The 72,089-nt window shown below is 42.1% G+C and overlaps 1 protein-coding gene across 2 annotated transcripts; it reads right to left on the reverse strand.

The window, feature by feature from the left end:
* Positions 1–783: 783 nt before the first annotated feature.
* Positions 784–54,297, reverse strand: NDNF (neuron derived neurotrophic factor). Of its 2 annotated transcripts, none has more exons than XM_063920245.1 (4): positions 54,136–54,297; positions 7,400–7,588; positions 7,076–7,200; positions 784–4,143 (listed from the first exon to the last, which is right to left on the reverse strand). In XM_063920245.1, exons 2-4 carry the CDS (start codon positions 7,585–7,587, stop codon positions 2,744–2,746), a joined length of 1,713 nt encoding a protein of 570 aa, XP_063776315.1. In that variant the 5' UTR covers position 7,588; positions 54,136–54,297; the 3' UTR covers positions 784–2,743. The 2 variants fall into 2 exon arrangements, with proteins under 2 accessions (XP_063776315.1, XP_063776314.1); XM_063920244.1 differs by having other exon boundaries at positions 53,951–54,297.
* Positions 54,298–72,089: the final 17,792 nt, after the last annotated feature.

Genomic DNA, 72,089 nt, shown 5'->3' on the forward strand with positions numbered 1-72,089 from the left:
GTTCCCGTTGGACATTCAATATTGAGTTATCTATTAACATAGATAGAAGTGTATTTCTCATTCCTTTGCAATCAGTTTTTAAACAAATGTGTTGGCTTGCAGAAAATAAGCCCATTGCACTACACTTCCTTATCATATTGTCATAACACAGATAACATTCTTTGTATGCAGGGCTTAATATTGATGTTACCAACATTTTGTGATCCTGAATAAATACAAAATATAATTTATGCTACATAGTTTTATTTTTTACCAGTACACTTGATGAGCAAGTCTTGGTCTTTTATCACCCCTATATTACTGAGCACAATGATAATGTATGACCTCTCTTAGCCCATTTTTACAATTCCTGCTGGCTTTCTTTTCTTCCCACCCACACAAAGTTCAAAGCAAGCATTACACAGATGTACATTCTAACACAATCTATGGAGAGTAAATGAGCCAATATAAGGAGACAGGATTCAGCATTTCAGGTTTATACTGTAGCTATTAGAGAAAACTTGACTGATGATAATCCTAAAAATAATTTAGAGTAAAAAGCATGGAGCTAAAGTGTGTGAATGTGTTAAACTAAAAATACATGTTATCTCAATGGTAAGAAAGTTTATTTTATTATTTTTGTATTTAATATCACTGGCAAATCTAACTAATTAGTGTGTACTTTAGTTGTGTCTCTCATTTGACAAAAAAAATGTAATCAGCAAATAATTAAAATTTGGTAAAATGTCTTTAATATAGCTTAGGGTACAGATGCACCAACATTTGCTATATTAGCTATGCAAAAATTAATGACTTTGTTATTTATTTTAGTCCAAAAAAATAAAATAAAGAATGTAGAACTGAGACTTATTATGGCATCCTCTAATTTAGATTAACATTTTATACAATATCAGTAAGTACAGCAGATAAACATTTTATACAGAATCACCAGATATCCACAGGAGACTCCTCCCACTGGAGATATAAAAAGACATTTAATAACTTGGGTGAAATACTATTAATAACATGGCTCTCCATGTCACTCATCCTAAAGAAATAATATATGAATGACATATTAAAACAAGATAAATAAAAGTGTTATTTATTTTACATCTTTAAATATAAAGGCCAAACAACCTGATGGTCACACATTTTATACACAAAGAGCAAATACAAAGGGAAAACAGACAACCATTAAAAATATGAAATACAAAGAAAGTGACAACTGTACAAAAAAAATACACAGATCGGTCCATGACTATACATCACACCTCTGATCACAAACTGACAAGCATGTAGAACCTTAAGCACACATGCTTCTTACAGGCCTGCATTATACAATAATATCAGGTAATGCAACAGTTTAATATATTTGTTATCTGTCGCAACAATAAACCTCAAGACTAGTGCGGCTCTGTGTTTTCATTTCCAATGTGTATATAATTCTCCGCATTGTAATTGTTGGTGAATTAAATGATGGAATTTTCTACCACATTTATTTTTCTCCCACTGTTGCTATAGTTCTTAAAATATAAACCTATTTAATATAGTTACTATCATTCTTCTGATGTTACTAGAATTGCATGACAACTATGCTAGATACTGCATCCTGCCTTTTGTTTACACATCGTTTTACAAAATGATTTTGTTGAGTGATAAAAATTTAAACCAACATTAAAGTTGGTTTCTGTACAGCCATCACAAAGAACTACAGTGATTTCCATTAATAACATCTTGTCATTTTAACACTACCTTGAAAACGCTGCAGCTTTTAGTTTTGCTTGTGGATTAAACTACAAAGTGCTGTCACTTATTGTGTGTTCCATCTTGTTTAATGCTTCCATTATACTGGGTGGCCCTTTGAAAACTTCCCCACTGTCCCAGTCACAATAAGACTGTCTTCTACTTTGTTTGTTCCTCAGTCTATTTTCTTTCTGCTACATGAATCTCATTTACTGCTAAATGTACTTTATATATTTTTTTAATATATATTTGTTTTATATAACTTTAATATGAATTTCTATATTTTGCGCACAAAGTCACGTTGGATTAGCAGATGGATTACAAAATCACGTTTTTGATTTGGTATTCAGACACTGAGAGAACAAAAGTAATATATAATCTCATACTTTTAATTTTTTATGTACAGGAATATATGTTTAACAACTTTATACATACAATACATATTTAAAAATAAACATGTCTAGTAGGAATGTACAATAGCCAAGGAATTAAAAAGGAAAAGGTCCAGTTAATACTTATGATTCCATTTATATTTAGCAGGGAATTATTTTGTTGTTTACAGTTGTGGAACATAAACAGAATTTGGGACAGAACGTTATAAAATAATTTACATATAGTCTATCATCTCTAGATTGTACTTGTGTGAATATGAAGAGAGCCAAAGGACTTGCCTTGGCCAGGTACTTAATAAAATAAGTTAGAGGCAGTTCATGCACTGTGTAATGCAACTGAGATTGTCCCTCGTTCCATCTCCATCCTGCATTATCATTACTTCATCTACCGTGTGTCTGATATCGCGCCTCAGACATATAATAATGCCATCTGTCTCTCAGCTCCAGAGAAGTAGCAGGATTACCACTTACAAGCAACCACTTTGATATGTAAACAGAAGTATACAGTTGATATCTTTCTACACCGCTATAGGTACTGTGTACTTTACAAGTCACAACTCTTAGCTGCACAAGTAGTCAGTCAGTATGCTCACTGGAGGATACATTTCACATACGAGCGCACAAGGATTTTAACAGAACTTTCTTGTTTTTACAACTTTGCTTTGATATTTGACTGAATGGCCTCCATGACCCATGACATAGACGTCCAACATGTAAGATTTCCCAGCCTCAAGTCCTTTAATTGTCTCAGTGGTGACTGCTTTATGCAGGTTCTGACTGTGGAAATATTTGCAGAGGACTTTCTCTGATTTTTTTCTGGTATCGGGGCCCAAACACTGGTTTTGTTCTCGTTTCTTTTGGTCTTCACTGTAGTCATCATCCACTTCTTTTTTATACACACAATATTTATTTCTTTCTTGTGTTCCCAGCCATGCTATTGTGACTGAGGAGCATGAACGCAATTTGTCAAAAGCTTTGATTCGTGTATCTTCAGGCAGAGAAGGGAATGGTTGTTTGTTAAATTTTGATGTTGCCAAGATTTTTAGCATAGAGGCTCCTTTTTTGCTCCCTTTGAGTCTGATCACATATTTAGCTTTGGGCTTTCCTCTTAGCTGAAACTGACGCACCCCTTCCACACTTTGTGACAAGAGCAGTTTCCCATCCCTTCTGACCTGGATCTGAATAGTGTCCAAGCAAGAATGAACTGAGAAAGTTACTTTTTGGTGTGATGAAACCGGAGCAAATCTTAGAAACTTGGCACCCTTTCTCTTAATGAACACATCAGTAACTTTACCATCCTTCAGTTCCACTGTTTTCTGCTTAGCTTCTTCTTTGGTTCGAGCAAATGTTCCAACATACGCAGTGCTCATATTTGTGGCAGAGTTTACCGCGAACACATCAAAGTAGTACTGGGTATCAGGCTTCAGATTAGACACGGTAAATATGTTTTTGTTTCCGATGCAAACTTTTTGAAGATCAACCTTTGGTTTGACAGTCATTTGACGTACCAACTTTGTCGACAATGTTTTTGACATGAAACTTCGGTCTTTGCCAGCGTCATTTTCTGATGAAAACCCAAAATGGGCAAAGTCAAAGGGACTGAAGTCTAACCCAGGCTTGGGAGCCATCATAAAAGCATCATCTGCACTGATTTTAGCCTCAACAGCACAGATGCTTTTAAAATTGTGTTCCTTGCTGATAACAACACAGTACTGGATGGGCTGTTTTAAAAGAGATGAAGTAGGAGTTGGTTTCCATGCCAGGGTGATTGTGGTGCGTCCAAGTGATGTCACATCAACTCTTGGATCATACGGTAACTCTGGGTAAGGCTGATCGGATTCTGGTGTAGTTGTTGCATAAACTTTAAAGTGTGTGTCCTTTTCTGTTGAAATTAATTCCAACTGATACAAACCAGATGGAGAATTTGTAGACACAAAGTACTCCACATCATTCCCTTTATAGGAGAACAGCTCAGTGCCTTCTTCATTCATAATGTGCTGTTTTTGCTGCTCCAGAGGTTCAGGCTCACCTGAAATTCAGACATAGGAAAAATAGATGAGTGTACATGTTATTACAGGAGAAATGCAAGTCTGTGCTTTGAACACCTGACCTTGCTTAATTATCATAACTTTTGAGCTCAACATCTGCTTGAATCTGAATCAGCAATGAAAAAAAAAGCCAGCTGCTAAGAAATAAATCTTATACACACGCAATACGGAAAGATCCACATGATTGTGAATAATTGCTGACAGTTCAAACAAATGACAGTTCTATGTGTTACAGAAAAAGGCTACGTTCTAGAGGCCTATGCTTAGAGCACACACATGCACAATATATACACCTAGGGAAAATGAAGCTATTTCTGAAACATTAAACTGATGTTGTTTAAGAAGTAAAAAAAAAAGATAGCTGGGGTCTATTTACTAAGCCTTGGATGGAGAAAAAGTGCACGGAGATAAAGTACCAGCCAATCAGCAACTGCCTGGCAAGTCACAGACTGCATTTGAAAAATGACAGTTAGGAGCTCGTTGGATGGGACTTTGGTGGTCATTCCGAGTTGATCGCTAGCTGCATTTGTTCGCAGCGCAGTGATAAGGATAAAAAATGGCAGTTCTGCGCATACGTATGCGGTGTAATGCGCACGCGTGATGTACGGGTACAACGACCAATGTAGTTTTACACAGGGTCTAGCGATGCATTTCAGTCGCACTGGTTGCTGCAGAGTGATTGACATGAAGTGGGCATTTCTGGATGGCAACTGACCGTTTTTAGGGAGTGTTCGGAAAAACGCAGGTGTGGCTGGGCAAACGCTGGCCGGGTGTCTGACATCAAATCCGGAACTGAATAGTGTGAAGTGACCGCAAGCGCTGAGTAGGTTTTGAGCTACTTTGAAACGACACAAATTTGTTTTGCAGGTGCTCTGCGATAAAAACGTTTGCACTTCTGCTAAGCTAAAATACACTCCCAGTGGGCGGCAGCATAGTGTTTGCACGGCTGCTAAAAACTGCTAGCGAGCGATCAACTCGGAATGACCCCCAATATCTCCATGTGCTTTATCTCCATCCAAGGCTTAGTAAATAGACCCCTAAAGCAGTTGTGGTAATGGGATTATTTCTTTGATGGTTGGTCTATATTTCATGCATTTATTTATCTGTGGCACATTAAGAAAGCATCATTAACTTTAGTAACTTGGCTTTAGGCGTACATTTACAATACATTGGCATTCATACTTTTGTCTAAATACATTGGGGAAATATGTGAAACTGATTAGAACCTAAGGACCATCTGTACAATAGAAAAACCCTTCCTGGGATGAATCATTGGTTAGATTGGTTTTGACTCATTTAATAGAGAAGGAATAGTTATGCATGACCCACATGTCATTCTACCCAAATAACTGGGGATTTCAAACCCCGCCACAAAAGCTCCTGTAAATATTGTAGTGCACACCGGTCATACATATATATGCCTCTACTATGCTTTTCCATCGAAACCATCTGTTAACCATCAATGAAGCTGTAGAAAATTCACTATAAAAGAATATACTGTACCAAAAAATGGCCCTAGTGGTCTGATGTTTACACACATATATACACATACTACAGAGATAATTTTCTTGTTTAAGTGGTTTGAATCATTAAAGAAAATCTGTGACTTACAAGTGGCCCAGCAGCATTACTCTATGTGTTTACTATGTTAGAATATTAGATTTGCTGTGTGACTCCTGGTATGGGCCAGGGAAACTAAATATATAATCCCAAATCCACATGGGTGATATCTATATTGACTGTGCACTGTAGTTTCAAACCACTGCAATAAAAAAATCTAAGCCAAGGTTTTTCTCAGTGATGATCTTCATGTCCCCACAATGCCAGATACACATGTCCCTACAGTGCCAGATACATATATGCATCACAGTTCCAGATACACATGTCCCCACAATGCCAGATACATATATGCCCCACAGTGCCAGATACACATATGCCCCCAGTGCCAGATACAGATATGCCCCCAGTGCCAGATACACATGCCCCACAGTGCCAGATATGACCCCAGTGCCAGATACATATATGCCCCAGTGCCAGATATGCCCCCAGTGCCAGATACAGAAATGCCCCCAGTGCCAGATACACATGTCCCCACAGTGCCAGATATGCCCCCAGTGCCAGATACACATGTTCCCACAGTGCCAGATATGCCCCCAGTGCCAGATACACATGTCCCCACACGGTGCCAGTGTGCTGCTCACCGCGTTGCTGCTGTGAGGGAAGGGGAGAGCAGCCCCTCAATCTCCAGCGACGGTGCGGGTGTCTATATTTAATTAGGTGCCGGTCCATGAGCCAATCAAAGCTTGCGGTCCAGCAGCCAATCAGGAGCCTTAGCTGCCGGTCCGCGAGCTCTGATTGGCTCATGGGCCAGTGCCGAATTAAAGATAGATACGGAGTGCCAGGAGAGGCGCACGCTGCGCTCTCCTCCCCTCACAGCAGCAGCGCGCTGAGCAAAACTTGGGGGAGGGGGGAGACTAGAAGTGTGTGTGTCGGGCAGCGGTGGCCAGGAGCCGACCGAGCCACATGCGGAAGATGAAAGAGCCGCATGCGGCTTGAGAGCCGAGGGTTGGCCACCGCTGCCCTGGATTGTTAAGACACCAATGATTTTACTTGTGCCCTTGTGAGTAGAGACACACAAATCTATGTTGAAGATAAGTCCTGTTTGGAAAATGTAAACTGAAATGACATGTACAGTGTACTAATGTAATTTCCATAGCAACATTAAAACTAAAAAAGTTTGAGAATGGTTCTAGAATAGTAAACTAGCACTATTGTACGTTGTTTGCCTATGCAAGTGGACTACATACTACATACTACTACGTACATGATTGGCAGAATATAGCGCCTCCCAAAAAATATAGCGCCTCCCAAAAAATTGTAGCAAAAACGTAATACTGGAAATTGCATTATTACCTGATCCTTCCCCGCTAGCCTCTTCAGGGAGCTCCTGTAGCGTCAGCTTCCACTCTAGTGGTGCATCGCAGGGTGTAACAATAACTGACAGAGGTGTGTTATCTTCTTCTACCGCAAAGAAATACCTGGAAGGAAAATAATTACAAAGGGTAAATTAATGTTTCACTTTCCAAGGATTAAAATATAAATGGTGGCAGCACTAAGGTTTTGGCATTTATCAACTTAAACTGACACAATATAGAAATGTCAGAACTTGGTAAGTGAAAATGTTTACACATCATAATCTCCAGTCATCAAGTACAGGGTATTCATATTTATATGCACCTTTTAGGATTGTCTCTGAAAAGATAGCCACTGATTTCAGCTCCATCAGGAATTACAGATGAATCATGGAACAGAGCTTTGTCTCTGATCTGCATCTGGAACAGTTCTTCATCTCTTGTTGGCAACTTCTGGCACCTTAAGCAGACTGGCAGCAAAACAAGTGTGATGTACCAGTGAGACAGCAACATTCTGGGAAAACAAAAAAGAAAAGAAATAAGAAAAAGCATTTTTTCCCATAGGCCAAATAGTGTACATATTGGGGGGTATTCAAATGATATATCAGCCCAATCTCCTTTCTAAAATGATCTCCGTTATCGCGCATATCATGCCCATAGTAATCAGGTTTAGCTGTGCAAAGGGTTGGGTGCCCTCACTGGGTGTGGTATTGAAAGTCGACAGTAACTAGGTCGACAATGTCTAGGTCGACCACTATTGGTCGACAGTAACTAGGTCGACAGGGTGTCTAGGTCGACAGGGTCTTTAGGTCGACATGTTCTAGGTCGACAGGTCAAAAGGTCGACATGAGTTTTTCATGTTATTTTGGTGTCGTTTTCTTCGTAGAGTGACCGGGAACCCCAATTAGTGCACCGCGTCCCCTCGCATGGCTCGCTTCGCTCGCCAAGCTTCGGGCATGGTGCCTTCGCTCCGCTACCACTTCGCTCGGCACAGATTACCGTTCCAATCGTTGTCCACGTGGATCGTTAAGTATGAAAAGGTTCAAAAACAGAAAAAAATTGTGAAAAACTCATGTCGACCTTTTGACCTGTCGACCTAGAACATGTTGACCTAAAGACCCTGTCGACCTAGACACCCTGTCGACCTACTTACTGTCGACCAATTGTGGTCGACCTAGACATTGTCGACCTAGTTACTGTCGACTTTCAGTCCGGATCCCGCCCTCACTATCCCAGGGGTAGCCAGCTGAAATGATTATACCACACCCGTCAGCAGAAACAGAACAGCTGTAGAAGTGGTCAAAAGAATTGAATACCACCCTAAATATACAAAAAGGAAAATATTGATAGATATTGTACATTATACAATTTCTATATAGGGAAACATACAAATAAAATATTAACAGCTATATGGATCTAATCTCTGGCAGAGCTGCCTAAATAAAATGATCATTTCATCTCACTTGTCATCAGGTGTGATATATAGTCCACACATACTATACATAAGATAATATAAAGTATGCATAGGAGGACATTTTACTTTGCACACCTCACTTCCTGATCTCACTTAGCAGTAACACAGTACTGGTGACATAAACATAAACCGTATATACTTCACACACTGGCAAGCACAGTAATGGTGCAACACTGATTTATGTCACTGGATGAAACTCAAGAACAACTTGACTGCAGCTTCTTTTACACCCGTGAACTATGTGAATATATACAACCTAATTACATATTCTATTCATTAGAGTAATATAGAATCACTGCAATATTGCTGAAAGGATTTTTGTTTGTTTGTACCTGGGATGTCATTTTGGGTAAAACTAATTTACAGAACATACTTAACAATGTCTCAATGAATATTATAATGTGACAGTGCTGTTTAAAAATCACTCATCCTTAATACTGGGAGAAGAAAGTATATAATTAAATATAGATTATCTTTACAACTAGGGGATATATTATGCATCCCTAGAAGACAAAAAACTCAAACTCTCCAGTTTCACCCATTAAACTGAAACATCTTTGATTTTAGGATTAGACAGACCAAAACTTTTACTCCTTAAATTCCTTGGATGAATAATCTACTTAAAAGACTCTTAAAATCACAATATTGTTAAGATCAAATTCACCCATCTTTTTCTAGGTTGTTTTATTAATTTCTTAATATACATCTGTCTATAATTTATTGTCTTCTCAGACCAGATTATTCCCGTTACATGTATAACATTAACTGTATCATGATGCACATGAAATACTGTAACTTATGTCTGCCAACCGAAGAACTGATGTCAATAGCAGCTTTATATATACAATATACTGTATTTTTCTATTCTATGAGCAGAACTACAATGAAAGTAAAGCCAGAGAAGGTATCCGGATATCTGCGCTTGGGATGCCCGCAGTCAAAATACTGACAGCGGCATCCCGGTGCTCGGGTTCCCGACACCTACTAGGTAAATATTTTATCACTCCCCCCTAACTCTTCATACCAGCAGCCTGACCCCAACCCTCCCCCACCCCTCACCCTTGCAGCCTAACCCTAACCCTCTCCGATGGTGCCTAACCCTAACCCCACCTCCAACACAGCCTAACCCTCCCCGGTGGTGGCCAACCCTAACCCTACCTCCCCACAGCATAACCCTCCTCCCACAGCCTAAGCCTGCCTTCAAGGGTTACAGGTAGTACTGGAAATTATTTTTTATACTGCAGATTTGGGGTGTGGAGGGGGTTGTAGGTGGCGATATGCAAAATCAGTTTCCTGCTTGTGTGTCCAATGCTGAGTGCCCTCTTGAATTGAATGACGTAATTCAATAGGTTGCTTTGTACAGTACAGCATGATCCCAATTGTATTTCCCTTCAATTCTATGTACTGCAGCGCACCAGCAGAGTGACTGACACAGAACCTAGCCAGACAGTGTTGGTAATGTTTTTTTAATTTTCTGGGTGACAGCAACATATAAATTCATTTTATAGGGGGAAGGCTAACAATTTTTTTTATATTATTCTAGGAACACCAGCTAACATATTTATGGTTTTGGGGACACCAGCTAACATTTGTTATTTTGAGGACACCAGTTTATAGATTTATGAACCACATGCCGGGCATGGTCACATCTGATGCGGCCATGCTAGGCTGGTCTTTCCCCTACATGGTCACATCTGATGCGGCCGTGCTAGGCAGGTCTTTCCCCTACATGGTCACATCTGATTCGCCCATGCTAGGCTGGTCTTTCCCCTACATGGAAACATCTGATGCGGCCGTGCTAGGCAGGTCTTTCCCCTACATGGTCACATCTGATGCGGCCATGCTAGGCAGGTCTTTCCCCTACATGGTCACATCTGATGCGGCCATGCTAGGCTGGTCTTTCCCCTACATGGTCACATCTGATGTGGCCGTGCTAGGCAGGTCTTTCCCCTAAATGGTCACATCTGATGCAGCCTGCTAGGCAGGTCTTTCTCCTACATGATCACATCTGATGCGGCCTGCTAGGCAGGTCTTTCCCCTACATGGTCACATCTGATGCGGCCATGCTAGGCAGGTATTTCCCCTACATGTCAACATTTGATGCGGTCATGCTAGGCAGGTCTTTCCCCTACATGGTCATATCTGATGCGGCTGTGCTAGGCGGGTCTTTCCCCTACATGGTCACATCTGAAGAGGCCATGCTAGGCTGGTCTTTCCCCTACATGGTCACATCTGATGAGGCCATGCTAGGCTGGTCTTTCCCCTACATGGTCACATCTGATGTGACCAATCCAAAATGCAGACTGGGAAACTGTTGGAATATAATCTTCCAGCAGTCGCCAATCTCAGAGGGACCTCTCAGCCCCTCTGCATCCTTCTACCCTCCCCCAGTGCCTACAATTCAGCCGATCCCTGCTTACCGGGCAGCCTGGCAGCACCCCCTGTCTGGTGGCTGCAAGTAAGAGGAGCAGCCTCCAAGTAAATGCACAGACCCAATGTTCTGATCACTGGTAGCCCAACATTTATTTTTTTTTAAATCTAATATAGTATGGGATAAGTTTTAAATAGCTGTTCTTATCCTAATCAATCATTTAAAAAGAGGAAAAGAGATTTTTGGAAAATATATTAGCTAGTTAAGTGATTAAATCTAAATTCTAGCCATGCTTGTTTTTGTCTGGTGGTCACTGGGATGCTCAGGGTCTTTTCTGGTGGTATCTGGGATGCCCTGGGTATTGTATGACATTTGTGGGTCTTCAAGAAAGGGAGAGATTAAATGGGGTGGGGAAAGTGAGAGCTCCTGGTTGATTCATTTGTACTTGCCCATACAATTTATGGTAGCAGTCCTGTGCACTGCCTAGCCTTCATCTTTTATGGATTTTTTTTTAAACTAATTACAGTAGGTCAGGTGTAGAGAGCTACAAAGAATGGTTACCCCATTATCATCTGCAACTGCTACCAGACTCAGATGCAGAAGTACTCCAAGTTGTAATTTTACTATTCATTTCTACAGTAAACTATAAAATGTATCAACGCATTTTTGTGCAATATTTAACAGATAAAAAGCACTTCACACTTTTGATGACTTATGCTTTGATTAGTAAAAGAATGACAGAAGGTCATTTGTACTGTGGGAATATTTTAGGAGATAGATGAAGCAAAGCGCAGCTAATCCACTCGAGTATCTCGAGTACTGAAGCAAAACTGCATGACCGTAATAATGCTCTCTCCTGTCATCTTTAAATCACTCGTGATATTTCCTAAACTTTATGGCTGCCTATAATGTTCTTCATATGCATTTCATTTCAGAAATCAGCACCCCCTGCAATGTTATATGTCCTTACATTTCCAACCTACTTTCTATGTGACAGTGCTACATAATCCTCTTTCATACAGGAGGTCTAATTAATAGAATGAAGAAAAAACACTCAGCGCCTGTCTGGTCATTATGCATTAGGATTTTGCTCTAACTTTTTTGATCCGGATTAAAGAAATGGAAAAAAAAGAGAGAGAGATTTTAAATGGGTTTCATCTGTAACAGAAAATGAATTCTGATATGCAGATTTTGTTAAATAACCTCTGCCATGGCACACACATTGTTACAGACATAAAATTCCCTTTTGTCAAGATATTATAAATAATGTATTTATTTTTAAATCATTCACAAAATCTATATAGATATTTGAAATGTCACTTTGTCTGATGAGAAAATCGTCCCTTTAAATTACAGTAAATGTAAACCACCCCCTATATTTATTATGTTTTCTTTTGCGCTTCACCTTCCATTCTTCTTCAAAAAAGAACTCACTGAACATTAATTATGTAATTGAGTATTACCTCTCTTACAAGTCAAAGTAAGCGATGGAACACTATCAGCCAATAAACTGCAGGCTGATAGCCTGTTTCCTTGGGGCAGATGTATTAAGCCTGGAGAAGGCATAAAGAAGTGATAAGGCGGTGATAAGTGCAAGGTGATAATGCACCAACCAATCAGCTCATAACTGTAAATTTACATATTGGAGCTGATTGGCTGATGCGTTATCACATTGCACTTATCACCGCCTTATCACTTCTTTATGCCTTCTCCAGTGATTTTTAAACAGATAAAGCTCAGATGTCCTCACCAGCCACTAGACAGGGTTTAGCTATACCTGCTATGCATCATAATGAATGTTGCAGAACAAACTGATTGAGATCTAGCTACAGCATGTACATGCAGGGGATATTACCTCGCAATACAATAGCTTGCTGATGTGGACTAGAAACAAGAGATACGTGACCTATATACACAATTAATATGTTTGAGATTTCAGTTTCTGTAAGATATATTAAGGATGTATATTCGAAGGGGACCATTGATTGCATGGAGCCATCACATGGCTTTACCATTGATGGTATGGTGGTGCACATTTGCAGTGGGAAACTGAAGTTTGTGCATGCACAAACACACTGAGTTTCCCCTTTTTCAGGAGTGATATCTGCCAACATTAAGACAGTCATCATAAACTAACACTGTCCAATCAGCAGTACTGGAATTGATCTTTTGATCTTTTTGATTAGCGATTGCCATATGTGCATTTAATGCAGAAGATGATCTGTAAATAATAATAATCTTTTCTAGGATTGGTATTGTTTTGACAAATGCACCAGGCTTTAGATAAAGATTGTGCATGGGCAGTTAAAAAAAAAAGAAAAAGATGAAAAGCTCACGCATCTATTACGTATTATTTTGCACATAAACATCTTTCTATAATTTTTTTTAACTTTTTTAGAAAAAGGCACAGAACAGCTGTTTGACACAATTTAAGTACATCAAATACTTTTATTATGACCACTAATACACTTCTATACTGTTATCCTATATTAGTTTGGCTTTTTTGGGGTATACGCAGATTTCCCTATTTTCACCTACACTTTTCACTAGTTTTGTCAGCAAGAATTGTCATGAAAAGTCCAACTTCACAGATTTGTAACTAGATAAGTTGAAATACGGGAGAGTGCATACTAGTGGATGGCCACATTTTTGCGAGATATGCACAAAAAGCTTACTCGCTGTAAAATGATGCATTTTTGTGGACAAATGAATTCCCCCCCCTCCCCCCTCCCCATAATCTTCATTCACCCTGCACCCATTTTTTCAATACTTACCCTCCGGAGTCCAACAGCAGAAATAATTTTGAAAATGGTGCGGCAGCCATTTTTCCTTGCGTTTCACGCGTGTGCTTACAGAAATCACTAGGAAAATACTAGCGCTAGGGTCCCCTAGTAACCAGAATATACAGCGCTGCCGGCAACAGAGGAGTTTGCCCAGGCAGAGTCTGCACACAGGCCTCCTCTCTAGATGCGCCCCTGATATATATAAATATATACATATTATATAATACAGTATATATACAGTGCATCCAGAGAGTATTCACAATGTTTCACTTTTTCCACATTTTGTTATGTTACAGCATTATTCCAAAATGGAATAAATTAATCTTTTCCCTCAAAATTCTACACACATAACCACATAATGACAACATGAAAAAAGTTTTTTTTGAGATTTTTGCAAATTTATTAAGATTAAAATACTAAGAAATCACATGTATATAAGTATTCACAGCCTTTGCCATGAAGCTCAAAATTGAGCTCAGGTGCATCCTGTTTCCACTGATCATCCTATAGCGAATTTGGAGTCCACCTGTGGTAAATTCAGTAGATTGGACATGATTTGGAAAGGCACACACCTGTCTATATAAAGGTCCCACACTTGACAGTGCATGTCTGAGCACAAACCAAGCATGAAGTCAAAGGAATTGTCTGTAGACCTCCGAGACAGTATTGTATCGAGGCACAAATCTGAGGAAGGATACAGAAAAATATCTGCTGTTTGAAGGTCCCAATGAGCACAGTGGTCTCCGTCATCTGTAAATGGAGGAAGTACGGAACCACCATGACTCTTCCTAGAGCTGGCCGGCCATCTAAACTGAGCGATTGGGGAGAAGGGCACTTGTCAGGGAGGTGATCAAGTCCCCGATGGTCACTCTGTCAGAGCTACAACATTCCTCTGCGGAGAGAGGAAAACCTTTCAGAAGGACAACCATCTCTGCAGCAATCCACCATTCAGGCCTGTATGGTAGTGGCCAGATGGAAGCCACTCCTTAGTAAAAAGCACATGGCAGCCCGCCTGGAGTTTGCCAAAATGCACCCGAAGGACTCTCAGACCATGAGAAACAAAATTCTCCGGTCTGATGAGACAAAGATTGAACTCTTTGGCATAAATGCCAGATGTCATGTTTGGAGGAAACCAGGCACCGCTCATCACCAGGCCAATACCATCCCTACAGTGAAGCATGGTGGTAGCAGCATCATGCTGTGGGTATGTTTTCCAGTGGCAGGAACTGGGAGACTAGTCAGGATAGAGGGAAAGATGAATGCAGCAATGTAAGATACATCCTGGATGACAACCTGTTCCAGAGCACACTTGACCTCAGACTGGGGCGACGGTTCATCTTTCAGCGGGACAACGACCCTAAGAACACAGCCAAGATATCAGGATATCAAAGGAGTGGCTTCAGGACAACTCTGTGAATGTCCTTCAGTGGCCCAACCAGAGCCCAGACTTGAATCCGATTGAACATTTCTGGAGAGATCTGAAAATGGCTGTTCACCGACGCTTTCCATCCAACCTCATAACAGCAGCAAAGGCTGTGAATACTTATGTACTGTAAATGTGATTTCTTAGTTTTTTATTTTCAATAAATTAGCAAATTTGCGTTCTCATTATGGGATATTGTGAGTAGAATTTTGAGGGGAAAAAATGAATTTATATATATATATATATATATATGAATTTATATATATATATATATATATATATGTATGCATACCTCCCAACATGACCCTCTCCAGGAGGGACACAATGCTCTGCTTCTGGCCTTCCCTCTTAATGTATGACTGCCGTCACCTGTGCTGAACAGGTTAATGGATAAGAAAGGTGTTTCACCACAGGTGATGGCAATCATACACAAGAGGGAAATCCAGGAGCAAAGCATTCTGTCCCTCCTGTAGAGGGTCATATTGGGAGGTATGTATGTATGTATATATATATATATATATATATATATATATATTGCTGTCATATTTCAGAAGCAGCAGTTCAGCAGTTTCTCACTTGACTTTGTTAATCCCGCAGTCCACATTGCCCAGCATTTTAACTTGTTAGACAATGAGGGAAAGTTCCAACCATTGGGAGACAAGACTTAATATAGGGATCAACTTACATAATAAAAGAAACCCAAAGTGCTATAATCCCTTTTATGGGTTTCCTTTGCACTGCTATATGAGTTTACAGGATGCGGTATTCTTTGTTATCCACCCACCCATTTGCAGGAAAATTCAACATCTTGATAAATGCCAAAGTCAGGGCTCCAATAATAAAATGTAATGAAATTAAACTTAACAAAATTACCCTTACTGCCTTGATCTGAATAAAACATTCACCACAGTGCTATATTGTGATCAAGTTAAAGAGATGTGATTGTAATTTACTGCCTCCAATTGATCTGGTATAGTTGAAACAATGCATCTGGAACAAATAAAATACACTGCTTAATTGCAGGGAACAGAAAGTCCATGATTGCAAGTTAGCGAGCAGAATGTAAAAAGCTGTGTGCTCATTCTCTGCTGGCACATGGAATAGTGTGGGTGGTGCTTAGTGTGTAGTTTGTCAGAAGCATTATATTCTAATCCACAAGATTTATACCGTGGAGCTTGTTTCAAGTGCAATTTAAAGTCTGTTTTACTGCCGATGCTAGCAAATAATTAAAATGTTTGCCATTCACAACATGGGAGGTTAGTAAAACAATGAAGCCAGAAAACCATATTTCAAGTGTGAAATGAAATAATTTACTGCTATAAATGCAAATGTTAGTTATAACTCAAAGACACTGTGTATACACATATTGGACCATGGATCACAACTATAGATGAGCGGGTTCGGTTACCTGAGAACCGAACCGCACGAACTTCACTACCCGAGCCCGGATCCGAGTCAGGCTCGGGTTTTCCAACCTGACTCCGAAACCAAAACGAGTCAAAACGTCATCATCCCGCTATCGGATTCTCGCGGGGTTTGGATTCCATATAAGTAGCCGCGCATCGTCGCCATTTTCACTCCGGCATTGGAGAGTGTAGAGAGAGGATGTGTCTCCATCCTGAGTGTCCTGCATCAGTTCAGTGGTAGTGTCTTGTGCTGCATCAGTCCAGTCACAGTGGTGGTGTCCTCTGCTGCCATATGTCCAGTGCTGCTGTATAAGTCCAGTCAAGTGGTGCTGTGTTGTGCTGCATCAGTCCAGTGGTGGTGTCTTGTGCTGCATCAGTGCAGTCACAGTGGTGGTGTCCTCTGCTACCATATGTCCAGTGCTGCTGTATAAGTCCAGCCCATTAGTGCTGTGTTGTGCTGCATCAGTTCAGTGGTGGTGTATTGTGCTGCATCAGTCCAGTCACAGTGGTGGTGGTGGTGGTGTCCTCTGCTACCATATGTCCAGTGCTGCTGTATAAGTCCAGTCCATTGCAGTGGTGCTGTGTTGTCCTTCATCAGTCCAGTGGTGGTGTCTTGTGCTGCATCAGTCCAGTCACAGTGGTGGTGTTCTCTGCTGCCATATGTCCAGTGCTGCTGTATAAATCCAGTCCATTGCAGTGGTGCTGTGTTATCCTGCATCAGTCCAGTGGTGGTGTCCCTGTGCTGCTGTATATATCCAATGGCAGGGCCGTAACTACGTGTGTGCCAAGGGGGCTTGGCACACAGCGCAGTTGCCCTGAGGGCGCAACGGCCAGCGGCATGTAATGAGTCAAATTGACTCATTACATGCCGCCGAAGTCTGCGCCGTGCGCCCCGCTGTGTAGGGAGAAGAGGACCAGCGCCGGGCAGCGGAGAGAAGGAGGAGGAAGGAGGGGGAGCAGTGAGCCGCAGCAGCGCTATTTGATTGGTAGTAAGCGCCGCTGCAGCATCCCCCTCTCCTCCTGTATTGGCTGCCCGGCGCTGCTAAGGATGCTGGGATGCGGTTCCCCAGCATCCACAGCAGCGCCAGGCAACCAATACAGGAGGAGAGGTGGATGCTGCAGCGGCGCTTACTACCAATCAAATAGCGCTGCTGCGGCTCCCTGCTCCCCCTCCCTCCTCCTCCTTCTCACCTCACACAGCCTGCACCGAGAGGAAGCCGCACGAGGAGCCTGTCAGCGGGGAGAGGTAAGTATATCTCCCCCCCCCCCCTCTCTCTCTCTCTCTCTCTCTGGGACACCGTCTGCCGCAATGTGTAAAATGGGGTCTCGTCTGCCGCAATGTGTAAAATGGGGTCCCGGCTGCCGCAATGTGTAAAATGGGGTCTCGTCTGCCGCAATGTGTAAAATGGGGTCCCGGCTGCCGCAATGTGTAAAATGGGGTCTCGTCTGCCGCAATGTGTAAAAAGGTGGACTGGCTGCCGCAATGTGTAAAAAGGGGGCCTGGATGCCGCAATGTGTAAAAAGGGGGCCTGGCTGCCGCAATGTGTAAAAAGGGGGACTAGCTGCCGCAATGTGTAAAAAGGGGGACTGGCTGCTGTAATGTGTAAAAAGGGGGACGCTGTCTATTGTAATGTATAAAAGGGGAGCTACTGTGCAGCGTAATTTGAATAATGTAGACTACTGTGCACCGTAGTATGAATTGCTATTATTTTGTGGCCACGCCCCTTCCCCATTAAGCCACGCCCCTATAAATTTTTGGCGCGCCTACGGCGCGCACTGCCCCTGTCTTACATTGGGGGGGCGCCACTATCGTTTCTTGCACACAGCGCTAAAATGCCTAGTTACGGCACTGTCCAATGGTACTGCCGTATATGTCCAGTGATACTGCCGTATATGTCCAGTGATACTGCTGTATACGTCAAACGGTACTGCCGTATAAATCCAGTGATACTGCCGTATATGTCCAGTGGTACTGCCATATAATTCCAGTGGTACTGGCGTAAAAATCCAGTCGAGTGATACTGCCGTATATATCCAGTGATACTGCCGTATATGTCTAGTGGTACTGCCGTATAATTCCAGTGGTACTGCCATATAATTCCAGTGATACTGCCGTAAAATTCCAGTGGTACTGGCATATAATTCCAGCGGTACTGGCATATAAATCCAGTCCATTAATATTGACGTATATGTCCAGTGGTACTGCCGCATAATTCCAGTGGAACTGCCATATAATTCCAGTGATACTGCCATATAATTCCAGTGGTACTGGCGTATAATTCCAGCGGTACTGGCGTGTAAATCCAGTCCAGTGATACTGCTGTATATGTCCAGTGGTACTGCAATTAATTCCAGTGATACTGCCGTATATGTCCAGTGGTCATGCCATATAAATCCAGTGGTACTGGCGTATAAATCCAGTCCAGTGATACTGCCGTATATGTCCAGTGATACTGCCGTATGAATCCAGTGATACTGCCATATATGTCCAGTGGCACTGCCTTATAAATCCAGTGGTATTGTGGTATAAATCCAGTCCAGTGATACTGCTGTATATGTCCAGTGGTACTGCTGTATAATTCCAGTGATACTGCCTTATAATTCCAGTGGTACTGGCGTATAAGTCCAGTGGTACTGGCGTATAAATCCAGCCCAGTGATACTGCCGTATATGTCCAGTGGTACTGCCATATAATTCCAGTGATACTGTCGTATATGTCCAGTGGTACTGGTGTATAAATCCAGTCCAGTGAAACTGCCATATAATTCCAGTGATACTGCCGTATAATTCCAGTGATACTGCCGTATAATTCCAGTGATACTGGCGTATAAGTCCAGTGATACTGCCGTATATATCCAGTCCAGTGGTACTGCCGTAGAAGTCCAGTGGTACTGCTGTATAATTCCAGAGATACTGCCGTATAATTCCAGTGATATTGCCGTATAATTCCAGTGGTACTGCCATATAAGTCCAGTCCAGTAGTGCTGCCATATAAGTTCAGTGGTGATGTCCTGTGCTGTATATTATTTACTCCAAATAAAGGGGTTATTAATATTTAATCCAAATTATTTTCACAGGGTTTGCTTGTGTGGTGTAGAGGTACACTCTCCTGTACCGCATATTGTTTTATAACTCCAGAAAAATAATGGAGAACAAAAATTTGGAGGATAAAATAGAGAAAGATCAAAAACCACTTCCTCCTAGTGTTGAAGCTGCTGCCACAAGTCATGACATAGACGATGAAATGCCATCAACGTCGTCTGCCAAGGCCGATATGATAGTGATAGTGTGATAGTAGAGGGCATGTAAAATCCAAAAAGCCAAAGTTCAGTAAAAAAAAAAACCCCAAAATTTAAATGGTTTGAGGAGAAATGTAAACTTGCCAATATGCCATTTATGACATGGAGTGGCAAGGAACGGCTAAGGCCCTGGCCTATGTTCATGACTAGTGGTTCAGCTTCACATGACAATGGAAGCCCTCATTCTCCCGCTAGAAAAATGATAAGAGTTGAGCTGGCAAAAGCACAGCAAAGAACTGTGCATTCTAAGATGGTATCACAAATCCCCAAGGAGAGTCCAAGTGTGTCGGCGGCTGCAATGCCTGACCTTCCCAACACTGGACGGGAAGAGGTGGCTCCTTCTACCATTTGCACGCCCTTTGGGTAAGAGCGTAAGCAGTCTACTGACACCCAAATCCCTTCTTCCTCTTGTACCCAAGCTCCTGCAAGCCACACCACCAACTCCCTCAACGTCAACTTCCTCCTCAATCAGGAATGTCAGTAGTTCTGCAGGACATGTCACTGGCAAGACTGAGGAGTCCTCTCCTAACTGGGATTCCTCCAGGGGGAACCTTGACTGGTACGCCTACTGCTGCTGTTGTTGCCGCTGCTGTTGTTGCTGCTGGGAGTCGATTGTCATCCCAGAGGAGAAGTCGGAAGACCACTTGTACTACTTCCAGTAAGCAATTGACTGTCCAACAGTCCTTTGTGAGGAAGATGAAATATGACAGAAGACATCCTGTTGCAAAGCAGATAATTGAGGCCATGACAGCTATGTTGGTGTTAGACATGCATCCGGTATCCGCCATTAGTTCTGTGGGACTTAGAGAATTGATGGAGGTAGTGTCTCCCCGGTACCAAATCCCATCTAGGTTCCACTTCACTAGGCAGGCGATACTGAGAATGTACAGAGACGTCAGAAAAAGTGTCCTTAGTGTCCTGAAAAATGCAGTTTTACCCACTGTCCACTTAACCCCGGACATGCGGACAAGTGGAACAGGGCAGACTAAGGACTATATGACTGTGACAGCCCACTGGGTATATGTATTGCCTCCCGCAGCAACAACAGCAGCGGCACCAATAGCAGCATCTCGCAAACGCCAACTCATTCCTAGGCAGGCTACGCACCGCTTTCCATAAGAGGCACACTGCTGACAACCTCTTACAGAAACTGAGGGACATCATCGCACAATGGCTTACACCACTTAGACTCTCCTGGGGATTTGTGATATCGGACAATGCCACCAATATTGTGCGTGCATTACATATGGGCAAATTCCAGCACGTCCCATGTTGTGCACATACAATGAATTTGGGGGTGCAGAATTTTTTTTAAAATGACGGGCGTGCAGGAGATGCTGTTGGTGGTCTGAAAAATTGCGGGCCACTTTCAACATTCAGCCACCGCGTGCCAAAGACTGGAGCGGCAGCAAACAATCCTGAATCTGCCCTGCCATCACCTGAAGCAAGAAGTGGTAACAAGGTGGAATTCAACACTATATATGCTTCAGAGGATGGAGGAGCAGCAAAAGGCCATTCAAGCCTATACATCCACCTACGATATAGGCAAAGGAGGGGGAATGCACCTGACTCAAGCGCAGTGGAGAAGGATTTAAGTCTTCTGCAAGGTTCTCCAACCCTTCGAAATTGACACACGTGAAGTCAGTTCAGACACTGCCAGCTTGAGTCAGGTCATTCCCCTCATCAGGCTTTTGCAGAAGCAGCTGGAGAAATTGAAGGAGGAGCTAAGATGGAACAATTCCGCAAAGTATGTGGAACTTGTGGATGGAGCCCTCCATTCGCTTTGCCAGGATTCAAGGGTGGTCAATCTGTTAAAATCAGAGCACTACATTTTGGCCACTGTGCTCGATCCTAGGTTTAAATCCTACATTGTGTCTCTCTTTCCAGCAGACACAAGTCTGCAGAGGTTCAAAGACCTGCTGGTGAGAAAATTGTCAACTCAAGTGGAACGTGACCCGTCAACTGCTCCTCCTTCATTTGCTCCCGCCACTGGGGCTGCGAGGAAAAGGATAAGATTTCCTACCCCTCCCGCTGGTGTTGATGCAGGGCAGTCAGGAGCAAGTGCTGACATCTGGTCCGGACTGAAGGACCTGCCAATGATTACTGACACGTCTACTGTCACTGCATATGATTCTGGCACCATTGAAAGAATGGTGGAGGATTATATGAGTAACAGCATCCAAGTAGGCATGTATGTATACTGGCAGGAAAAAGAGGCAATTTGCTCCCCCTCCAGTGTGTACTCCGAAAGAGTGTTTAGTGCAGCTGGCAACCTTGTCAGCGATCAGCGTAGGAAGTTACTTCCACAAAATGTGGAGAAGATGATGTTCATCAAAATGAATTATAAATTCCTCCGGGAAGACCTTTACCAGCAATTGCCTCCAGAAAGTACACAGGGACCCGTGATGGTGGATTCCAGTGGGGACGAATTAATACTTTGTGAGGAGGAGGATGTACACACTGAAAGGGGTGAGGAACCGAAGGATGAGGATGAGGTCGACATCTTGCCTCTGTAGAGCCAGTTTGTGCAAGGAGAGATTGATTGCTTCTTTTTTGGTGGGGGCCCAAACAAAGCAGTAATTTCAGCCACAGTTGTATGGCAGACCCTGTCGCTGAAATGAGTGGATTGTTAAAGTGTGCATGTCCTGTTTATACAACATTAAGGTGGGTGGGAGGGCCCAAGGACAATTCCATCTTTCACCTCTTTTTCTTCTTTGCATCATGTGCTGTTTGGGGACTAGTTTTCTAAAGTGCCATCTTGTCTGACACTGCCGTACAACTCCAGGGGTACTGCCATATAAGTCCAGGGCTACTGCCGTATAAGTCCAGTCCAGTGGTGCTGTCTTGAGCTGCATCAGTCCAGTGGTGGTGTCTTGTGCTGCCATAAGTCCAGTGGTAGTGTGCTGTGTTGAATATTATTTACTCCAAATAAAAGGGTTATATACATTACTTATATTATTATCCAAACTATTTTTACAGGCTTTGCCGTGTGTGTGTGTGTGTGTGTGTGTGTGTGTGTGGTTTAGGGGAACACTCTCCTGTGCCACCAATATTGTGCGTGCATTACATCTAGGCAAATTCCAGCACGTCCCATGTTGTTTGTGCCGCACAATGGTGTCGCTTAGCTTAGTCATACAACTACCTCATTGCACCTCTTTTTATTCTTTACATGATGTGCTGTTTGGGGCCTAGTTTTTTTAAGTGCCATCCTGTCTGCCACTGCAGTGCCACTCCTAGACAGGCCAGGTGTTTGTGCCACACACTTGTTTTGCTTAGCTTAGTCATACAGCTACCTCATTGCACCTCTTTTTCTTCTTTGCATGATGTGCTGTTTGGGGCCTAGTTTTTTTAAGTGCCAACCTGTCTGCCATTGCAGTGCCTCTCCTAGATGGGCCAGGTGTTTGTGCCGCACACTTGTGTCACTTAACTTAATCATACAGCCACCTCGGTGCAACCTTTTAGCCTAAAAACAATATTGTGAGGTGTGAGGTGTTCAGAATAGACTGGAAATCAGTGGACATGAATGTTATTGAGGTTAATAATACCGTAGAATCAAAATTACCCCAAATTATGTGATTTTAGCTATTTTTATGGGTTTCCCCCCCCCCCAAAATCATCCAGATCCAAAGCCAAAACCAAAACACGAAAGGGTGGTTTTGGCAAAACCAATCCAGATCCAAAACACAAGCATGGAACCAGAACCAAAACCAAAACACAAAACACGAAAAATGCCCGCCACACATCTCTAATAACAACCCTCGTTGGAATTTTCTCACATGTATTTGATTGTTTTTATGTTTTTTAATTGGTTTTATAAAGCCCTGTTTTGCAAAAAAACAGGGGCTTTTCTCTGTTTCATTCTACTCACAGTGAGGGTTTCCTTTCCAGCTGCACCCCCACTCCTTTCCTAAATCGCATCACCATACTGTAGTATGGTGAGTATAATTCATTAATGTACGGAAAGGCAGAGAAGTTTAATACTTCCCTGCTCTCTGCTAGCCACCCAGAACTTTCTCCACTCTTTTATAGACCTGCAGCCACTACAGCCTCCTCGGAGTTAAGCTGGGATCGAAAACCAGCCCGGGAAATTTATGGAAGCAGCCCTAATAGCGGTGGGGTCTGTTGAGGGGGTGAAGTCTGTCAATTGAGTGAAATTACTGCTCAGAAGTCCTGACGATAGGCATGCAAGGAAAGTGCGCGCCACAGCAACATTTTAGGGGCGTGGCTTCATGGGGAAGGGGTATGGCCACAAAATAGTGCCAATTCACATTACACCACACAGTAGTGCCGCTTATACACATTGCACCAGGTAGAACCTCCTATACACACTGCTCCAGGTAGAGCATGTTATACATATTGCGCCAGATAGAGCACATTCTACACTTTGTGCCAGGTAGAGCACGGTATACACTTTGCACCAGGCAGAGCACATTATACACATTGCACCAGGTAAAGCACATTATACACTTTACGCCAGTCAGAGCACATTATACACATTGCACCAGGTAAAGAACATTTTTACACATTGTACAAGGCAGAGCACATTATACACTTTGCGCCAGACAGAGCACATTATACACACTGCACCAGGTAAAGCACATTATACACATTGCACCAGGTAAAGCACATTATACACATTACACCAGGTAAAGCACATTATACATATTGCACCAGGCAGAGCACGTTATACACATTGCACCAGGTAGAGTACGTTATACACATTGCACCAGGTAGAGCACATTATACACATTGCACCAGGTAAAGCACATTATACATATTGTACCAGGCAGAGCATGTTATACACATTGCACCAGGTAGAGCACGTTATACTCTTTGCGCCAGGTAGAGCACCTTATACACATTGCACCAGGTAGAGCACATTATACATTTATACATAATGTGAGCCCTCTCGCTTGTTAATGGCTTCCACTGTTTGAGCACAAAGGGGTCAGTGCCTCCCTACACACACACACACACACACACACACACACACACACACACACACACACACACACACACACCGGTCACCTACACACAAACACAGGGGTCAGTGCCACCCTACACACACACACACAGGTCACCTACACACGTACACACAGAGGTCAGTGACAGCTCCTTCCCCAACTGATCAGTGACAGCCCACAAAAAAACACCACACAGGACAGTGCTAGCAGCCTACACACAGTGCTAGCCTATGGAGCTGCTGAGCTTACCTTGGGACTGGCCACTCCTTCTCCTCCTCCAGCCTTTCCTCTGAGCTCCTAGCTTCCCACGGGCCATCAAACTCCCCAGCAAAGTTGCTTTCCGCGCCAGCTCCCCCATCACGCTGCCTCCTGGATGTCACAGTCTGCAGCTCCCAACATTCAGGGGATGGGGAGGAGAGAAGGGAAGGGATCCGCCACTGCTTCCACCAATCGCGGCAGCAGGCCAGCATGGGGGATGACAGCGGCCACTGTGGGGATGCCCGGACCAGCCAAACGGAATCTGGTCTGGCGTTTTGGCATCCCAATCTTCCACTGTGTGACACAGTCAGAATTGGCTGGTTGCCGCGTCCAGGTTCGCCTGCTATCAGCAGCCGCTCCTTTGTGCACTGCAGTGTGACAGAGGGGCTGATAGGGAGGCGGAACATGTGATGCCGCTGGCGTGAGGCAGAGCTTTCAGTAGTGAATGACGGCTCAGCTCTATAAAGCATTATGGAGAGAAGGTGCTGCTGCTCATGCGCAGCAGCTCCGATGGCGCCAATTTTTAAAATGTTTCACCGAGCTTCTGCACCTACGCAGAAGCTTCAGTTAACGCGATCGCGCCTGGCAGCTGGCGGCGGTGGCCTGCATAGGGGTTGAAGGCCAGCCAATGAGGGAGTGCCGGACCAGCCGAACGGAATCTGGTACGGCGTCCCGGCATACCAATCCGCCCCTGGGGGATGACATGCATAATGAAATTGCATATCCACTGACCTTGCTCCTCCCCCTGCCATCGCAGGACACATGGTTGTGATGTCAGAGGTCCTTGGATCTAGCATCTACCACAGGGTCACACAGGAGGCCATCATTCCAGGGAGGAGTGACTTAGTTCCCAGTAACAGGGACAGCAGTTACTGTGGCAGGTGTCAGTGATACAGACCCCTGTGGGACCCACACGCTGCCTGATACATAGCTTCACAGTGAACCTTCCTCCCTGATGAGGGGTGGTGCCTAGGACAGAAAGAGGGTGGGGCCTCATGTGGATGGGGCGGGTCTCTGCCCGACCACTGCATGATGGTAGGGTACAACAGCGGTGGGCCCCTTTCTGTCAGTGCTGCAGGTGGCTGGCATTCCTTGCAGCGGCTGCTGCACTGCCCCACGCTCCCTCTTGATTTCTCCCTACGTCCGCACAGTGTCGCGGATCTGGAAGCCATGTGCTGGGTGACCTCATGAGGTGGCAGGACCCTGCGGGTGTAATGTGAGCAAGGGGGAGGGAGGTGGAGACGATCCTCACACTGGAGCCAGGTACCGAACAGAGAGCACAGCCGCAGCATAGATGATGGTGATGCTGTGCTCAACACTCCTTGGCTCTGGCTACCACAGCCCAATCGCACCCACTCCAGCCAGGCTGCGGAAAGGGTTCACTTGCCAGAAGATCACACCTTCCGGTTTGCTTTACACAATGGTGGAACGTAAATCCAGGAAGTTCAGCACCCGACAGCAACGCATGGATCAAGCCGGCCGCAGGCAGGATGAGCCAGCCCAGCCAAAGTACAAATGTGACCAGCTGGCCGGGAACTCACATGGTATCACGGTGGACCAATCCGCCCCTGCCAGTGCATGCGCAGTATGGACATAGATGCCGACTCCACACTTTGCAGAGGACTGCAGCTGAGGACAGGACCACTAAACCTACTGGCATATTTATAATGGGTGCAGTGTGTGGGGGCCCACACGCCAGACCCTGCACCTATTATTTGAATACTCACCCCTCCAGAGTCCTGCACTGACGTCAGAGTGTTGTTAAATCACTGTGAAAATGTCTCTTCAGCCATTTTCACGGAGTTCTGCTAATGCGCAGTAGAGGAATCAATGAAAAATGGCCGCCGTGCCATTTTCCCGGAGATCTGCACATGCGTAGTACAGTCTGAACCCTCTAGTGCTCAGACTCTACATTGCTGCCAACAGAGAGGAGTGGGCCCGAATGGAGGAGGCTGCACCCGGACCTCCTCCTCTCTTAAAGCACCCCCTGGCTAGAGCCCTGGATACTGGATCACTTCGCTGAAAAGGTAAGTATATATGAATTGCTACTTAACTAAGCTATATACTGTATCACATTGAACCAAACCAGTTGCTGGAGCAGCAGTGTCGTGGCAGCAATTCACACATGTACAACCTCAGAAGGTCAAACACACACAGTCAATTCATACTTTGTTTTGCCAGTTATATGCATTTAAATATTTTGTATGCCACTTAATCAATTAATCAATTAGTTAAAATCAGCAATGTATATATGGTGGTAGAAATGTTTTCCTGCAAGAGAATTGTCGATGGCTGTCTTTCACCTCTATGGCCTCAAAGTAGACTATTCTGCTGGTGGGAGGAACATCATTCCCAAAAAAACAACCCAAGAATAAAGTCAGTAAGAATAAAGTATGGCTTCCCACACTGCTGTCACTGCTGTAACTTATTTGCTGTAAAAACGGGTGAAATTAAAAATGTATGCAATGAAAAGGTAATCTTCTAATCAATGAATAAGTTATGATATAATATTGCCACCAAAGTAGTCTAGGGCAGTGACGAAACATTGGGCCTAATTCAGACCTAGCGAAAAAGCAAACATTTTCTCTAATGGTCAAAACCATGTGCACTGAAGGTGGGGCAGATGTAACATGTGCTGAGACAGTTAGATTTGGGTGGTTTGTGTTCAAGGGATGTAGTTACGTGACTGGTGGTCAGGAGACCGCTGGTCACAATACCTCCCCCAACATTCCGCCCCCCTAGAATCCCGACAGAAGGGCATGCCGACTAGCAGGGGCTATTCCCACTAGTAGGTGTCCACAACACCCATAGAGTGGGAATAGAACCTGTGGTGAGCACAGCTCACCACTGAGCCCGCAGCGTGGCACCCCCCCCCCCCCCCCCTTCGCTGGCCATCTCAATGCCAGGATCCTGGCATCCGTATGGTGGACCGCGATCTCCTGACCACCGGTCACGCATACCCGACCTGTGTTCAAACTGAATTGCATAGTAAAAATAAAGCAGACAATATTTACCATACAGTGCACATGGTTTTGCCCATTAGAGAAAGATCGTGCTTTTGCGATCAAGTTTGAATCAGGCCCGTTACCGTCTCGCAGGCACCATTCGAGGTATTAGCTGGTACTTTATCTCTCTGCACTTTATCTCTTTCCAATGCTAATTCCCCCCCAGCTGCTCCCAGTGTGGGAGACTGTAATGAGGATGATGATAAGAGGGGACAGAGAGCGAAAGAGAGTGGCAATTACAATGACAAACAACATGACAGGGGACTGCTATATATACAGTATATGTTTAAAGGAAACTACTATTTAATCCTGTACTATGCCCATCTAGCACAGGTGTGCTGGACACTGCAAACATGTGTCTCCCATAGTGGTGACACACCGCAGAGCTAAAGACAGTTAAAGAGAGCCGCATGCCCACCCACCATTCCCCAAAAGTCTATGGCTCTCTGAGCTACAACACAATCAACTAGACCAGTGGTAGCCAACCCTGGTCCTCGAGAGCTACCAACAGTTCACGTTTTCCAGGTCTCCTCACAGAATCACAAGTGAAGTAATTAGCTCCATCTGTGGATCTTTTCAAATGTGTCAGTGAGTAATGACTGCACCTGTGCACCTGCTAGGTGAGCTGGAAAACGTGACCTGTTGGACTGTTGGTAGCTCTCGAGGACCTGGGTTGGTTACCACTGAACTAGACCAATGGCCCCAAATAGTTAATGGTTTCCAAGTCAACTGTGAATCTTTAACCGTTTGTGTGGAGGGGTTGGGTATGCATAACCGGTGCTGGGGATCCCGGCGGTCAGGGGGGGGAGCGCAACAAGCCCCTTGCGGACACGGTGGTGAGCGAATAGTCCCTGCTAGGTGGCATGCCGACTGTCGGGATTTAGAGGGGGGCAGGATATAGCTGTCGGTTATGTGACCGATGGTCTCCTGACCGCCGGTCACATAACTACAGTGCACAGGTTGAATTCGATGGACAAATTGTCTTTTTTCGACCTCAGCAACTATGTTACTTTTTTACATCCCGTCTGGAGTGGTCACATGAAAAGCAGATGTGTCCTTTTCTGGTGTTGTTTAATTTGTTATTGCAATGCGGATAGTGGGAGCGTGCGTATATTTTATGAGATGCATGCTGAAAATGCATATATATAATATATACACACACAGGTATCCAGATAAGATGATAACTAATAATACCACCACGCACAGCACTGCTGATGAAATTCAATTACATTCAACCTGACAGCATATTTAAGCAACGTTGAATTTTATCAGCAGTGCCGTGCGTGGTGTGACTTGTCATCTTATCTGGATATCTGTATGTATAATATAGCAAGGGCACGCTGGAAGTTGATTTCATATAAATGAGTGCCCAATTGACTTAAAAAGAATACATTGAATCAGGTTTCATTAGCTATAATGTGCATAATCTAATAAAAAGAATGACATTTTTGGGAACATTTTTATAAAAAATGTTGGTTAGTTAAGTGGTTAAAATGTGTTGCTGGTAAAAACCTGTGCCCAGCTTTTGGGTCTAGAAAATGTGGCCTATTAGGGGTCCTGAGGATCGGGATTGAAAACCACATACTGTATCTAGAGCATTGCTTGAAACAATCATCAATAAATTGACTATTTTTTTTACATAGATTCTTGTTCCTGTTTTTTAGTGTATACAGTATATAGTTATTTAGTTTTCTATGCCCCATACAGTAGTTGCTATTGTTATGTATCCACGTGGCGTACAATAGAGTGTTTGAGGACTTGTTGTAAAGTGGGACTTTGTACATAACTCCTTTAGTTTGAAAGCTACAACACCCTTTCATCTCACAAAAGGAATGGATATGAAAGCCAATATGGACAACTTTCATGTACATCTTTAAAAGATAAAAAAAAAAAGACGTGGAAACATTTTTTGCACAGATTTTTGGGTGTGTAACAATACTCAAGCCGGCCTACTTATGCTATCCTCGATTTTCCAGAATTTGGCCCTTCATCAATTTGTGACTTTACATTTGTACTCACATTTGACAGCTGTCAACGTTTGCTACAGAGAAACAAATAATGCTGATTTAAAATAAGACATCATTGTGAACATACCCTTATAATGCAAAACTTTTTAAGTGTTATAAAAACACCACCTATTAAAGTAATTACAGATGGTGAAGCAGAAATTAAACTGTTTAAGTGAATTTAGCAAGCATTGACCAATGGGCAATTAAGTTTTAATTATCATACATCATTTAGTACTCCTATCTGGTTCTATCATAATCATGGAATGGAGGATTACTTTAATTCTATCACCAGACAAAAGACAAAATGTGTCTCACACAGAAAATGCATGATGCAGTACCCCATAGGAATAAATGCACATAAATTACAGGGTGGAAAAAATATATTGAAATTGTAGGTATGGACTTAGGGTTTATAAAGCACTGAGGTCATGGGTTCGATTCCCACCATGGCCCTAACTGTGTGGAGTTTGTATATTCTCCCCGTACTTGCGTGGGTTTCCTCCGGGTACTCCGGTTTCCTCCCACAATCCAAAAATATACTGGTAGGTTAATTGGCTCTCAACAAAATTAACCCTAGTGTGAATGTGTCTGTGTGTACATGTGATAGGGAATATAGATTGTAAGCTCCACTGGAGCAGGGACTGATGTGAATGGCCAAATATTCTCTGTAAAGCGCTGCGGAATATGTGTGCGCTATATAAATAACTGGTAATAAATAAATAAATAAATAATAAAGGCTTGGGTTAGATTTACACTTGATACACGGGCAAGTAATTAATTAATGAGTGCAATGATTGGGTATATTTAAGGTATTTTTAATATATTTTGAAGTGTGACTTTTTAAGCGTAATCTCTTGTCATTCAAAATTAGATTCTATATGCTGGCATACCAGGATCTACATAACATAATAAAAATGAACCATTTCAAGGGAGAATGACGCTTGTGTTCTACCCCACTGCTAAGTGTAACATATTTAAATTGTTGGTTCCGCTCTTTTTTTTTCTTTCAGGTATGGAAACATCAGCACAAGCATCTGGGAATGCCTATTAACTTTAATTTACTACATTTGTTTCTTTCACAGAGGACAATTCTCTGAGGCTTTGTGGGCTGGATTTAAAAGGGCAAAACACACAAAAAAAATCTGATTCTGTGGGTATTACTGTTTCCATTTTACATCAATCCTTTAAAGTCATTGACACTTTGAAAAATCAATCTTTAGTAAATATTCCTCACAACATGGAGACACTTCAGTGCTAGGACAAGCAGACTTGTATATCTGCTTAGCATTCTTAATATATCTAGTCTAGATGGTCCATTTTTGCGCTGAATAGTAGAAAGCAGCATTATATAGCCATACCCCCAACTTTCCTCTTTTTCTCCAGATAATAAAAAATTCCCATTGGAATAAGGAGCGTTCCTGAGCTGCAGTGGTGTAGGAAGGTACCGTATATACTCGAGTATAAGTCGGCCCGAATATAAGCCGAGGCACCTAGTTTTACCACAAAAACCTGGGAAAACGTATTGACTCGATTATAAGCCCAGGGTGGGAAATGCAGCTCTACCCGTACACAGACCTCATAGTGCCAGATATGCCCCACAGTGCCAGATATGCCCCACAGTGCCAGATATGCCCCACAGTACCAGATGTGCCAGATATGCCCCACAGTACCAGATATGCCCCACAGTGCCAGATGTGCCAGATATGCCCCACAGTGCCAGATATGCCACACAGTGCCAGATATGCCCCACAGTGCCAGATATGCCCCACAGTGCCAGATATGTCCCACAGTGCCAGATGTGCCAGATATGCCCCACAGTGCCAGATATGCCCCACAGTGCCAGATGTGCCCCACAGTGCCAGATGTGCCCCACAGTGCCAGATATGCCCCACAGTGCCAGGTGTGCCAGATATGCCCCACAGTGCCAGATGTGCCCCACAGTGCCAGATATGCCCCACAGTGCCAGGTGTGCCAGATATGCCCCACAGTGCCAGGTGTGCCAGATATGCCCCGTGCAAGGTGTGCCAGATATGCCCCACAGTGCCAGGTGTGTCAGATATGCCCCACAGTGCTAGATACTTACCCTCCGTCGCTCCCGCGCTGTCTTCTGAAGGAGGGACACGGAGAGCGCAGCGCGCGGCTCTCCTGTGTCCCTCCTGCATGTCCGGCGGCAGCGGCGTGTGTTAAAGGAAGTGCCGGTTCGTGCACTTCCTTTACCACTCAGACGCCGCTGCCGCTGGAGATGCAGGAGGGACACAGGAGAGCCGCGCACTGCGCTCTCTGTGTCCCTCCTTCAGAAGACAGCGCGGGAGCGACGGAGGGTAAGTATCTGGCACTGTGGGGCATATCTGGCACTAAAGCTGACTCGCGTATAAGCCGAGGTGGCTTTTTCAGCACAAAAAAAAGTGCTGAAAAAGTCGGCTTATACTCGAGTATATACGGTATTGCTGCACCCTATGATGACCCATCCCACCACTGGCACACATGATGTCATGACATCATCTAACGTGTCAAGAAAGTGCTAATAGCATGAAAATGAGTGCTGGGCATGACCTTTAAGGTAACAGACTTCCTCTCCAGGCAATCTGCAAGGTGGACGAAGGTGACTGGCTGTCTCTCCAGGACAGGATTACCCTGGCACTCGGGTACAAGGTAAATCCCCGGTTGACCACATTGCCTGAGGGCCTTATCCCTTCTTCTAATGTCAGATCCCAGACTGTGCACTTGAATTATACATTGTTACTCTATTAGAGAGTCTGTTATGTGGTCTTTAATGGCTGGCCAAGCATCTATGGAGGCTGTCCACAAGCCCTGGCACATGGTCAGACTCCTTAAGCATACACCCCTACCACTGCATTACTGTGGTGGGCCCTTCATGCCCCAGTATGACACTGCTCCAGGATGCCGCCCCTTCAGCCTTGCACTGTGGTGCTGGTCTCACAGCTCTCATTAAGGCCCTCCCTAATTGTGCGAGAAGCCACAATGATGTGACAGTGGCCTGGCAGTACCAGTGACATTTCATATTTTTCTATTTATTTATTTTTTCATAAACTGAAGCTGGCCATACACCTACAGATTTATTGTCAGATCTGGCTGGCTGGAACGAAAATCAGGTAATGGATGAGAGCAAATCACAATTGACCATTTGCTCCCAAACACTGGAAAACAGACAAAAATAATCAATCATACAAATTGGTTAAATCCATTTGATTTAACCAATTAGTCTGAATGACCGTTTTTGTCATTTTTATGGCAATTCGGAGTAAATGGTCAATTGTCTTTTACTCCCATATACTACCAGATTTTTGTTCCAACCAGCCAGATCTGACAATAAATCTTTATACCAGCTTTAGATGCAAAAATTACCATGGAAGGACCTATCACAATAATTGGTCTGTAAGTGCTTTCTCAGTTATGTGTTATTATGGTTTCAAAAAAGGTTTAAACATTTTAGGGAAGAAAACGTTGTTTCACCTAATACAGATAGTCTACATGTTTCATTTAGTATAATAGAATCTCTGATGTATTTTTCATCCGCATATTTAATCGATGACTAAATGGGCAGGCCATCATGTGATGCTGAAAATTATTTTTACTGCCTGTGTTTGGTGAAGCTGTTGCTCGCAGACACATTCCTTACAGAGCTCACAGGATGTGCAAGAGCTCAGTTCATTTCCTGTTAGTTGAGTAAACTTTGTTTACTATACAAAATAACATTTATTACTAAGATACTCCGACTTACAACCAACAGTATTTGAATTCAAGTGACTTGTCATGGGTCATGGGTCATGTCTAGTAAATCACAATACCACATATAGCAGAAGCACCAAATGATACATTTATCAAATAGTGTTTAAAAATATATTTATTGATTGCCTTTTGTATGCAAAATTAAAATGCTAGTGCTACAGTATTCATGTGTTTTGGATGGACAGAATATGAACAGCCTGTGATGCAATTATATAAACTCTGCACTTGTACTGTATATATATTTTTACATCACCATATGCTATTCAGTGATGACCTGTATCATAATACAATACTCTGCAAAACTCAAACACAGCTTGACTGGTGGCCTCATTAAAAGTGTCGCACACTAGTTCAACAAATGCTAAAATCATAAATGGGAAGATTTGCTTTCTAGTAACCCGAGCTTTATGTAACACACCAATATGATTTTGGTCAAAGGCCAAATAGTCCATATGTGTTACAATTACTGAAACTATATGTTTTTCCATTACAGCAACTCTGCTAACCAGTAGAAAGAGCAGTTGGCAATGTATGAGGTATTAAGTAATACAACTATGCATATGGGGAATGTGTTATCCATACAATCCGAAGGATTTGGTATTCTCTAGATAAAATGATTGTTCTGTAATTTAGAGCACAATGCATGAATTGTACTATATTTATTAGATGGCTGTATTTTCCCTGGCATTCTACGTTCATTCCTTTGTGCAACAGCGCTCTTCATAGTGAGTAAAGGAGGGGTGCTCTGTCATCAAGTCTATCTATGCGTAGTGTCGGACTGGGGCATGAAGGGCCCACCGGGGAATGCAGTTATAGAGGCCTATGTTTAAGGGTGTGGTCAGCCTTCAGAGGGGGGGGGGGGGGGGCGTGGCCAGCTTCCTCAAAGGTTTAGCTGATCATTAGAGAGTAAATAGTATAGTAAATTATAGTAAATACTGCTAATGTATGTATGCTAATGTATGTATGATAATGTACCAGCTGAATAATGTCAATGCACTGTAGACATGTGCAGGATAAGGTAACATATGTATAATGTATAATACAAGTGCACAGTCTGAAACCTGATCCCTAGAAGAGGAAGTGGGCCCCCATGCAGTGGGGCCTACCGGTGGTTTCCCCTGTACCCCTGTGGGCCAGTCCTATGTGAGATTACACTACTGATTAGAATTGTACATTCCACAGTGATTATTCCCTGCGATTATCCGCTGTCATTATGGCGATGTTCACTATGTCGATATTCATATTGTCAACACTAGTATATTGACATTAATGAAGTTGACGTAGTTAAAATGTCAAAATTTAAATTTGGAAAATGTCGACACTTGTAAAATGTCAACAAATTTCATATTGACAGTGAAAATGTCGATCTGCATTCAGGTTAGGTGGTGCTCACCGTTGAAATATATCATCATATGATCACCATGTCACGACATTAGAATATGGACATGGTCACCATGAACATAATATGCTGCCCCCTACCCCACCCAAGTATACTGTGTAGCAGTGCTTCAATGCTGATTGGTTGTTGTCATATGCAACTTCTTCACTGACTTACTTGTTCACTCTTTTCACTGCTTAGTACATCTCCCCCTTAATAGTTACAAATGGTGATGTAGATGTGATGTGATGTAGATGTGTGATGCAAATAGATGATGTAAATGTGGGTGAAAACCTGGGATGCAGTGACCATAATGCAATATGGCTTAGAATAAAGGCAGAGACTCACTAATCCCACACAAAAACAAAGGTGTTGGATTTTAGGAAGGCTGACTTTGAAGAGATGGAGAAAAGTGAAAGTGATTTTTTGGCAGAGTGGAGGAACGTGAAAGGAGTGCAGGAGAGGTGGGTACAATTAAAAAGTGCAATATTAAAGGTATTAGATCTTTGTATCATAAGGGGTAGGAAAAACACAAGGAAAAGGAAGCCAGTGTGGTTTGCGAAAGAAGTAGCAAGTACTGTATTATGAAATAATAAAAGATGGCTTTAGGAAATACTGTATAAGCAGACACAGAATAATGGAGACAAAGAGGAGTATCTTGCTAGACAGAAAGAGACTAAGAAGGTAATCAGATGGGGTAGGAAGTAGCAAAGCCTAAAATAAGGTAAAACAAATGAAAACTGCTGTTTTCAGAGGTTTATGTAATACATATGGATCCCCAAATGTATTAAAAAGTACTGCAGCAGAACTGGAGATATCTGCTGCAGACCCGTGGCACAGCAAGCCCCACAGGATTCTAAGGGGCAGTGATGTGCCCACTTGCAGCAGCTCTGGAAAGCATAATTTTACAGAGCTTGTGCCCAATAGGCAATGTCATCAGTAGATGATGTTGCCTTTAGAATCCTATGGGCATCTTATCACAATAATGTCCAGATTTATGCAGCCTTGGAGAGTGATAAATAGCACAGTGATAAAGTACCAACCAATCAGCTCCTGTCATTTTTCAAATACAGCCTGTAACATGGCAATTAGGATCTGATTGGCTGGTACTTTATCACCATGCTATTTATCACTCTCCAAGATGCATACACCACTTACAGGCCTCTACATCGGGGTAATTGCACACAAAGGGGGTCATTACGAGTTGTTCACTCGTTGCCGATTTTCGCAACGGAGCGATTAAGGCAAAAATGCGCATGGTTCGCAGTGCGCATGCGGTTAGTATTTTAACACAAAACTTAGTAGATTTACTCACGCCCGAACTAAGATTTTTCATCGTTGAAGTGATCGGAGTGTGATTGACAGGAAGTGGGTGTTTCTGGGTGGAAACTGGCCGTTTTCTGGGAGTGTGCAGAAAAACGCAGGCGTGCCAGGGAAAAACGCGGGAGTGTCTGGAGAAACGGGGGAGTGGCTGGCCGAACGCTGGGCGTGTGTGTGACGTCAAACCAGGAACGAAACTTACTGAACTGATCGCTATTTGTAAGTCTCGAGCTACTCAGAAACTGCTAAGAAATTTCTATTCGCAATTCTGCTAATCTTTCATTCGCAATTCTGCTAAACTAAGATACACTCCCAGAGGGCGGCGGCTTAGCGTGCGCAATGCTGCTAAAAGCAGCTAGCGAGCGAACAACTCGGAATCACCCCCAAAGTACAGTAAGTGTAGTAATATGCCAACTAAGAGTTCTTTTTGGAGTGGGATAATATGTGGGTGCTCAAGCACATTGCGAGCTTATGATGATGATGATGATGATAATGATGATGATGATGACAGCAACTGGTAATGTTTGATTCTGATGCTGGGGATGCAATCTAATAGCAAGTTGGCAGTGTACTGAATACTTATTTCTAAGAAATAAACCATGTTTCCTGTTCTGTTTAGGAAGGAGAAGACTGCTGACATGTTTATTAAAGTGGACTTTCTAAACAAGTTTAAACTGTATTTTTGCATCTTGTTCAATTTGTTTTTCACAGGATTTATGTAACTTGGGCACTTATGATATACACTTATCAGCCACTTACAGTAATGTGCGTAAATTGTGTTTTTACCTACAGACATAGCCACGCTCGTTGTGGCTACATCTCCGCGAAGACACGCATGCGCCCCATTCGCTATGAAGCGGGCAGCTAAATAGGCAGCTTGGTGAGGCTGGGTGCGACCCGCTGAGAGTGCCCGTCCGCCGCAGATGTAGTTACGATGAGCATGGCTACAGCTGTACTTTTTGTACTCACAGTGAAGCCACATCTCCAGTCATATTCCTGACGCATCTGCTCATGTTATTTGCAAGGATAGGGAGACGCATTTGCTACCTACTGTATGAAGAGTTGGATACATCTATTTATTAACAATTACTTATCTAGCGACAGCAAATTAGATTGGGCTCTACAGTTAGGAACAAAACAGTAACAGAACAGTAGCAAAACAAGAGTGGGTAATAACAGACCAAGAGGTAAAAGGGCCCTGCTCACAAGCTTGCAATCTAAAGGGAAAAATACACTGACACACAAGAAGAATTACATAATGCACTTATTTTCTCTGGTGCATTTTACATTTGTGCTTACATGCAAATTGTTTCCAACTCTGAATAAGGTTCTGTATTGGTAGAAGCCCAAAAAGTAGAGGGGCTACAAAGTAACCAGTGCAAGGGCTCTCTTTTGGGATCAGCAGCTGTGATTACGGTAGAATTGGATGGGTCTCCATTGCCACCACTGATCCAGATTTATAGTGAAAGTAACTGTACATACCAAAAGCTCTGGATTTCCCAGAATCTATGTACACAGTACACAGTCAGGGGTTAGAGCTAACACACACCCCTAGGCTGTGCGCGTAACTTACTTGGGCGTCAAGAAACCATACCAGGACTTGAGATTACTCTCGGCATCCTTGTGTGTTGGCCCCCAGTGACAACAACTTGAAATAAAAACAAAACAAATTTCAACTTCTCTCACTTAACACAATAGATATAAAAAATCTAATACTACCAACATTACTTATCTATCCTTCATTTTCTAGAGCTTTCCTGCATGTAAATATCTGCCGAGGAGTGTTCACATTTACAAACTTTTGAGTATATGCTTTTATTTTAGTACAGTTCTGCTGTATTTGCTTGTAGTTGTATGAAAGGACATCCCAAATTCAGAGAAAAGTGGCTGCAAGTTGGTGTTCTGGAGAACAGCTATATCCTCACTGCAGATTTGGCACTCCACAAATCAAATCAGGCTTTTGATGTCAGCTCATTTGTGTAACAGGCTGGAAATGAGTTGTACTCCATTAAAGGAATAATTCTTCAGAATACGACAGCTGTAGAGTTTACCAAAAAGCAGAAGCATTCAGCCGTGGAGCTGTTTATTTACTGTTCACAAATTATAATGTACGGAGACGTTTTATACATACTGCGCAATAACGTTTTTGCTTTCTACAGACACATCTCAGCACGAGGGTTTATTTGTTGTAAAAGATATATGATTTTTATGGTAAATACACTTTGCAAATGTGTATAATTAACGTTAGGAGATACAGAAAAGGATGTACTGTAAGTACATGTGATAAATAAGTCTGATTTATAGTATATCCCCATAGCTACTCAGCAGCATTGAGAATTTCCTCTTCATTGGTTAAATGTCTAAATTAAGGCAGGAAAAAAAGAAAGTTGTAAGGGATACACCTTTGTAAAATAAATAATAATATACTTGGAATTTCACAACAAATTATCTTAAGCTGTAAAATAAACTTTAATGAAGACATTCATCTTTGCTTATGTCATGGATTTTATTTTAGTTTGGGTAGTGCTGTAACACGGCTCCGGAGTGCCCTGGGAAGTGCAGAAGCGCTAGGAGTATCCTGAGGACTTCCCGAGCAGCTGCACAGACGCATTGTCCAAAGTATGCCATACCAGTCATCATACTATCCACAAGCAAGGGTCATGGGGCAGTAGCATTGCCACTCTCAGAGCCCTGCGCTCTATGCAGTGGCACCACTCGCACACCCCTAGTTAAGGCCCTGAGTTTGTGTTTCTAACCACATTGCAGCACAGTGGTTTGCATTGCTGTATCAGAGTGCAGTGTCATGAGTTTATTTCTGATTTGGCCCCTATCTTTGTGGAGTTTGTACCTTCTTCCTGTTATTACATTAGTTTCTTCCTCAAGGTGCTCAAAACAGAAACAATGGGCCCTGTTATGTGTGTGGTAGCTAATTTAGAAGCTCCATTACGGATGGGGCTGATATGAATGATAAATATTTATTGTACAGCACTGCATAATATTTTGGCGCTTATAAACAGGGCTGTTTATTGACAATATCGCTCCCAGTGCAAACTGTAAAAAATGCATGAAGGTGGGGGAGAAGAGGGCTGTGGGCGAGCCGCTGAAATAGGTCTCCAGCGGCAGCAGACTGGGTTATGTGAGTAGTCACCAGCGGGATGACACTATAGCAGCCAGCAGGGGTTGGGGGCAGTGACAAATTTCCCATTAGGCACGTAAGCCACATGCCTAGGGGTGGCACTTTGGCTCATGTTTCATTACCGTCACTCTGAAATTACTAGCAACTACAAAATATTTCCACTCTAATATACTGTACACCCTCTTACTTTGAGTTTGAATGGGTATCACATGGGCAGACTGCCCCGTAAGCTGTTCTACTTCGTAAATATGTATACATAATAAAATAAATAAATGAAATGTCATAGCTCATGGATTGTTTTATTATTAGCTAATATTATACTAAACTACCAATCGCCAAAATGAGGGCTTATATTTAAACAATGAAAATAAAAAAATTGGATGGCAGGGGAAGCCAATACTGTTGTGCCTAGGGGCGCACTAAGCCCTAAATCCAGCCCTGGTTGGCGGCTGGCGGGCACCCTGTGCGATTTCAATGCTCATCTGTCCCTAGGAATGGCCTTCTTATAAATACAACAATAAAAGAAACATGGCATAGTATGTAAAAAAATTATCTGAATGGCCATTTTGGGACTATAGACTTGTTAATTACAACTGAATCGGTCCATGGGCAGCACCTAAGCTATAGGCCCCACTTTATATTCATTTAACATGCTTCATGTGATCCACCCAAACAGTCCTCTAATACCCATTTCACATCACCAATGCCGGATCCCACCCGGGAATTAGAAACGGATCCTTCCCGGGTGGGATCCGGTATTGGACGCTACTGCTGGCTTCCCATCCCGGCAATATGCTGGGCGGGTTGCAATAGCGGCGGGGGGCGGTGCAAGCAGCGGTGCTGGTAGATGAGAGCATCGACCCGGGAGCCCGTTTACGCTGCCACTGACCCGGTATTGAACCCAGGAATAATACTGCTTTATTCCCGGGTTGAATTGCCAGGTCAGGTGACCCAGGATTTCAGCTATGGCGCTTTCACACCACACGCTAACCCGTGTTGATCCGGCAATATGCAGGGTCGATACCGGGTTATTTGTGTGGTGAGAAAGGGGTATAAGAGGAACAACACTCCTGCATGATCACCCTCCCACAGTTATTGCAGCAATACCTCCTCCTAAAGTCTTCTATAATTCAGATTCACAAAGTGCATGCTTGCACACCCGGGATTAGATGGGAAAGCTATAAATCCTGTGTCCTACAATATACAGTAGCCATATTTGTCCTCATATTTAATTTGTCGATGCTGGTGGGTTTTTGTCGTTACACAAATTGTTTAGGCACAAAATATATAGTTCTGGCTCAGCACCTTGGCAGAAAGGAATTAGAGAACTAGTTAAATATGGGAGAACAAAGTAGTAGATACTTGATCTATACACATATGTATGTGGTTTTCAATGTACAGCAGCCTTTGCTGCTTCTTAAACTTCACTTTCACTTTGGCAACTCAGCATAGTGGGTTCACATCAATGCATATGTACTCTAACGCAAAGTGCATTCAGTCTGAGAAAAACAGCCTTGGTAGAAGTATAAAAGTGTCCGTTCGTCCCCCCAAAAAGTGACAACGCCAAATGTTTTAATTTATGTTCATAGTGTATGTTGTGCCAGTAATGTACCATGGGCCTAATTCAAGGTTGATTGCAAAAGCAAATTATTCCTCTAATGGGCAAAACCATGTGCACTGCAGGTGGGGCAGATGTAACATAGGGGGTCATTTCAACCTGGTCGCACGCAGGTTGTTTTTTGCACTGCTGCGACCAGGTAATCGCCTCCTACAGGGGAGGGGGTTAGAGCTGTGATCGGCTGTGCAGAGAGCTGCAAAAGCAAAAAGTTTGTGCAGTCTCTGCACAGCTCAAGACTTACTCACCCGCTGCGATGATCCTTCCTGGTGCTGACGTCAGGATCCATCCCTGCAAACAGCCGGGCACGCCTGCATTTTCTTTGACACTCCCAGAAAACGGTGAGTTGAAACCCACGGCCGGCCTCTTCCTGTCAATCTTCTTGCGTTCGTCACAGCAAACACTTTATTCGTTCTTCTCGTCGCTGCCCGGCCCCGGATGGCGCCGGGCAGCGGCGCGCCTTTGCATTGCAGCCCGCACGCATGCGCTGATGTGACCTGATCGTACAGCTGCAAAAAACTGCAGTGTGCGATCGGGTCAGAATGACCCCCATAGACCCTATGTCTGATTATGATGCTAGCATTTACATTGCTATAAATAGTGGAGTAATATTATAATGAGCACTTACATTTGTTAAATAGCACCCTTTACTCCATAAAAAATGAACGAAAACCTTCACTTACTTTACTTTGACTATAACAATTCTGTTTTAAATACCTTGAGTACCACAGAAAAGTTCTAAGTACCTTCTATACACTTTATAACTAAAATGTGTGCACTCTGCATGTGTATGTTTAATAGCTTATAACTATAACTAAAGTATTTATTGTAGAAACATCTAGTTTCATTAATGAAGACAACAAACATGGAAAACAAAAAACTGTCTGAATATAAACATAAATAGTAAACCTGTAACTGCTGCAAATTGTAATTTTAAAAAATGAAAAGTCCAATGATATGTGTGTTGATTTCTAAATGTCACAGTTTGTAGATTTATCAAATAGTAAAGTACAGTAGAAGATGACTGCCACTTAAAAATACAGGTAACATACATGAACAATAAAGAGAACAGCAAAAATCATAGCACTAATTAAAAGTACTGAAGTAAAATAAACAAACATAAAAGAAAGACTGAACCTTATAAGAAATAATAGATGTAGTGACAACTCCTGACGTGTTTTTCTTAAAGGAGCAAAAATGAAGGAATTTAAGCAGTTTATCTGAAGAATTCCTTTTGCTAAATAATCCGCTTAAGAATTGCATTTTTACGTAACCAACGCCTTTACATCTCTGCTCAAAATAATGTTTTAAACTGTGCAGAACACTGTCTCTAATACCGGCATTCCTCACATGCATGCAACACAAGAGGACGTGCCTTGTATATGCAGCACACAGGAATTAGTAGGTGATCCATAACCGAACGCTATACCAGCAGTTCTTCCCCTTCCTCCACAGTAAGAATCTAGAAAGATGAAGAGAAGGGAGAATATTTGCAAAAATAACTAAAAGAATACTCTTTTGAAAACAACCTCCACACCTGTTATCATGTTACAAAAAAATCTAACAGTAAGCACTATACAGGGTCTAAGACTGGTGAATAGTAGATGATAAAGTAGTTAATCAACTTTTTTTCTTGATATTTGGAGCCCCACACTTACAGAAATTGAAGGTTGTTCTCAAATATTTCAAAACAAAACAGCTACAAAGCAAACTTATATCACAGACTTTCTAACAAAACTGGCACACATTTACTTGTGCTCTAATAGTTTGTTACTACAAATTGTATTTCAAACATACTAGACACAGTCACACTGTTCATTTTCTTTACAGTTATGCTGGTTTTCTCTGTGTCATACTGTATTTTTGTCTATAGCTTGCTTTGGGTGTTTCCAGCTCAAAGAAGTGTTCAGCCCAGATGTAGAACACAATACCAGCATCTACTGATCTATGTAATTATAGATGAATATCTCAAACTGAGGGGCAGCTAGCTGTAAAGTCTTTAATGTTAAATCGTTGGCTGAACTAGACTATTTTTCACAAAACAATGCTGTGATAGTAACACATGTACGATTACTAGGAAAACATCCATACAACTTTTCAGTATCCTCACTTGGTTCTCTGACAGAGTAGTCACTTTGTTGTCTCTGAAACATGAAAGAGCCTGAATATTCATTCTGTCCACAATTGTAGGCAGAATTGTGACAATTATTTTTTCGCCCATGGCAGTGTAATTATACAGAATATTATTATTTTTATTGGTGATTTGATTTTAATTTCATGTACACATTTTAGCATTTTTTTAAATATTCAAATTTAATGAAAGATATGGTTTCACAGATAAAAAAATAAAATTTTATGAAATACTATTTATTTTTTAACACTTATTGTGTAATGCACTTTCAACTATCATTAATATCACATATAACTAACAGAACAATTAACTAGAAACATATGCCAACCAAATATACATTTCCTATGCATCCTGTATGAAAGGGCAAGAGTCTTCCAAATCTTACAGAACGAGAAGAACAGTGAAGGGAACAGAGCAAGATTGTAAGAACATTAATGTCCTCAAAAGGTCTGTACCAAACAGAAATCAGAACTCAAATGGAGCTGTTGGAATTTTTCATAAAGAAAAAGGTAATGTCCAAATTAGTTCAAATTTAATTTGCCAACTCAGCATTATGTGATATATAGCGATGTGGGGAATAAAATTTGGTACAGGCTTAGTGGCTCTAATTATTTAATTACATTGAGAATACAAATATGTGTCAAAGCCATGTGTGAGATCTTTTCTGCCAGACCAAAAACAAAAGCGAACTTCTGGGGGGCTTCTAGTTGCCCAGAAATCCCACTCTGTGCTGAAATCACAGCGTACAGGGAACATACATTGCTGTTAATATTTGCGATCAGTCGCCAAGCACGTGATCGAGTTAAGATTCTTGACTGGCCAGTACCAGAGTCTTTGTTGAACAATCAAAGTTTGCAGATATAGCCGGCAACCAAGGAGAGACCAATTTTATTTTTCTCTTCCACTGCCTGTAGATATAAGCAAGATACCCTGAAGACAATAAGTTACCATCCTTAAGATTTAAATAAACAAAATGCATTAAATGAAAACTTTAAAGGATGTTTTCTAGTGAAGCCATATTTATCTTTTACCGCATGCTAAACGATGTTAATAAAATGTAGCCTAAATAATGTATTAATCTGTAATATGTTAATTTAGACTAAACATGTGCATTAATAATTTATTTAAATATTGAAAAACTGTATGTTAATTAGTATTTTGGTTGGGGCCTATGCTCCTGCCTAAGGCAAAAAATAAATAAAAAAATAGAGGGACATCATTTTCAGCTAATTACTGCACGGCATGTGAAAGGCTATTCAATTAAATAGCTTTTTCCCCAAGCCAAAAATCAGGGAATAAAGTGCAGAAACTCACTAAAAGCATGAAATCAATGGGTTTTCCCACTGCGCCTTAACCCCTGATGGTGACTTTTTATCATGGAGGAGCAGTGTGGAAAAGAGTATCCTCACATTAATCCCACTACTTGAATCAGGCAGGCGCGGTATTTAGTGTTGTTAATTGAATATGCCCCTAACTCACCTATTACTGTTTAACTGTCCTTGTCTTGATCTATTTTCTGTCTCATTTACTCATGTGATAATTATACAGTATTATCCTGGGGCACTGTCAGGCAGGTGCTTGAACCCCTGAAATAAGGGGCCTGGTAGTATTCTCAGTAATGGAACTGCACAGTTTATTTTACCCACATGTTCCTCAGTGAGTGCCAGCAGGATTGCTGACTCTCCCAGAAAATCCAGGAAACACTCCTAGACCGTTGGAGCTGAGGAGTATCCTCGAGATCTCACTCACTTTCCTAGGGAAGTATTCAGAAAGAGGGCGCGATGACATGAATTGCTACATTGAGGGGCGGGGCCATGAGGACATGAATTGCGCTGCTACATCTTCATGCACTTGCCACTTGGATCTCCCCTCAGGCGGGATACAGTCATTAGGTCGACACTCAGTAGGTCGACCACTGAAGGTCGACATTGCCCTTAGGTCGGCATTCATTATGTCGACATGGCTGTTAGGTTGACATGTACTAGGTCAACAGGTCAAAAGGTCGACATGAGTTTTTAACTTTTTATTTTTAATTTTTTGGATTTTTTCATACTTAACGATCCACGGGGACTACGATTGGAATGGTAATTCTTGACCGATGCATGGTGAGCGAAGCGAGCCATGTAAGGGGACACAATGCACTAATTTGGGATTCCCCGTCACTTTACTGAGAAAACAACACCAAAAACAGTTAAAAAAACTAATGTCAACCTTTTGCCCTGTCAACCTATTACATGTCGACCTAACGGCCATGTCAACCTAATGCATGTCGACCTAAGGAAAATATGTTGACCTTCAGTGGTCGACCTAATGAGTGTCGACCTAAGTTGGGTCGACCCAACGACCCATACCCCCTCAGGCATATTATGCAAGCTTCACATAACTTTTATCTGGCAACAAACAGCTATTTTCCCCTCAATAATGATTTTTTTCCTATTTATCAAAGGAAACAATTTTTTTACACAGAATATGCAACTGAAAGCCCAAGCTCAGGCTAGAAGATCAGTCTGGGTCATGTATATGCTTAGGGGACAATTACAGGCTGGCGAAGATGTAAGTCTCTTCTTGCCACTAAGTATTGGCAGGAAGCTTCCCAGGAGGGATTTTTGGTCAGAAAAAGATTTCCTATTGCTGCAATAATTGTTGACAAAATAAATCCAGCCACTAATAGGCCCATAAGATTTGTTACAATTTCAGGTAATTGCAAATATTGTTCATGTTCATTAAAAGAGATGTACTAAGCCTTGGAGAGTGTTAAAGTGGAGAGGGATAAATACCAGCCAATCATCTCCTAACTGCCATGATACAGATTGTGTTTAAAAAAAATGACAGGAGGTGATTGGTTGGTAATTTATCTCTCTCCACTTTATCACTCTACAAGGCTTAGTACATTTGAACCAAGTGTATTAATGTTTGGTAATTGTGCAATAAGTGACTCCTATCACTCATTCTGCAATGTACACAGGATAATGTACAACAAACTACAGATGTAATATACAATATATTTAACAAATGTATTTGTAATTTGCCCACAAAGTTGTTTAATGTATGTTTAATGTAAAAAAAATCCATATTATTTCTCTGCAACAGTTATATTTAAACCATTTAATTATCTCACTATGTATTCATGGTTGTGCTATAGTATATTCTAATGTTTCAAATGCCCCAAACAGCAATATTAAAAAGTATTGTAACAAGATACACAAACTAAGATGAAAAAACATCATTAAGGCAGTGAACATAAAACCCCATGTGAAAGGCGTATTTGTGTCTTTGTAAGAGTTAAATGATGCTTCACACAGACTAACGCCAGTCCTACCATAAGAACAGAACAAAATGTAAGTTGCTCATATCAATTAGACACCCTACCATCTCAGGCTTACACCAGTCCAACCATCTCAGACTAACACCAGTCCTACCTTTTCAGACTTACATCAGTCATACCAACTCAGACTAACACCAGTCATACCATCTCAGACTTACATCAGTCTTACCATCTCAGACTAACACCAGTCCTACCATCTCAGACTTACATCAGTCCTACCATCTCAGACTAACACAAGTCCTACCATCTCAGGCTTACATCAGCCCTACCATCTCAGGCTTTCGCCAGTCCTACCATCTCAGACTTACATCAGTGCTACTATCTCTGACTTACATCAGTCCTACCATTTCAGGCTTACATCAGTCCAAACTATCTCAGACTTACACCAGTCCTACCATCTCAGAATACACCAGTCGTACCATCTCAGACTTTCAACAGTCCTACCATCTCAGGCTTACACTAGTCCTACCATCTCAGGCTTATACCAGTCCTGCCATCTCAGACTTACACCAATACTACCGTTTTAGACTTATACAAATCCTACCATCTCAGGCTTACACCAGTCATACCATCTCAGACTAACACCAGTCCTACCATCTCAGACTTATACCAATCCTATCATATCAGGCTTACACTAGTCCTACCATCTCAGGCTTATACCAGTCCTACCATCTCAGGCTTACACCAGTCCTACCATCTTAGGCTTACAGTGCACCAGTCCTACCATCTCAGACTTATACCAGTCCTTCCATCTCAGACTTACACCATTCCTACCATCTCAAGCTTACATCAGTCCTACTATCTCAGACTTACACCAGTCCTACCATCTCAGAATTATACCAGTAGTACCATCTCAGACTTTCACCAGTCCTACCATCTCAGGCTTACACTAGTCCTACCATCTCAGGCTTATACCAGTCCTGCCATCTGAGACTTATACCAGTCCTGCTTTTTCAGACTTATACAAATCCTACCATCTTAGGCTTATACCAGTCCTGCCATCTCAAACTTACACCAGTCCTACCATCTCAGGCTTACACCAGTCGTACCATCTCAGACTTACACCAGTCCTGCCATCGCAGACTTACACCAGTCCTACCATCTTAGGCTTACAGTACACCAGTCCTACCATCTCAGACTTATACCAGTCCTGCCATCTCAGACTTACACCATTCCTACCATCTCAGGCTTACATCAGTCCTACTATCTTAGACTTACACCAGTCCTACCATCTCAGAATTATACCAGTAGTACCATCTCAGACTTTCACCAGTCCTACCATCTCAGGCTTACACTAGTCCTACCATCTCCGGTTTACACTAGTCCTACCATCTCAGGCTTATACCAGTCCTGCCATCTGAGACTTACACCAGTCCTGCTTTTTCAGACTTATACAAATCCTACCATTTTAGGCTTATACCAGTCCTGCCATCTCAGACTTACACCAGTCCTACCATCTCAGGCTTACACCAGTCCTACCATCTCAGACTTACACCAGTCCTGCCATCGCAGACTTACACCAGTCCTACCATCTTAGGCTTATACCAGTCCTGCCATCTCAGACTTACACCAGTCCTGCTATTTCAGACTTATACAAATCCTACCAGCTTAGGCTTATACCAGTCCTGCCATCTCAGACTTACACCAGTCCTACCATCTCAGGCTTACACCAGTCCTACCATCTCAGACTTACACCAGTCCTGCTATCTCAGACTTAAACCAGTCCTGCCATTTCAGACTTATACCATTCCTACCATCTCAGACTTACACCAGTCCTACCATCTCAGACTTACACCATTCCTACTATCTCAGACTTACACCAGTCCTACCATTTCAGACTAACACTAGTCCTACCATCTCAGGCTTACTACAGTACTACCATCTCAGACTTATACCAGTCCTACCATTTCAGAGTGGGGACAGACTAATATTATGTTGTTTCTGAAAGTATATAGTGGGGTACATATGTTGAGATGCTGCACAACAAATGTAGAAACTTGCCTGTTTTATACATGTATAATGGATAGTCAGGTACAGAAGACAACTTGATGAAGCATATATTTTGAGACTGAATAAAATGGTCTGCAGAACGTTCTACAACAAAGCTCCCAGCAGTTAAATCACAAACCAAAGCTCAACAGTGCAATGCACCATATACTGTACCTACAAAATGTCACACAGTTTCACTACCAGAGCTCCCAAGTCTTGAAACCAGGGTGAATTTTTGGTTTAATGTTTTGAAACTAGGTCTCTTCTAGGTAATTTTGGGCATATCTGGAACCAAAACTCCATGCTCACCGCAACAGCTGCATGGGCTATAATTGTTATGCTTTACACTGCTGCTACCGCGGTGCTGTATCTGAGTCAGTGACATGGGACATGAGACAGACATTTAGAAAAATGTGCGCTAAAGTAATAAGAAATTTCTAAAATCAACAAACACAAAAACACAACAATATCAACCTCATCCTTCATCAACAATATATTATCATTTTGGGGGCATTTAACTCTACTTTAGACTATTTTAAAATAAGATTTAAGTATTGTGGATTGGTATATAATACATTACACCTTTATGGAGTAGCTAAAGAGAGGGTTGGCAGCACAGGAGACAGTGAGAGAGGTGTAATCTGTAGTGTCATTATACTGCAACTTCAACATCTGTATGTCCTAGAATCAATCTCATGTACCTTTTAGGTCACAAATAGGGTAAAACACATGAACCTACTGTCACTTATCCTGTTAGTTTTGGATTATAAAGAGTCTGAATTCTAAGAAGATAAGTGTTGTGCATTAAACATTTCCTGTGCAAAAAGATAATCTGGCACATGTGAGAGCCCCATAGTAAACATTTGTCTTAAAGACTAATTTTTATTATTCAATTCTTCTTCCCTGAACTGCTGTCAATTTACTGATCAGTTTATTTGTCAAAGGTTTAATATGTCAACCAAATATGTGTTCAGGCACACTTCTAGAATACAGGATGGAGCTTACAGGTTGCCAAGGTACTGCATGGTCCAATCTCTATGCCCATTGGCAGGGTGTTTTATAATATGTCGGCATTATCTGAATGTTGATATTCAGTGTAATGTTATGTTTAAAATGTACGTCGATATAGACATAATTGACATTTTAATAATGTCAACATTGTGAAATTCAACAGTCAGAATGTCGTCACTCCTACGTTAACCAAACCCTACTCATGATTCCAGCCTAACCCTCTTACCCTAATGGCAGCCTAACCCTACCCATGATTGCAGCCTAATCCTCTTACCCTAATTGCAGCCTAACCCTAATTTCATGTGTCAACATTCTAACTAACTGTCGTCAACTGCCGTTGATTATGTCAAAAGTATGTCAGCGTCAACATTCTGAATGTTGAGACTCTGATTGCCGATATTCTGACTACATCCCCATTGTCATATGGCACAGTCCCTAATACGGTGTCTTACTTTATATACAGTAAACTCAGCTTCTTGGACAAAGTATATGCTCCAAAAAAATATAGGACTAAGTGATATCAAAAACACCATAATATTGACAAGACTATCATGCAATTAATACTAAAGGATTAAGTAATTGCAATGAACTGCTACTGTCCACACACTCATTTTTAAAGGGCATGTCATTTGTCTTCATTCCTCAGAAAGTCTCCGGGACAAATACGCCTCGGGGTAAGCTTAAAGGAAGCACTTTTTGCATACATTTAATTTCTGAATGTTTTGAAAAGGAACTCATGTGAGACAGCCTAAATGCACACTGACATCTATTTCTAGATCTACGTGACATCATACCCTACATCAGTCAAATGGACACTATTTAAAAAATGCACCTACTGCAAACAATGACATTTAAGCAACACAAAAAACAAGAAACTTTTAATCAAGCTTTGCTGCTTTTCCTCTTCATGATAGATGGAACTGTTTTCAAGCACTAGCTGGTTGGTGAAGAAATAAAGATGGATTAGTAATGTTAGTCCCAAACTACAGTGACATGAAAAGCATGCTAAATTATTGAGCTTTCTTGAAAATCACTGAGATTAAATGAATATTACTGAAGAGTCCATCCTTGTTCCTTGTTTGCACATTACAATTGTATCTAGTGAGCGTGTTTTTATTAGTATGTTCCATATATTACACCAGCCTTTTTCTTGTGATACTCTCATTTGTAAAATAATTTAACACACTAGGTAAATATAAATTTTCAACTTTATCCTTCAACAAATCCCAAATTTGAAGTCATACAATCTATATTCACAACACGCCTCAATAATGCTGGTGATCAATAAAAAAACAACCCAACTTTTTAGAACATTGATATCCGTCTTATTACTGTAACACCTCATTACTTCTATGCCTTATCATATACAGTATATTTATTCCTACTTTATTAAGCTGTGAACATATAGTGATGAATTTGTATTAACACTGGCAACTAAATAATTATTCCCTTTGAGGAAGGAAATGGTACTTAAGACACTATAATTGGTATATTCCTATACATAAAAGCCTTAGACTATGTATCACCGTGGTGATGTATGTTTTTAACTCCTCCATGGCCTAGGAAAATCCAGTGAAGAAGGTAAATACGGGTTATGACTATTCCATTTGCGCTATAAAATTGGCTTCAACAAAACCACATATTTTTGGCTAGTCTTCTAGGCTACACATTAAACAGATAATATATATGCTGGAAGTTGAAATGTGGTTTCTACAAATACGGGACTTCTTTATATAACCTAGTATTTGAGAAAATATGTTTACATTTTATGAAATTCATTTATCTTACACTGGACTCATTAATAAAAAAATAAAAATAAAGTTTTGTTGGCGCTGCACCACATCCTATGACTTGTTCAATCATACAAACTGCAGGGATTTAGTGCTCCAGATTGTGCCATTTAAGCAATTGCTCTAAATCTTTCCCTAGAGTGACCCACAGTGGTGATGGCAAGGCACAACATGGCACTAACATGGGGTTACAGATCATTTGCTTTCAGTGCTAAGATTTCTGTCTATGACCTATTTTTTATGTACTGCAAGGCAGACAGTAAACATAGGAAGCGATACTTGATAACTAACAACAAAATAATTATTAATTGATCTCAAATACATCATTTTAATTTGCTTACTACTACAGTGCTAAATTAAACAAGTCGATTATCCATAAATGGTATTTTTTTTTATAACATGTATTGTTTTCTCCAAGCAAATGCATTGCTATTGGTTTTATAATCAAAATTTACCAATTGGTAGTGACCATCTCTGCAGTATATCAGTTTATACAATATCATTATTTTATTATTTATAATGTAACGATAAAAGAAGAAAAAGTATATTTACAAAGAATAACAAAACAATATAATGAGAAAGTTAACACAGAGTGATTGGTATTTTTATTAAGGAGGGAGTATTAAGGCATTTAAGGAATTACATAAAAAAACTTTGTAAAACAAAATAAAATAGAACTGAAATGCGCTACAAAAGTAATTTAAAGTTTTCAATATATATATATATATATATATATATATATATTTATTTATTTATTTGTGTTAAGATAATTTTAATGTTTGTTTATTTTTTAACAGTCCTGTGGTGTCCTCAAATCTCCCCCCAACCACATCTTCTATTTCCTGCAAAAGCATAAGCGACCCCTTTAGAAAGCATAATTAGGCAATTAGGTGTCCAAGTGCTACTTATCAAACCCCAACAACAGGGTGAAATATATGTGAAAACACAGAGATATGACTTAAACCAGACATTACACAGGACTCAATCAAAACAAAATATAGATATTAACAGATATTAAAACACATATTTATCAAATTGCAGCATAATATTAGCTGAATGACTTCCCGCAATAGAATAGCAGCACATTATTATATATTGTACACAAACTTTGAAACAATCAAATCTCCTTTTGGGAAGCATGTATTAGCCTTCTGGATACTGTATGTGACACAGGGTACACAACATATACACATTGCAATGTCAGTGTAGAAACTTACATAGTTTCATCACTTATTTAAGAGGAATACATTTCTTGAAAACCAATTTTGCTACAACATGATCATATCTTAATTTTACATTGTTTGTATTGTTTTTGCTTTGTATTATATATGTTCTCTAGCTTACTTATAAAATGAAAACTATTTACTGTTATAGTAACACACCAGACTGTAAAAGATAGGAGTTAGTTGAACAATTCTTTTTTAGTAGAATTGGATACTGTGTTTGCAGATTTCAGTATATAAAATGTTTCTACAAGAAAGTACAATTGCATATAGGTCTGTAACATCCACACATGACACTGTATACATTTAATGATGCACCCTTATCATTTTACCACTCAGTGCATTATGTGCATCTGGGACGCTGACTCTTTCTCTTCACTGCAATGACCCCCTACATTGATTTGCCCCAGGATTACAGCATGCCAATTCATAAGGTCATCATTATATGTAAGGGATACACTAGGAAAACAAGACAACCATATGTTCCCTGCCCAGTGACATGTGTGTGCTAAGAGATTATTCCTTTGCTAATCCATGTCTTTTCATCAAGCCCTACCTTTAGCATCCTGCTGATTCATCCCCAACAAACAACAAATCTCCTTAGCGCAGACAGTCAGGCTTTACTCTGTATAAAGCCGAATTATTAAAATATATACAAGCCCCAAAATGTAAAACCCAGTCACAACAATGCAATAATATCAAGGATGGATCTCCTCTGCCAAGTTTACCATACAAGTGAAATGCCTCCTCCAGTTACAAGTCATGTCTCTGATTGTGCACTGGCAGCGATATCAAAGCTGCAATTTCCCGGGTCTGCCCTGCAAGGAACTTTTCATAGCTCTTGGAACTGAGAGAGAGAGCAATTAACTCGTGCAACTGATCGCCAGACAGTCATCTTTCCTCCTCCTGCAACCTCAGCCCTCTTCTTCTTCCCCAAGGGGGAGACGCTGCCCTGCTCCAATGTTATTTCTGCCTGTGCCTGACACATTCTAACCATATAATAATAACAACTTGTAGTCACTAGTCACACACATTTATTTATTAACAGTTCTTATTTATATTGCGCAGCATATTCCGATGCGCTTTAATTATGCTGCGAAAAGTATGATAAACTTCTAGCAGTGAGAGTCTGCTTGCGCAGCCTATGTGTGTTTCTAATACTGAGTGCAGGATCTACTCCTGTTAGAATCTATTAGCAGGAACGTGTCAAACTTACCTCTCTGCTACACGTGATGGTTAGATGCTCCTTGAAGTCAGTCTATACCTCCCAGGGAACTGAAACGCGCCCCCAAACTCTCTTCTGATCAGTAACTAGAGAGTTTTGCTACTTTACTCAGTCCCAGAAAAACTTTGCATACAGTGTCTGCGGGAAGAGCTGGGAAGTGTCAGATAAATCAGCACCTGAATGATGAAAGTATGTTGCTGTGTCCTGTTATCCAGTATCCACCAGCTAGGAATGTGCAGTCTGGGTACAGAGAAGTTGCGGTGTCCCTGTGCTCTGGGTATCTCAGTATCTGCTGCTCACTGAGCGCCTTTCACTCTGATACTATAGTGCATTGGTGCTGAGTGTCACTAGCAGAGCACGCAGCCTCCCCTCCCCTGTGAATAAAGCCCATGCACCTAACCCACCAACCAGGAGGCGAGGGTACCGATGCCCGAGCCAATCACCGCCCCGCTCTCCCAGCTCACTTTCTGAATGGTATAAGGTTCCGCCTACTTTCACTATAAAAACAAAGGCAGGGGCACAGGCAGCAGCAGCAGCAGGCATCACGGGCTGAGAGTGACAATAGGATGGAGGGAGCACAGCAGAAAATAGCAGAGAGAGGGGGGTTGAGAGGCTTCCAAGAGGGTTACTAGCAGCCAGGGCAACTTGCAACAGCACTTGTTATTGTTTTGCAGGATTTGTTAGGGAATTAACTGCAATAATATATGACAGCTGTAATAAATATATCATTCTATAGTCTATTGATTTCATGTATATTATCTACCTATGGTATCTCACCTTTTTCACTGACAGCTGTAACTAAATATAACTTACTATGATTTCCATGTGTACATGTTGTTTAATGTGTTTATTCTACTTTTGTAATTTTTATTTGCACTTGGGTAGTCAGAAAATTCTGCCATTAATATATATGTGTGTCTATATATATATATATATATATATATATATATATATGTGCACGGTGTAACATAAATGTGCTTCTTTGGTGTTCATAACATATATTTAGTAAGTCATTTTGCAGGGTAGGATATAAAACATGGCTTTATTGAAAAAAAGAAGTCACTGCAAGCGGAGAGAGGAAAAGAAAACAAGGTTGTTTTTTAAATAAATAGTCTTCGCTGTGTAGTTTCCAGACACCATACCAAATCCACACCGTTTCATGAACTTGCTGCCAAGCCAAATCTGTGGTCGCCCTGCATTTATTTAAATATGCAGGCATGTCTAAAATGCCAAAAGAAAAAAATATAAAAATATAAGGTTTTATCCAGGATCACTTGGAATCTGTGTGCCTCACGACTCCTTTTACAATTGGAGTACGGAGCGAACAGAAAATACCAAGTTTGTTTTAACAGTCTAATTTATTGACTCAATCTGGAGGGAACATTAAAAAACTACTGCCATTTTTTTTTATTTAAAATCATAAAAATAAATTTTAAGCCATCCACATTAGGTTGTTTAAATTTGGCAAATCGTATTATATTATTATAAAAGTAGATCAAAGATGTATTGCAATACTGTAAAGTCTCCCAGCTTTGACTTGCATGTGTTAGATAATGAGAAACAGCTCCCCAGCACACCAGCTCCTTAACGCTGATCAATCACATGCAGCAAATGTAGTGCGATTCAAATCAGATGTAAGCACTTACTGCCTAATGGAAATTGCTACCTACTCCTTACACCTACACCATTTGTGTATTTTAAGCATGAGTTTTTCCCAATATGTTAATAGCAATAATATATGCCACCTGTCTTCTGCCTAAGGGCTCCAGAATGAGTATGGCTTAAATTGTTCAGCAATTTTATTTTATATTGTTTGCCAAGTGTTAAGGCACATGCAGAAGAGCCTTTAATGAGCGCTTAGTAAGAATTTTACTGGGGTGTATTTAGAATGGTTTGATCATGTTGTGTGCCATCTGGAACACCGTGCGAGCAAATTCCTACTAAATGCTCATTAACCGCTAGTCTGAATGAGCCCTAAAGTCCTTGTCCACTAGATTTGCATTTGCATAAAAAGTTAGGCGCAAACCAGATGTGCGTTTGATATGTTTTTGTAAGTAGAATCAGAATATGGTACTTTGGACTGAGATGGTAATCCATGCAGCAAGTGGTACAAAGGGGATGTAGTTATGTGACCGGTGACCAGGAGACCGCCGTTCCATTACCGACACTGGGATCCCGCGACAGTTGGCATGCCGACTACCAGAGACTATTTCCCACTCGTGGGTGTCTACAATACTCATAGAATGGGAATAAAACCTGTGGTGAGCGCAGCATGGTGAGCTCAGTGAGCCCGCAACGGGCTTCATTTCGCTCGCCCATCCCCGCCAGCATTCTAAACCTCGGGATCCAGGCATCAGTATGGTGACTGGCAGGATTCCAAACGCCATACCCAAACCTTAGCTGCTATGCACATAAAATAAATAAGGGAAGTGCAGCACCCCCAAATTCTCCAACCATCACTAGTACTAGACAGCCATGTTTTCTGCCTTTACTTCAAGGAGATAAGGAGCATGGGGTCCTAATGATGCAGTGAAAATCAGCAATATATACAATAGAAGAACTTGGGCTAGTACCCACTAAAATGGGGCATTTACATTTGAGATCCCCAGCTATAGTGGAAATCAGTCACAGGTTAGATGGCCACTATTAACAAGGGAACATATAGCACAAATTTGCTGTCATAGGGCCTAACTCAGAGTTGATCGCAGCAGCAAATATGTTAGCAGTTGGGCAAAACCATGTGCACTGCAGGGGGGGGGGGGGGGGGCTGATATAACATGTGAAGAGAGAGTTAGATTTGGGTGGGGTGTGTTCAATCTGCAATCTAATTTGCAGTGTAAAAATAAAGCAGCCAGTATTTACCCTGCACAGAAATAAAATAACCCACCCACATCTAACTCTTTCTGCACATGTTATATCTGCCTCCCCTGCAGTGCACATGGTTTTTCCCAATTGCTAACAAAATTCCTGCTGCGATCAACTTGGAATTACCCCCATGGTTTTGCCCAACTGCTAACAAATTTGCTGCTGTGATCAACTCTGAATTACCCCCATAGTGCGAACCAGTCTGGTCAGTGTAGAGCTGGTGCCTATACAGTATGAGGAGGAGGCCCTCTGTTCTTCATATGACACAGGGGTCCATGTACTAAAAAATGCAGTGGGTGTTAGTTAACAACAATATTGTGTTGCATAAGAAACAGACTAGTGTGCCTGCCCCCACAATGTGGAACTGGTTTCCATCACACTATAGAAACAAAAAAGAAATGGGAGCGCTCCAACTCGGCTGCTGGTTTGAAAGTGTTGATTTGGAATGGTCAGGAGGTGTAAAAATAATCAAAACCTTAATAACAATGGTCATAATAATAAAAAATTGTACGGATCCGACTATAAATGATAACATCAGTCTTATTGCAGAACAGCAGGTCAATAAATACAATTGTGAAATAGCAGCAAAGCAGTTATTAGATGTTTAAAATGTTAATTCATGCTGGAATGAACTTTGCATACTTAGCAGATCCAGTATAATGGTAAGTGGTCTATACAATTCCATAAACACAATTGTTACAGTAACTTTTATTGAAGTAAATACTCCACAAACCCTTGTTCACAAATAGTTTACTAAAATGTTATTTATTTTCCAGTTTTATTTAATTTTCTTCTTTATTTTGTATTTTCTTAATTTTTAAACCACAGGAAAATCTTTTTACTTTGTAATTAAATAATGGTGCAGACTGCTCCTGTATGCAGGATAACTGAATTAAGTCAACTGGAACTCCCTGTAGATGCTCAACCAATTACTATCAGTTTTCCATTCTTGCTGCAGTATGATTGGATTTTGGTTAGGAGAGTTGTGGGAATTACCTACTTTGATTACACATCGAAAGAGATACGGAAAAATCAACAAATGTGTGAAGCTCCATTCATGTGTTTGGCTATTTATTTCAGTGCCTTTCCACATGTAATTCCCACCACCATTGAATCGAACGAGTCATTGGAATGAATGGGCCATTAACAATAATGGACATAAAGACGTTGATGTAACTGCTCTGTTTAACACTAATGTTAACTCCTATAGCGTCAAACACTTTTTCAGGTGGATTGACATACAGATATAATCAAAACAGCGCTTAGTCACTAAGATGCAGACAGGTGTGAATAGATAAAACAATTAGTAGTTTATTTAAAAGACATATGTCATGGTCAGAATATTCTCTAACCAACACGTCATGAAATATCTTACGTGAATAAAAAAATGAGATAAAATAAAAATAATGGAGCTGTAAATTACCAGTCTCTGGTAAGTATTTAGGCCATAAAAGTTCAGATTCTCTACCAAGGTGGGTATTATAGTCAAATAATTTTCAGGGACTTATTTCCAATAGGGTGATATAGTGATAAGTCCTGTGGGACTGTATAGGGTATCCCGCTAGTGGTGATCCTAAATTCAGGGGGATCCAACACACAAGGCAAAAGGGTCCCTTTAAGGTTACCTCCACACCGGTTATTTGTTCCGTTTGTCCCAAGGTGGATTGGCAAAGTCCCCATGAGTATGGCTAAGTTGTAGAGTGGTGTCCAAGGTCCAGAGGAGTGGTGCACTGATGTGTTTCACTGTCTTATAGCAGCTTTATCAAAGGTACATTGACATACAATACTGAAATGGGGAAATTAGTGTGTAAATATGCTACAGTATATCACATAAACACTATGACAAAAAGCTTAAACCTAAATGGATATGGACACATGCTGCAGGATGTAATGGCATCTGTGTTTGCCAGAGGTGCGGGATTTAAAAAAAAAAACAGCAGTCATTTATAAGGCATTGCCATAATGGGGAACTGGGGCAATACATTGCAGATATATGGTGCATTTCCAGGTATTATTATCTAGAGTTTTTGAAGTTGGTAGGATTATGTTTCAGTTGGAACAAAAAGAAAGGGCTTATGCGTCTTACACATTAGGCCAGGCCTGGCCAACCTGTGGCTCTCCAGCTGTTGTAAAACTACAAGTCCCATCATGCCTTGCAACAGTTTTGCTATTAGGGAATGCTAAAACTGTGGCAGGGCATGCTGTGATGTGTAGTTTCACTACATCTGGAGAGCCACAGGTTGGCCAGGCCTGCATTAGGCGATAGCACTGAATGATATGAACGTCCTCGTTCATTAATGAACGAGAACTCGTTCATATTGTTCAGTGTGTAGGCACCAACGATGAACAATGCACGGCCCCGCATTCGTTCATCATTGGTGCTGGGTCGCTTACTCTTATGCATGCGGGCCAATATGGACAATCTCGTCCATATTAGTATGTAGTGCTATGGAGCCGGGTAACGGGGGGAGTGAAGATACTTCACCCCCCGTCACCTCCCCCCCACCGCCGAGTCGCCCGTCTGCTGTATTTGCCATTGGGCAGCTCAGCGGCGGGTCGCCTAATGTGTAGGGGGCATAAGTATGTGAGATCGACATTCAAAATGTCGACAGTGAGAATAGGGACACTGTGAGGTCCAGCTCAAAATACCGACTTTTAGATAATGCAACTTAAAGCATTTTAACAATGTCGTCCTTGCAACTTGAAAAGTGATGCTAAAGCATTTGTTTGAAAATGTAAAGCTGAAACAGTTAAAATGCTTTAAATTTAACTATTAAAATGGCGGGCCACCGGTTTCAACCTCACGGTGTCACTGTTCTCATTTTGAATGTCAAACTCGCCACTTCATCCCAAAGAAAAGTATATTAAGAAAAAAGATCAGCATATTTATCCACTGATGTACAATACTTACATTTCTTTTTCATTTCTTTTTGTTCATTGGTTTATAAACCATTGCCTACTGGCAATTGCCATGATGTTATTCCATATAGTTATAAACACAGTGCTTATACTTCATTTGGTAAATCTATATATATATAATTGCAAAAGCCCTCACTCACTCAATCATCACTAATTATCTTACTTCATGATATGTTAGGAAGCTGGAATTTAACATAGGTAATTAGAATTTTAATAAACCTCCATTAAGGGGATGAAAAGGGGGTTGACATAATAACGTCATTACCAATACGTGGCTTGTGTTGCGTGAATGATAACACCCAAACGGACAATTGGATCAACATTTGGATTGCACCTCGAGCGTGTAGAATTTAATAAACTACAAAAATACGAAAGCCCTCACTCACTCACTGACTCACTGACTGACTCATCACTAATTCTTTTTCTTCCCGATATGTTAGGAAGATGAAATTTAACATAGGTATTCTTCAGGTGGGAAATAGGAAAACTACGTAATTAGAATTTTAATAAACCTCCACTAAGGGGATGAAAAGGGGGTTGACACAATGATGTCATTACCAATGCGTGACTTGTGTTGCATGAACGATAGCACTCAAATGAACAATCAGATAAAAATTTGGATTGCACCTCCAGTGTGTAGAATTTAATGAACTACAAAAATGGTCCTGTCACTTTTTACCGTATATGCTCTGGGTGCTCCTGGGGCAACGCCAAGAACCATGGATTAATATTTACTTACATTAAGACGTCTCAAATTTACATCTCTATAGATTTACCAAATTTTAGATTCTCATTTACAACCATGAAAATCAGAAACTGCTGTGTGAAGAACGGGTAGAGCAGCTAGTAAACTATAATAGATATAAAAGAAGAAAAGTCTCATGTAGTGTAGCTCACATTAAACCTGCTTACTGTAAAGATAGTGCAATTAAGCAGATCTCTGTTAGCTTCCAATTCCCAGTCACGTTTTAAAAATTGGCTATTCCATTCACTTTCCCCTAACCCATTTGCCCTAACCCTGTTGGACTTTGAAAGAAAAGTTAGGTTGTGTAAGCTTTTCCAAATCACCCACCAAGTAAGCACCTTTAGTTGACTAGGCTGTTTAGGAAATCCATCATTATCTTTATGTTAACTAATAAAAAATATGAAAAGAAAAATCAAATTTCAAGCTAGACCATAATCTATTATTGTTAAACATGAAGCTTTAAAGTGAAAAAGTGAGATATGCTAGTCAGAGGGGTCTGTGGAAAGAAATTTCAGTCTTAATATGGTTATATGGTTAGTATACCCCTAGAGAATAGTGGAAATCATGTCTAGGGTGGTATTCACTATGTACACACACTGGGCACAGCATTGTTCTGGTACAGTGTATTGATGCTTTCATTTTACTTTTTGTATTTGCTTCTTGCGGCAAGATGTATTAAACCTTGTATAGAGGAAAGGTTCAAAAGTTGCCTTTAGCAACCAGTCAGCTACTATTGTAGCTATCATTCATCTAGTAAACTGTATAAAAAATAGGTAGAATCTGATTGAAAAGAGGGGGAATAGGGGCAGGTGGGGTAGAGGGAGAAGAAATAGTGGGACATGGCAGTGCGGAAGAGAAGGAATAGTAGGAGATTGCCCCCCCCAGTATGACACACAGAGCCCCCCATATTATGTCACAGTGCCTCCACTATGCCACATATTGCCCCCCATTATGCCACACACAGCCCCCATAATAATATGTCTCCATGCCCCCCGTATGCCACACACAGCCCCCCATTTTAATATTATGTCTCCATGCCCCCAGTATGCCACACAGAACCACCCATATTAATATTGCCCTAGTGCCACCCAAGTATGCCACATATTGCTCCCCCCAGTATGCCACACAGAGCTTCCCATATTAATATTGTGTCCCTTTGCCCACCCAGTATGCCACGTATTGCTCCCTGTATGCCACAGAGCCCCCATTTTAATATTATGTCCCCATGGCCCCCAGTATGCCACATAATGCCCCCAAGTACGCCACACAGAGCCCCCCATATTAATATTATCCCAGTGCCCCCCAGTGTGACACATATTGCTTGCCCAGTATGCCACACATAGCACACAATATTAATTATTACCCAGTGCCTTCTAGTATGTCACAGGTGCCCCCATATTATTTTCCCTGTGCCCACCCCAATATGCTACACTGAGCCCTCATATTACTATTGTCCCAGTGCCCAGCTCCTTATGTCACATATTGACCCCCCTTGCAGTATGCCACATAGAGCTCCCCATATTAATATTCTTTCCTAGTGCTCCTCTCCGTTATGCCACAGAAAGTCCCTGACAACGGTCTCCTGCTGATCTTCCAGCATCCAAACGGGGTCTTCTGCTGCTGCTGAATGCATAGTGCGTACAGACAGAGCGGCACGCAAGTCTCTTCAGACTATCAGGAATGACATAAATCTTAAGCCTCTAAGGAGGAGCCACTCTGTATGCGTCACTATTCACTTACCAGCAGCACTGCCGCAGCCCCGTCCAAGAACAGGTACCTGTTCTCGGTAACTGGTGAATAGAAGTCCCTGATAAAAGTGTGCCGGTATTTAATTCTAGTGCAGTTTATTTCCTAATTATACCACTTTAACTGGAAAATAAAAGTTTTCAGACCTAACTCAATTTAGCACTGCGCCCTTCCTGGTAAATAAAACATACTGCACTTCCTTCATTCACCAATGGGAGCTGAGTGACTGCTTCTGATTGGATTCCTATCTATTAGCTTAGCAGTCTTACTGAACTTTAAGCCATCTGGCAATGGGAGCTCCTTGAGAACAGTCAGTGGGCCTTATTCAGGGTGTATCGCATCGCTATCACAATTTGCCTATTAGCCGCCAGTGTGCATGCACGGGTATTGTCCTGCACGTGCGCGCCTGGCCAATGCGATTGGATTGCATTGGCTGTGAACACATCTGCCTCTTTGACAGATAGAGGCGGTGATGCTGCATTTCGGGGACGGGGGTGCTACGAATGGGGGCAGGATGGGGGCGTTTTCGGGGCGGCTGCGTGATGTGAAACGCAAAGGCAGGGGGTCATCCACAGTTTCTTGTGACTGCAATAAAATTGGTCAGAATGCTGGGCGGCCTTGCACTGTGCTGGGTGGTCCCCAGCATGCGATAGAAAGGATTGCAAATCTGCAATCCAACCTGAATAGTGTCCAATGTCTGAGGGTTTTTATGTTGTATTTAACCATATGGATTACATTGGATCAAGAACAGAAGAAGAATCCAGGTAAGTATATTTTAAATCCAATTTCATTAAAGAAAAGTGTGAGTAATTGATTTCAGGTATGTACAGTGGCAATATTATATATCTGCTTATTTCACAAAGAGGTACAGCAGATTTTCTTTTCTTTCTTTAGAAACAGTGGCATTTACTATTTCTTTATAATATAGGGGCATCATTAATGAAATAATTAATTAATTTATTTATAAACACATTTATTTAGGAGACATTTGAACTGTGTGTTCTAATTCCCTGGTACCCACTAGTCGGAGATAATTGGAAGTGTTCTTTTTTATATTTTTTTACCCTATACTACTTTAAGGGCAAAACAGCTCAACAACTATCTTGACTGTCACAAATAACTCTTTTTTTCTGGTGGGATTTTCTGCATTTTTCACAGTGGTTTTACAAAGGGCGCCTTGCTACATTTAGGGCCTGGTTCAGAGATGTACACTACTTGCATTGCTGCTGCATAAATATGGAAATGACACAGGAGGTGACTGAGGAAAAAGACACCCACTGGCGAGAATTGCAGATTCGAGTGCTGTGTCCAAAAATGGCAGCCATCAGCCATCAGAGTAAGCCTAAGCTAAGGCCAAATGTACTAGAGTGAGAGTTTCAGAAAATGAGAGATTTGGTAAGGTTTTTCAGGTTTTTTTTAAGTGGCAATCACTTACACTGCAAAACCAGGTTGATCTTGCTGTGTAAATGATTACCACTTAAAAAAAAATGCTCTCTAGTACATTTGGCCCCTGAACTCTGCTGCTGAGGCCAGTAAATCTGCATCAGATAATGCAGACACCGACCTTGGCACGCCCAGAAAATGGGGACAACATGCCTTATTTTACTGAAACGACCACCCTCCCCAATCCCAAATGGCAGAAGAGACAACTAGAGTGGCAGATATGATGCTTTTTAAAACAGCAAGTTTCTGCAATTTTTTCAGCAGTTTTCCCCTAGCTAGTGATTTCAATAAACCGACCTTTAGTAAATCTCTCCCAAAATGTTGTACTTAGTAATTTAGGCATGAAACACACAGTGCTTATTAAGGCATGTTTGGTCTGACCAGTGGTGCAGGTAGAAAAAAATTCTTAGTGGTACTGTGTGCGCGTGCCAAAAAATGTGTGGCCAAGGAAAATGGGAGCGTGATACACATATGACCCCACTAGTGCAGTGTCAGATACACATATGCCCCCAATTGTGCCAGATACACATATGCCCCCAATAGTGCTGTGCCAGAAACACATATGCCCCCACAGTGCCAGATACACATATGCCCCCAGTAGTGTAGTGCCAGATACAAACATACCCCTACGGTGCCAGATACACATAAGCACTCACAGTGCCAGATACACATATGCCCCCACGGTGCCAGATATGCCCGCACAGTGCCAGGTACACATATGCCCCCACAGTGCCAGATACACATACAGTATGCCCCCAGTAGTGTAGTGCAGACACACATATGCCCCCAATAGTACCAGATACACATGCTGTATGCCCCCAGCAGTGCAACTCACCATTGTTGCTGCTGCCTGGGGACAGCTGTGCAGTGTCACAGTCAGGGAGAGGAGAGCGCAGCACGCACCTCTCCTGCCCCACTCCTGCCTTCAGTCTGGTCTCCTTCTGCAGCGGTGGTGGTGTTTTGTATCTCAAATCAGGCGCCCGTCCGTGAGCTCCGGCAGCAGCGACTCCTGATTAGCTTCCAGTCTGCGAGTTCTGATTGTCTCACGAACCGGCATTTGATTGTAATACACGCCGACGACACCGAACTTGGAGGAAGAGAGACCGGTAATTGGGCAGGAGAGGGGCAGAAGAGCAGTGGTGCATGCTGCGCTCTCCTCTCCCTGACACAGTGGCTGCAAGGTGGCGGTCCGTGGGTACTGTGTACTGGCTAGGAATTTGGGTCTGACCCTGCAACATGACAACCCTTTCACCTGGTACAAAATGTTCTCCTCCTCAACACTCACTTCATGTACTATTTCATCTACTGACACTGTTTTCTCCAACAACATAAAAGATTAGCAATTTCAATAACATCTTTTTTGTTTGTATAATCAATGTTTATTGGCAGTCACAAATATACCAAAACAGTTGTAACAATAAAGAAACAGTCAAAACATTTATAGTGAGTGCATTTATCATTATACTGTAGCAACACAAAAAACGAAACAGCATGGACAGAAGGGAGAAAATAATGAGGGTTCAAGGAATGAACACAAAGCAATGGGGATAAGGGGAAGGGTTGAGGGTAGAACTGGATTAAGGGGGGGGGGGAGGCTAGGGGGTATGTATCCATAGGCCCCCCGCTGTGACAGGGCCCCCCACCAGCCACCACAGATCGGATCTTATCACCAACCTGCAGCACTGCGCTGGTAGTCACTGACCGCATAACTTTGCTGCCCGTGCCGGCGCGTCACTACACAGCATCGCTGGGCTGCCAGCGGCGGCAGTCATTCGTAGGGGAGGATGCAAAGTGAAAGCCTGCATCTACGCAGTGTGCAGGCTTTCAATATAACCAGATTGACTGGCTGTCTCGTGAGCTGCAGGGAGGAGCCGGGGAGGCAGCGGGTACATGAAGGGGTAATGTCGGCAAAGGAACGTGCTGCAGGCACTGCTGTATTTGCAGCCAAGCAGCTCAAAGTAAGCCAGAAGTTATTTTTTATTCTTTTTTGTTTTAATCAAAATTAAATGGTACAAACTGCTCAAAAATAAAGGGAACACTAAAATATCACACCCTAGATCTGAATGAATGAATTATTCTTATTAAATACTTTGTTCTTTACATAGTTGAATGTGCTGACAACAAAATCACACAAAAATTATCAATGGAAATCAAATTTATTAACCCATGGAGGTCTGGATTTGGAGTCACACTCAAAATTAAAGTGGAAAAACACACTACAGGCTGATCCAACTTTGATGTAATGTCCTTAAAACAAGTCAAAATGAGGCTCAGTAGTGTGTGTGGCCTCCATGTGCCTGTATGACCTCCCTACAATGCCTGGGGGCATGCTCCTGATGAGGTGGCGGATGGTCTCCTGAGGGATCTCCTCCCTGACCTGGACTAAAGCATCCGCCATCTCCTGGACAATCTGTAGTGCAACGTGGCGTGGGTGGATGGAGCAAGACATGATGTCTCAGATGTGCTCAATTGGATTCAGGTCTGGGGAACGGGCGGGCCAGTCCATAGCATCAATGCCTTCGTCTTGCAGGAACTGCTGATACACTCCAGCCACAAGAGGTCTAGCATTGTCTTGCATTAGGAGGAACCCAGGGCCAACCACACCAGCCTACTGTCTCACAAGGGGTCTGAGGATCTCATCTCGGTACCTAATGGCAGTCAGGCTACCACTGGCGAGCACATGGAGGGCTGTGCGGCCCCCCAAAGAAATGCCACCCCACACCATTACTGACCCACTGCCAAACCGGTCATGCTGGAGGATGTTGCAGGCAGCAGAAGGTTCTCCTTGGCATCTCTAGACTCTGTCACGTCTTTCACATGTGCTCAGTGAGAACCTGCTTTTATCTGTGAAGAGCACAGGACGCCAGTGGCGAATTTGCCAATTTTGGTGTTCTCTGGCAAATGCCAAACGTCCTGCATGGTGTTGGGCAGTAAGCACAACCCCCACCTGTGGACGTCGGGCCCTCATACCACCCTCATGGAGTCTGTTTCTGATCGTTTGAGTAGACACATGCACATTTGTGGCTTGCTGGAGGTCATTTTGCAGGGCTCTGGCAGTGCTCCTCCTGTTCCTCCTTGCACAAAGGCAGAGGTAGCGGTCCTGCTGCTGGGTTGCTGCCCTCCTACGGCCTCCTCCATGTCTCCTGATGTACTGGCCTGTCTCCTGGTAGCGCCTCCATGCTCTGGACACTACGCTGACAGACACAGCAAACCTTCTTGCCACAGCTCGCATTGATGTGCCATCCTGGATGAGCTGCACTACCTGAGCCACTTGTGTGGCTCCGTCTCTTGCTACCACTAGAGTGAAAGCCCTGCCAGGTTTCAAAAGTGACCAAAACATCAGCCAGAAAGCATAGGAGCTGAGAAGTGGTCTGTGGTCACCACCTGCAGAACAACTCCTTTATTGGGAGTGTCTTGCTAATTGCCTATAATTTCCACCTGTTGTCTATTCCATTTGCACAACAGCATGTGAAATTGATTGTCAATCAGTGTTGCTTCCTAAGTGGACAGTTTGATTTCACAGAAGTGTGATTGACTTGGAGTTACATTGTGTTGTTTAAGTGTTCCCTTTATTTTTTTTGAGCAGTGTGTATATATATATATATATATATATATATATATATACACATAAATATATATACTATAATTAGTCCTTAGGGGCCCCTTGCCTTCTGTCCCCCCGAAAGCCTTAATCCGGCTCTGGATGAGGGTCAGGTAAAACAGGTATATGAAGACAGAGTGTTTCATCACAGGATCCAACGCTATCTCCAACCCAATCTATCTTTACAAATATTCTCGATATTGCTGAGATTCTTTGTATTCTAGTCATGCAAAACAATAACAGATTTTTTAAAATTTATTTAAATAGTTAAGACAAAAAAATAGTGGGGATTAGTAGTTTTAAAGTTGCCATACAGTAGCTCCTGATTGTAATAATATACACCCCAATTGGCAACAGATTCCCAAGTGGCAAATAGATCCCCCAATGACTTTAATCCCCACTTCCCAGTGGTAAGAGATTCCTCAGTGGCACTGACAAGCCAAAATCTAAAGGACGCCCACACACTTCTTAATTACCATTCGGTATCCCCCCTCCGCTCTGCTTTTCTGTACATGGGTTGGGCTTAAGCTCAGCAGTAAAACGTATCAGGGTGGACCTGAAAGCCCAAACAATGCTCCGCGGCTCATCTGTCGGCCCCTTGCACTGAAGAGCTGATTGGAAGCCTCTAAAGCAATTTGAGAGGAGCAGATACTGTTTTTAAGGCCTTGATATTTTTCCCTGTGAGTGTTATTATGTTACTGAGCAGAATGTACTTGGCTGAAGACTTTGTCCCAGCATTGATGTGAGCATTGTGTGATCACCTCAGATCCTACTCTGGGACATCTTCTTAAGTCATCTACATCTCATTCCAGTCTGGTCCCCGCTACACCCCAGTGTATAGTGAGGAAAGAAATTCCATTTAAGTCAGTGGAGCAACTGTTAATGTAACAAAGAAAGAGAATTGCAATTTTTTAGGGTTCTATATTCTTTACATTATTATTCAATACATTTCCAAAGACATTTTTAATGCAGTGATCATTATTTATTTTGTAGAAAATGTCTGCTAGTCCTTTCTCTTTATTTGCTTGGATTATGTTGTAACCCTGATTAAGGGCTACAGTGCTATATGTGAGGTAAAAGTTGTTGTAATTGAGGTCATGGCACTGTACTGAGAGAGACAGATGTGGAGTATATATTTGTAGGTGGTTAATTTAATGTAGAATTTTTTTTTTTGCACTTATCTCAAATTGCGCACTTAAGCCGCAAAAAATGGAATGGTGTCCCAAAAAGGGTGTTCCCTCACCCTCAAATGAACTCAGGAAAACTTTTTTGGTATGGGGCACCTTTCCTTTTGCGCTCAAAATTTCAGGAAAAATAGAGAAAGAGGTCAACTTAACTTAAAAGGATGAGTCCTCTATTTCTGTGTATAAATCTCCACAACTGGATACCTTGCATGTGTTATACGTAAAGAACATCCAAAGTACATATATAAGGGAGAGAAAAGAGAAGAACCATCTAGTGCAATATGTTTATCACAGTGTACGTCATATGCATGAAAACTGTTTCTCACCCAAATAAAATTCAATGAATATATTAAAAACAGATTGCATTTAATAACAAAATTGAAAATAAGAATGTTCCATTATTTCCACAAATGGATAATCGACATTCAATGATGTTACAATCCAGGATTTTATGAAGGTGGCTTCCTACCAGAAATCAGACAATAGAAGTGCTCTTAAAGAAAGCTGTATAGATGTTCCAAATCCCCGGGGAAGAATCAGCTCCTATAATGGGCACCCCGTCTTTATCCACGTCTGGTCAGTCTGCCGTTGTTGTTTCCTTCTTTTAGTCAACGCGTTTCAATCAGTTTTCTGCCTTGACAAAGATCAGTAAACTGATAAAAGAAGGAAACAACAACGGCAGACTGACCAGACGTGGACAAAGACGGGGTGCCCATTATAGGAGCTGATTCTTCCCCGGGGATTTGGAACATCTATACAGCTTTCTTTAAGAGCACTTCTATTGTCTGATTTCTGGTAGGAAGCCACCTTCATAAAATCCTGGATTGTAACATCATTGAATGTCGATTATCCATTTGTGGAAATAATGGAACATTCTTATTTTAAATTTTGTTATTAAATGCAATCTGTTTTTAATATATTCATTGAATTTTATTTGGGTGAGAAACAGTTTTCATGCATATGACATACACTGTGATAAACATATTGCACTAGATGGTTCTTCTCTTTTCTCTCCCTTATATATGTACTTTGGATGTTCTTTACGTATAACACATGCAAGGTATCCAGTTGTGGAGATTTATACACAGAAATAGAGGACTCATCCTTTTAAGTTAAGTTGACCTCTTTCTCTATTTTTCCTGAAATTTTGAGCGCAAAAGGAAAGGTGCCCCATACCAAAAAAGTTTTCCTGGGTTAATTTAATGTATTTGTACCTCAGAGGATTATAAATGTGTATATATCTGTATGTATGTATGTATGTATGTATGTATGTATGTATGTGTATATATATATATATATATATATATTAAACATGTCATGTTAATACTTTATTTACACTTAACTGACATGTACCATTAAAAAGGAGATTTATGGTAAGAACTTACCCTTGTTAAATCCCTTTCTGCGAGGTACACTGGGTTCCACAGGGATAAGATCGGGATGTAGAGTTGGATCTTGATCCGAGGCACCAACAGGCTAAAAGCTTTGACTGTTCCCAGGATACATAGCACCGCCTCCTCTATAACCCTGCCCTTGTGCACAGGAGCTCAGTTTTGTTAACCAGTCCAATGCAGTAGCAGGTAAAAGAGACGACAACCATTAGTAGCCACATACACCACATTCTCACTTACCATAAATCTCCTTTTCTGCAGCGGGGTACACTGGGGTTCCACAGGGATAACATCGGGGATGTCTTAAAGCAGTTCCTCATGGGAGGAGATGCACTGTAGCAGGCACAAGAACCCGGCATCCAAGGGAGGCATCCTGGGAAGCGGAAATATCGAAGGCATAGAACCTTATGGCCGTGTTCACTGAGGACCACGTAGTCGCCTTGCACAATTGTTCAAGAGTCCCACCATGGCAGGCGACCCAAGAAGGTCCAACAGACCGAGTAGAATGGGCTTTGATGGTAGCAGGAGCTGGAAGGCCAGCCTGTACATAAGCATGTGCAATCACCATTCTAATCCATCTGGCCAGGGTCTGCTTATTAGCTGGCCAGCCACGTTTATGAAAACCAAAAAGGACAAACTGAGAATCAGATCTCCTAAGGGAAGCAGTTCTCTTCACATAAATACGGAGAGCCCGTACCACATCCAAAGACCGCTCTTTGGAGGACAAACCTGGAGAGGTAAAGGCTGGAACCACAATCTCTTGGTTAAGGTGGAACGATGACACCACCATAGGTAGATAACCAGGACGAGTTCTAAGAACTACCCAGACATGATGAAAAATCAGAAAAGGTGACCGACAGAACAAGACACCCAAGTCTGAAACCTGTCTTGCAGAGGCAATAGCCAGCAGAAACAAGATCTTCAGAGTAAGCCACTTAAGGTCCACAGACTCAAGAGGTTCAAACGGAGACTCTTGTAAGACATTCAGAACAACCAACAAATCACAAGGAGCCACAGGCGGGACATAGGGAGGTTGAATCTGTAAAACACCCTGAGTGAATGTATGAACATCAGGCAGAGTCGCAATTTTTCTCGGAAACCATATCGACAAGGCAGAAATATGCACCTTGAGGGAGGCCAGACGAAGACCTAAGTCCAGGCCCTATTGCAGAAAAGCCAAAAGTTTGGCAGTACTGAACTTAAACGCATCATAATTCTTAGCCGCACACCAGGTGAAGTAAGAATTCCAGACCCTATGGTAAATCCTAGCAGACGCCGGCTTACGGGCCTTCAGCATAGTTTAAATGATTGCCTCAGAAAACCTTTTGGCCCTCAGGACGGAGACTTCAAGAGCCACGCCATCAAAGCTAGCCGGGCCAAATCCTGGTAGACACAAGGGCCCTGAATGAGGAGGTCTGGGCGCTGCAGAAGTAGAAGAGGATGCTCTATTGAGAGACCCTGCAGGTCTGAGAACCAATGCCGCCTAGGCCACGCTGAAGCGATTAGAAGTAGTATTCCTCCTTCTTGCTTGAAATTCCTTATCAACCAGGGCAGTAGTGACACCGGAGAGAACACATACGGCAGCACCCGAAAGTTCCATGGAATTGCCAGTGCATCTACGAACACTGCTTGAGGATCCCTTGTCCTTGCTCCGAAGACTGGAACCTTGTGATTGTGTCGAGACGCCATCAGGTCTACATCTGGTAGGCCCTACTTGTCCACTATGAGTTGAAAGACTTCCAGGAGAAGACTCCACTCTCCGGTGTGAACGTCTTGACGACTGAGGAAGTCCGCTTCCCAGTTGAGGACTCCCGCAATGAACACTGCCGATATGGCTGGCAGATGGCGTTCCGTCCAATATAGAAAGCTTGACACATCCATCATCGCCATGTGGCTTTGAGTGCCGCCCTGATAATTTATGTACGCCACCGTGGTGGCATTGTCTGACTGTACTTGAACAGGCCTGTTCTGTACCAGAAGCTGGGCTAGTGTCAACGCATTGAACACCGCCCGCAATTCCAGAATGTTTATCGGGAGGAGAGATTCCTCCCTGGTCCACCGACCCTGAAGAGAGTGTTGCTCCAATACCGTGCTCCATCCCCACAGACTGGCATCCGTCATTAAAAAGACCCAGTTGGAGATCCAGAAGGGACGACTCCTGCTCAGTTGCTGGTCCTGTAGCCACCAGGCCAGTGACAAGCGGACCTCCAGAGTCAAAGAGGTCATTTGAGTTCTG

Source organism: Pseudophryne corroboree, chromosome 1, assembly GCF_028390025.1.
Source record: "Pseudophryne corroboree isolate aPseCor3 chromosome 1, aPseCor3.hap2, whole genome shotgun sequence".
NCBI lineage: Eukaryota > Metazoa > Chordata > Amphibia > Anura > Myobatrachidae > Pseudophryne > Pseudophryne corroboree.

Bases quoted from the DNA above. Each gene is read 5' to 3' on its own strand.
- NDNF (XM_063920245.1), bottom strand. From the start codon at position 7,587: ATGTTGCTGTCTCACTGGTACATCACACTTGTTTTGCTGCCAGTCTGC. The intron at 7,201-7,399 runs GTGCATATAAAT...TTTTCCTTCCAG, and splicing joins TTCAGAGACAATCCTAAAAG to GTATTTCTTTGCGGTAGAAG. The intron at 4,144-7,075 runs GTAATAATGCAA...TCTGAATTTCAG, and splicing joins GGCTAGCGGGGAAGGATCAG to GTGAGCCTGAACCTCTGGAG.